At 36.7% G+C, this 65446-nt stretch overlaps 1 protein-coding gene across 2 annotated transcripts; it reads left to right on the top strand.

Annotated features, from left to right (window-relative positions):
* The first annotated feature begins 5609 nt into the window (after window positions 1–5609).
* Window positions 5610–36041, top strand: LOC145681256 (uncharacterized). Of its 2 annotated transcripts, none has more exons than XM_081752825.1 (2): window positions 5610–6241; window positions 32978–36041. In XM_081752825.1, exons 1-2 carry the CDS (start codon window positions 5880–5882, stop codon window positions 33069–33071), a joined length of 456 nt encoding a protein of 151 aa, XP_081608951.1. In that variant the 5' UTR covers window positions 5610–5879; the 3' UTR covers window positions 33072–36041. The 2 variants fall into 2 exon arrangements, with proteins under 2 accessions (XP_081608951.1, XP_081608950.1); XM_081752824.1 differs by having other exon boundaries at window positions 5613–6241; window positions 33057–36041.
* Window positions 36042–65446: the final 29405 nt, after the last annotated feature.

The following is a 65446-nucleotide window of genomic DNA, read 5'->3' as shown; positions in this document are numbered from 1 at the left end:
TATCAGGTTCAAATTAGGTCCCTCCGATGGTGTTATACAAGAGAAAGTATTAAAAAAATAGTTTAGTGATGATCTTCCTCCAGATAACACTTATGCAATGACACCTAAAGGCTGTGTTACAAAGGGAGAATCCGTACATTTCTGGAACATTTCAACAGACATCGGATCCCTGGCCGAGCGCTGCTTATTGTAGACTGCCATCGCAATCGTCTTGATATTACCATTTTAAATGCTGCTGAGACCATGTATATTAAACTGATGTGCTTGCCTGCACATTGCACCCGTGAACTTGAACCACTCGACAAAAGCTTCTTCAAATTCGTTAAAACTGTAACTGCTATGAAACAGTTGACAGTTATCGACGAACGCATCCCGGAATAACACTTGGGAAGCTACAGTTTCAAAAACTGTTTCACAGCCATGATTCCGTTCAGCAACACCTCAGACCACAATTTTGGGATTCAGCGCTACAGGGCATCCTTTTAACAAAAATGCTATACCTGATGTCGCTTTTTCTCCAAATGATGTGTCAGAGCAACAGCAACCTCCACCAACACCTCCAAACACATGACCAGCCTCCATCTCTCCTTCAACACCACCGAGTGCCTTCTCCATCCACGAGCTTCTGCCTACTGCTAAAATAACTAGGAGCAAATCTCATCTCAGGGGGATTTCTCTTACTGCCAGAGGAGTATTGGTAACACTAGACCTATTCGCAAGAGCTGGCCCTTTCGCTTCTTCTGGCACGAAGAAACAAGCATCCTCTAGAAAGATGAAGGCTGGAGATATACTCCGGGGGGAATTTGGAGGATATTACTACGATCTCAGGGGTCTTGAAACGTGGATTCAATGTATTGAATGCAAGATTATGGTTTCACGACTTATGTGATTCTGACAGCATTGTTAAATATGGCTTCTGAACATTTTGTGACGCTGGTTGTGCATTGTTGTCTGCCTCCGACGAGTAGTGCTCCATATGACTGCAGCTGTTATGTTAAGAAATTCGCAATCATCACAAGAGTTACCGGTTAACATGTACGATGACTATGAGTTTTGTGTACCAGCAAAGCAGGTAGCACATTGCCAAGAACATTGTTTAGTTGTGTTCAAAATGTATTTCATTACGATTCAAACATCTTTCCGTTGTTGTAAAACAAGTGGCGTTATTTGCCGACACGTCTGGTAATAACGCTATCTCATATTCACTCCGATTTTCAATGCATTGTGGTCGACATTGTATGTGTAGGATCTTTGTTTTATCATTTCATTATAGCGGAGGGTTCACTCCATCTTCCATGTAATGTGCACAGTTCTAGATATAAGAGCACTTGAACACCAGAACAATATGTTGAATTGGTGGCGTTATTTGCCGGTTACCCTGCACACACATTTAAGGAGATTTTCAACTTTCTTAAAGTATAAAAATTCATTTTTTACTAATAACTTTTACTGCATATGTTATACAAAGTGCAGAGTTTAAATTTTATGCTTGTGTAGCTCACATAGGAAATCTTTTATAAATAATTACACAGGTAAAAGAAAATACCAGAAATCCTAAAATAACCAGTAGTCGGCCTATGAAAACCAAAGGTCAGCCATTACTTTAACCAGTACTCAGCCACATTATTGCGTTGACTTTTTAATGGAATTTAAGAGACCAATTCCCCAGTTATCAAATTAAGGGACAATTATATTGCACTCAGAGTTCCTACAGAGAAAAACTACGTGGAAAATCTACTGCAATTTAGGAAAATAGACTTCTTGTACTTACCATAAACTAAGAAAAATGTGCCTCGGCCTAGACTGGACTATTTAAAACTAATATACAGGCCTATTTTTACTTACATTGATATTTATACATAGCTATGACATTAATCTTTTAATATGAAATTCTTTAAGGCACATTCAGGAGACACAAACACTTATTTAGTAGGTTCTCCGTACGAAAATTCACTGAGGCACGTGCATTTCAAGTGGCACCAGTGATCACAAAAATCACACCCAATATACTTAAGTGTGTCGCCCTCAATGTCACTTATGAATTCTTCTTAGACCTTACACTTTACACGGCTTTCAACAACTTCTTCCATCTCGTTTTCCGAACTACTAGCGCTTTTTGGCTTGACAGTCTTTTTATTTCTCCTTGACTTTTGCAGATTTTCCTTTCTTTTTTATTCTCTTCCCTTTTCGTTTTAAGCGTTTCTCTTCTAGTTTTCTTGTCTTTTCGTTCTTTAACATATGATAATTTCTCCACTCTTGGGAGGATATCGCACTTGGAACTTTTTCTCTGGGCACATTTTTGATAGTTTTGTTTTTGATTGGAGCTGGCCAGAAAGTATACTAATCAAAGGCAGATGATATGGAAATGTCTGACGAAGGTTCTCTTTGAATTTCTTCTGAGATCATATGAAGTTATTTATGGCACTACTGATTGTAGAAACCGAAGCATACCATTCACATTGCGTCGTTTCAGCATAAGATGCCACAACGAATGTGTTGGTTTCCTGGTTTGAGTCAGCCGTCTATTTCTGATATCGCAGATGTATTTGTAGGCTCTAGAAGTCCAATTGCGGAAATCTGGTATGTTTTAGGACTAAGATTATCGAATATCTCACTAGCAAGTAAAGATGTAGCAGATCAATCCTCTTCGTACAGAAAAAAAAGTCCTATCTGTGTTCATTGGTGTAGAACAAGAAGACTCTTTGGATACGCGCCTGGTTGCAAATTATATATATATATATCTGACACTGAGTCTACTCCAGTGGAAGATGTCTTCGGACTGGTTGGAAGAAATGCTGAATAACGCGTTCTTAAACTGTTAGACATATTTTCCTTATTGTCAGCAGTCCTCTTAATTTCTTGAAGAAGACTTTCAACATTATTTGTTTTTTCATGAAGATTTGATTTCAAGTATTCAATAACTTTCACAGGTGGCAGGTAGTCCTCTTTGATTAGAATGCGTGAAGTGACTCTCTTTGATTCTTTGGTTTCCGTTGTCTCTCTTCAAGATAGGCTAACACGCATCTGTGCGTGAATTTACTTATAAAAAGATAAACCGCGTTTTAATTAGGTTTTGATAGAAAGCAAGTGGGTTACTATGAGAAAGTGTAGCTAGGTCGTGGTACTGAATGAGAAGCATGACTTAGAATGTAAATATTTATGATTATTCTGTATTGTTTTGGCAATCAGGCAACTGTAAGAATGGAACAGATAATAATAATAATAATAATAATAATAATAATAATAATAATAATAATAATAATAATAATAATAATAATAATATAGTTAAAGAGCAATTGCAACCTTGGAATTAAAAAAACATATAGAAAAGCGACATTGTGCGGAGTAAAAAAATGAAATGAATCTTTAAGTTTTACGTCCCACGGTTATGCCGGTTAGGCTAAAGGAGACGGTGATGATGAGACATGAGTGAAATGGTGGAATGAAGAAAGTGGGAGGAAACGGGAGAACCCCGAGAAAACCCACGAGCACGGTGTTTTTCCAAATTGTGCGGAGTAATTTAAATTATCAAATCAATTAGATATTGATATCCCTTGTTTTCTCACAGTTACCTTAGATTAAAAGACTAACCCAGGCCTATGATCAAGGTAAAAAATTCTAATTACCTGTCCTTTAAATTTTAGAGAGAATTCATACCAGCCATAAATTCTTTACCCTTTTTCATCTCAGTTCAAGGAAAATATAGAAATTGAAATGGCTGGTATTATAACTGTTTTTCATTAAATCGTTATGAAAGTCTTCTACGTATTAGTCAAGTGTCTCAATTGTAGAAATGTACATTGATATTGGATTTGGGATTTGGGATTTTCAGGCTGAAACTCACCCAAAATCTAATGTTACTTATTCCTATGCATAGAGTCTACAATCCCCTCCCCACAGCTCCCGCCAAGTGAACTTAGTGGTGGACAAACACCGTGTGCGTGGGTTTTCTCGGGGTTCTCCCGTTTCCTCGCACTTTCTTCATTCCACCATTTAATTCATTACTCATTATCACCGTCTTCTTTAGTCTAACCGGCATAACCGTGGGACGTAAAACTCAAAATTTCATTTCATTCCCCCCTAAAAAGGTTTAGTGATTTCTAAGAAAGAAAAAATCAAAGTCTTTGTGTGTGAAGCCTCTATGAAACTACTTTTCTGAATCTACCACTGTTCATAATTGTTTCTCCAACAAGAAATTCGTTCCAGCTTATTCCTAAATAGGAAATTATGAATGCAGGAGGTTATTACTGTATGTGGTTCGTGTACTACAGTTCCCTAGGAGGGTTTTGGCATTTATAACAGTTCGGGACTCGATCCTCTCTGTTTCGTGCGTCTCCTTTAGACTTTAATAACAGTTTGGATCTTTTGCCAAAGCCGACCATATAGCCACTGGACAACACGGTTCAGAGTTCGGGTGAGAACATTCTGGGAAATCAACATAAAAGCTGATTCTAATTGTATTCTCAATGTCGATGCAATTTAACAATGTGAAAATTATTATGTTGCATAGGCATTAGTTATTTATGCAGGAAAGGAAAGAAAATTAGGTTATTTCTTAAACTAGAAAATATAAATTTATACCATTTGATAATATTTTGGTAAAGGATATGCAAGATTTCACTTTTCACTTTAATAAACAACACTAAAACTGCACAAACACATATTGTATTACATTTTGGCACTTTAATTTGAATAACTGAATATGAGAATAAAATTTAACACTTGGCCCAATTATTATTATTACAATCGCGGAAGGCGCAGTACTCGCGGGTTACCGGTGGTATTTCACTACATCGTTAGTTTCCGCAATTTTGCACTGTCACTTTTCACTCACTTTGATGCTGGTTCCCATACCTCTACAAAAATGAACACTTTCAGTAATTAGAACTGATGTTAACCCTCGACATTATAGCCAAAATAAAGTTAGATGTTCTATCTTACGTTGCAGTTGATACTTCCACATTTCTGTTCATGGTTTTGCCGACAGAGGACTGTGGAACTCTTTTCATATTTTGTTCAAAGTAATCCATGATGTGCAAAGTAACCACGTCTTACGGTACATTAGAGTAATTTGCACATATTGTTGGCTGGATATACTTGCATTCTTGTAAAAAAAAAAAAAAAAAAAGTAAAAGAGTATAAGCAAGAAATAAATGAAACGACTTTAGTCGATATTTCCATTAGTATAGCTAAAATTAATCATATCACATGATTTCGGTCATAGTAATTAGGCACTCAACAACTAGGAAAAATTTTGTCAGGAAAGGGAAATTTTCTAAGGGAAACTTACCAACACTGATAGAAGCTTTGGGAAACAAACAACGAAGTTCTTCAAACGTAGAGTAACAAATAAAACACAGTTCTGACCAGAGCAGAATGAAATATATTAAAAACTATACTTACAATGTGTTACAGTTTCAAGGACCCAACATCCTCTTCATCAGATACAAACACTGAGAAAAGACAGGTGACAGCAGATCTTATATACACGAATTTAGTCCTATTATTAATATGTGAAATATTTTGCACTTTTGTTAACAGCGTTCTTTTTTTTTTTTTTTTTTTTTTTTTTTTTTTTTTTTTTTTTTTTTTTACCATTTATGTTTAATTTTATAATGCAGTGAAAAATAGCGGAATTTCAGTAAGGGTAGCGGAACGGGGCGGAATTTTGGCGGCCCAGTAGTGACTTCTCGAGTTAGGGACCTGGCAAATCTGGAGTAATTAGTCTGTAATTTTTAAAGATGTGATTGCATGTTTGATTGCAAGTATAAAATTGCTTCTATGAACGTTCTTGTAAGCCATTTCATTAACACATGCACCATAAAATAAAATGGAAGTATCAAGCATAGTTGCAAGTTCGTATTAAATTTGTAGCAATAATGGCTGGTGAAGAATCTGTTAAGTTGGAATTTTTGTACAAAGAAGAAAATGATTATGGTTTTCCTCAGGAAGATCCACTCGAAGGGAAAGGATGGACATACGAAATGATAACTGACAGCAAAGAATTAATATTATCTTCAACCGAAGGGGAGCAAACAAGAGAGAAAGATGTCGCTATGTATTCTTCGGATGTCAAATTAAACATTGGTATGATGAAATCTGAATTTGCAGTAAAAGATCCTGCCTGTCAAAATAATATAGAAACACTAAGAAAAGTAGAGGTTGAAGAGACTTGCGCTTCTTACTGTGATGACTACAAACAATTAACTGCAAGTAGTTCAAATTCAGTTGGGACAGAAAGGTAATGTTAAATTTTATATACAATAACTGGTTCAGTTTGATAATACAGTTACATGAGTACAAAATTTTATAGTTGTAAGGAATACTTTTCGAGAAATAGTTACGGGAGGTAGGCCTACGTCTAACATCAATTAATAATCAACAGTTTGGAAGTGGCGCGGCACACATAGACTAGTTGTACCCAGAAACACAATTGAGTGCACCCATCTTAATGAAGGAATCATTACCTAAAAATGAATACACATTTCAAACCAATTCTTGTAGATATTTTTGATATGGGTACTTTGCGATGGTGTTCCATATATAGAGGCTTGTTTAAGAAAAAACCTCCGTGGCTGAATGGGATCAGAAAATTTCCGAAATACTACCGTGATTTTTTTACACCGGACCAAACGTATAGATGTTTGTAACTTTATCCCCAAGTTATCTCGAATACGCCACTTATCCGAAGGTCTTCCAAAGCCATTAATAAAACATAAGTCTAACTAAAAAAAGGTGGATATTTATTGAAAAACCTATACATAAATTCAATGCATATATTACTTCATTTGCTGAAAGTCGGCTGTTTTTATTTTCAAAATCATTTTTGGGGGACGGAGTTGCACTCATCCATATAGTTTCACATCAGCACTTTAGTGTACGTATACAATAAGAATTATTATGTAAAAGACACGAATCAAATTGTGCTGGCTTGCCACTACAAAGAAGTATGGCTATGTAATTCAGGGCAGGACCGCAGCATGTTGGCCGGAGAAGGAGCGAAGTGTTGCGTAGGGAACAGGCGCGTTACAAAAGGTCAATATACATGTAAACAAGCATAGGACGAAACACACTATATGGCATAAAGTGTATTATTTTTCATGCTGATTTTGTACGTTAGTAAAGATGTTATATGAAACATTCCAATATGTTGCCATTGCTTCCATATTTGTGTTCCAATATAATACATTACTAACGTAAATTTTGCAAATATCTTGATCCCTTAAGTCTCGGATATTTCTCTAGTACCGCGACAATTACATTTATACTTCATTTCATTTACAATGGTTAATAGCTTCTTTGTGTGTGAATCCGCGTATAACAGATTCGATCATGATTAATTTATTTTTATGAAGGTAGGTATCTTAGAAGTAAGAATACAAGATATTTACGATATCTATGTACTAGTCTGTTAAAATATTATTTCGAATTGGGTCAAGATTTTACTTTGGCTCGGGCAATGACTTCAATCGGTTCTTATGGGTTCAGTCACTTCCTGGAACTGTTTCCGCCTCAGTCAGTTCTTGGAACTGTTTGTGCCTTTGGAGCTTTCACGTGGTATATATTTTTCACACGCAAATTCACTAACCGTTTGGGTTCATTGGTACCTCGCGTTTGCAGAATTAACGTCTTAGTTTTACTTTCACAACACTTTCTCTAATTATTTAATTAATTAATTACATTAATGAATTTCATACAGCCCACGTTTCTATGACTTCATTACGCAAAGTCACGCATATATATATATATATATATATATATATATATATATATATATATATACGAAATACGATTTGTTTATCTTCCCTACACGTTACATATATTAATACTTAGAAGTAAAATAAGACATTGTTTATACACGGGGCAAATTCAAATATGTCTAGCATTTCTTCTCTTGTTACATTTGTGGTAGATATGAGGGTAAATATATATTGGAGGGCTCGACGTTTTTACGTATGAGTACACTTGAATACCTACAAGCTTTTATTTTAGATATATTTTTACTATTCTTACAATTCACTTACTCTTAGTATATGTACCTGTATTTATTAGTATTTTTATAAACTATATAACTATATAACAATATTTATAAACTATATAACAATTTTTAGGAAATTGAAAAACTTATAATAGCAAAAAAAGTGTTTCAAATTCGATACTGGTCATGAATTTTGCTGAGCATAAACTAACAGTCTTTTTTCACGTCTTTGAAAAGATGCTTACAACCCATGGTACTTTGTAGAACACTTCTAGTGTAATCTCTCTTGACACAGAAAACACATTTTTCTTGTATAAGATTTGCACACTACTCATCGTTCTTGTAATGCATCTACAATGTAATGCGTGTCAGAGTTTCGAGCTTCGATAGGGATATACGATCTTGGACCTGGCCTAATTGATGTCATGTTTCCAATGCGAAGAAGACACATGGTAACTTCCCTCAAAAACTAGATGTGTGAGTTCATTGTGTTAAATTCGCAATGCAATTTCCAAGAAGAATCAACTGCTAAATTGAGCGCATTATTGAAAAGATTCCACCTCCGTTTCTTAGATCTGAGTTTGGGTCTGTATGATGCAAGAAGACGATTCATAACGTCAAGTCCTCCCATTCCTTCATTGTACTTTTGAATAACGAATAGTCGACTAATTGGAACCTTTATTTTATGTACACGAGAGTATCTCCTCACTGATTCTACTGGCAAGTTTGTAAAACAGTTTGAACCAACAGTTACAACCGCACTCTAATTCCACCTTACAAAGCACACATTACCATCACTTTTGACGTCAAACTTTCCTTTTTCGTCCTTAGCAAGTTTTTCTGTGGAGTCACAGGACATTGTTGAACACGATTATCTCTTACTGTTTTGTTGCTCGATTGCCTTTTCTTTCTAATTCTAAAAGAACATCATAAATTGTGAAGAAATTATAGAAAAAGACTTCGTGCTGGGCATTATTTTCTATGATTGATGTGAGACTACGAATAACTCGTTCTAATGGGATATCCTCAGTAACGTTATCAGTACTATTTTCGTTTACACCATAGAGGTCCATTGCATATGGATAACCGTCAGAAGAACCTAAAAACCATATTTTGTAACCAAAACGGAGTGGTTTACTACTAATAAACAGTTTGCAGATGTGATGCCCATAGTACGAAACTATGCTTTTATCAATGCTCAAAGATTGGTGAAAGATATCAAACTACTGCAAGTTCTTCTGTAGCTCATCGTATATAGGTCTTATTTTCCCAAATTTGTCACCTCTTGCTAAGTTAGAATTGTCAACAATATGGTAATATTTTTTGTTCGAAACGGGCTCCTGGCCTTACGGATGACACATTCGGTATGCACAGGTCGTCTGCTGTACTCCAATAGGACTTCGCAGAAGGAGAATATGATACCCACTGAGAAGTAATAAATCAAAAAATTGTAACTGTTCATATGATACTTTTATGTGTGGAGCTCACTTCTGCTGTGCGTACAAATTACACATTTGAACAAGGTGCTCAGTGTATGATGGAGGCAAGATCTTGAAGAAAATATCTATCGGAGAACTACCGTCAAGATTAGGATGAGAAACCACAAGTTTTTCTGGTGAACAAGAAATGGGATTGAGGCTAATTTTCGCAACATGTTTGCACTTAGGCACACACTGTTTCCCTTCCTTTTTTAGATGATCATGTTTATGGTATATTTTCGAGCTCATTTTCGTCATAGATGTCATTATTCACTGCCTCTGTCAACTCACCACATACGTCCTTACGCATGACAGGAACTAATTCGTCTTCATTTATATGCTCCTCGTTTGAAATGTCATCTGTTCAATCTGGAGGGAGAATGTAAATATTCGTTTGCTCATGATCAGAAACACACAAAGTGTTCAAAGTGCCTACTATTTCATCCAGCGTAAAAAATTACCTTGCCATTTCGCGATTTTAGACAACAAATATTCAAACTAACTCGCTACGTACCAATGTTCCCAAATCTGAACATTAAAATATATCATTTCCGCAATAAGAAACGATCGTCTCAGACGCACGTTCTCACCCTAATAAAAAGCACAAACACTGAACTCTCAACTGTCCACAGAAAGTCTTACCAACTTCTATATTACGTCGTAAGCACTCAGTAATACAACCTCTTGTAAAAAGCACGAAAACATCAATTGTAAAAAAATCGAAATAAATTATTTAATATACATTTTTGTGAAATTAAAGCAAATAAAACAATTAACCATTCATTCGTTTATAATACCACTCAATGTTAGACCAGAAATATAGAAAATATACAACGCTAGAACACTGAAAATTTCCTGCTTCGAAAAGGGAACAATGGTACCTAAACGATTAACGAAAAAAGTTACCTATTTCCGTACGAATCAGCTGAGCGTTAGAAGGGAGTTAGAAGCCACGTAGGTGTAATTTCATTGCACTTTTGCCACCATGATAATACCACACGGCGTTACGTCACGATCGGTCGGAGCGACTGGAATGTAATTCCTAAACTGCTTCGGGAACCGGGTAAGAGAAATCGGTTGCACTGTCCGGGTCAAAGTAAAAGCTTGCCCGAATTTTTTACATGTTGTTTATAATTCTGTGGATTTTACAGTAAATCTGTAAAAAATGAATGCTTGCGTGTTGATTCCTCTGGTGTAGAAATTCACAGAGTAGAGTTTTAGTAGAGTTCGATAGTTTAAAGTAGTTGTATCAAGAACATCATAGTTTGGAAGAAATCGCAGCCTTTTTATAAACGTTTGGTTGTAAACTTGAACTGGAGAGAAGGAAACATCAACGAAATACGGTTGGTTCAAAATTTACACACACTCCCACTTATATATATAAATATATATAAACTAATCAATCATGTGTCAAACATGGAACTCGGTTCGTAGTCTGATTTCAATCAATGAGTTGAAATACACATGTAACTTACAAACCAGGTGAAAAGTACTATCTAGGTGAGAGACCCCCTAGGGTTTGGAATGGGGGAAGATATGAGAACAATCGAAAAGGGCTGCTGTCAGTATCTAATCCATTGTCTTGGCGGTCACAAAACTAATTGGTGATAGATTCAGTAACTAAACCGGAAGTAAGTCAAGAACAATCCCAATTTGCACATTGATATCAATTTTGCTCATTCATAATAATAATAAATATAATAATATTCATTATTGTTATTATTAATAGTGAATTGTAATTTTACCGGATGAGGCACGGATAACGCAAAAATAATACTCTTCTGTGTTTATTTTTGTCAGTATCTTTAAAATTATTTTCATGCAGCTGCTGGTGTTTCAACTGGAAATGATGAAATAGAAGTTAATGCCGTTCACAAAGCAATTTTTAGCTAACCAAATGCAATAAGAATTATTTATTTTAAATTATTTTTTGACAAAGCACACAAGAAATATAATTGCAAAATGTATATTGATAATCATACTCGTTGAGTATTTGAGGAAATCACAGCATGCAATTTTTTTTTTACTGATATGAAGAACAAACCTAAGAAATAATCTTCTTCTTTAAAATTGACAATGACGCCAATGATCCGTAATGTTTCGAAACCCGTTTCAAGGGGGAAAAGCTAGGAAATAGTTCGTGACATATCTAGGTCGATATTTACACTTTTATAGATTCTAGAAAAGATATTAACCCATTACATTGGTCTAACAAAATTGACGTGATTTCAAATTGTACCCTATATTAAAAGAGAATATCCGCCATTAATCGTTCAAAATTGAAGGCGTGTATCTAATAGAACTATTGGTAATTTTTTCATGCCTCGTACCTATGCCTCCGTACACTTTTCCAAATTTTAAAAAGAAAAACAACTCAATTTTTTTCATTGTTGAAATTTCAATATGATTATTTAAAATGAAACACTTCTATGATAGTTTTTTCATATTGACATAAATAACAGGTCAAAATTTAGAATAAATGGAAAATAGAAGAAGAAAAGATTTTCGTTGCTGGTATCTGATGACATTTCTACATTAGATTGCATAAAATTATTATTATTATTATTATTATTTTTTACTGAGGCAGTAGATACAAGAAAATTTCAAATTATATCCTTTGCATTGAGAAACAAAATCTACCATTACAAATTCGAAGTTCGATAACATTTCAAATAGAATGATTGGTAACGGTTTCTGGAGTTGTAGTTTTTAAACGGAACGATTCAACTTCAAAGTGCGAAATGTATGATTTTTTATCTTGTAATTTTTATGAGATATGTGTAGTAAATTTCGAGCTTTATCTTTCCGGATGTGAGAAAAATGTTAATATGTGCCTAGCTACAAGTTACAAAGAGAGTTTAGTTCGTAGTAGTATTGGCCCCACTTTAGGACACTTTTTGGCCCCTGGGTCCCTGCCTCAGGACCCATGGTCCCTGGCCGGGGTCAGTGTCCTAGGGGTACCATGGCCCACCCCTTAATTTTGGCATGGGGTACATAGGACCACCCCAGGACCTATGGTCCCTGGCCCAGGTCAATGACCTAGGGGTACTTAGGACCACCCCCTCTAGAATTTGGCAGGGGTACATAGGATCCCCCCCTTAAATTTTGGAAATTGCCAAATCTAAAAATTTGGTGTGATAGCCTAGGACCATAGTATGTACCTCTATTAGTATTGGGGTCTATGTCGTTTCCTTTCATGGGTAAAAAATTGCCAAAAAATTTAAATTTCGGAGGTTTTTGACCTAATTTATCCCCTTTGATGGGGTATTATTATCCTATATGGTTATATGTGCATATACAGGGGTTCATTACCTTTCATAAGACATGGGTATATTGGTGCACCCCTTTAAAATTTTGGGAGGTGTACCTTGGCCCACCCCTTCAATTTTGGAAATTGCCCAATTTAAACATTTTGGTACAATAGTTTAGAACCCTAGTATGTATTACTATAAATTTGGGTGGTCCACTTCGTTCCCTTTCAGGTGTACAAAATTGCCAAATTTTAGTACAACCACATGTTTGGTTTTTGGCTCATTTTATTCCCTTGGATGAGGTCCTATTACCTTATATAGTTATATGGGTGTATACAGGTGTTTATTTCCTATTGTAAGACATAGGTACATTTGTGCACCCCTTTAAAAATTTGGCAGGGGTGCCTTGGCCCATCCCTTAAATTTTGGAAATTGCCCAATTTAAACATTTTGGTATAATAGTATAGAACCCTAATATAGATCACTATAAATTTCGGTTGTCTATTTCGTTCCCCTTTTAGGTGTATAAAATTGCCAAAATATAAACGTAAGCAATACGTTGTACCACGTGTTTGGTTTTGACCTAATTTATTTCCTTGGTTGAGATCCTGTTACCTTATATGGTTATATGGCCATGTATAGGAGTCCATTCCCTATTATGAAACATAAGTACATTTGTGCACTCCCCTTGAAAATTTTTGGGAATGGTACCTTGGCCCGCCCCTTAAGTTTTAGAAATTGCCAAATTTAAACATTTGGTATCATAGTACTGGACCCTAATATATATTACTACAAATTTGGGTGGTCCACCTCGTTCTTTTTAGAGGCCATTTTGTTCCGCTTTAGGGGTGAACATGGATACCTTGGAATCGTCCCGAGTTCGATTCTTGGTGCTATTTTCAGGAAATGTTGAGTTTAACGTCCCCTTGAAACGATTATGAAAAATGATAGGAGGAAACATGAACTTACTTCGTTGTGGATTGAAGCAGGAACCTCACTCGCTAGAGACAAGCGCTGAGCCGCCGTACTCCATTCAGTGCGAACAGTTTCGCGTATGAAAAGAAGACGAGCAGATTTAAACAGATTATGTTACATTACACATTTCAGTGCGAGCAGTTTACACTAGGTTTATGTTTCATATAGAAAGATAGAAGATCTGTGTTGTCATTTTTTTTACTTCGTGTACAACTTTGACCTTGAAGAAAACCTTGCTGACTCAGTGCTAAGCACTGGCATTAAAACGTATACACATAATCTTATTGTTTAGTTGGCTGTATTTAGAGATGAATCAGACGTTTAAGGTTGTTGGTTCGAATCTAGTTGTGTTCGCTGTAACTCAGTGCCTGAGCGATACTTAGCGAGATTTTCCAGTGTTGCCAACACTATCAGAATGAATCGATTCATTTAGTCGGAGCAGTTTCGTGACGAAAACTGATTTTTGTTTTGCACACAAATTTTTTTTCTGAAACAGAATTTTGTTTGTACATAAATTTTTTTTCCTAAACAGAATTTTGTTTGTACATAATTTTTTTTCTGAAACAGTTTTGTTTTGTACACAAAAAATTTCTGAAACAAAATTTTGTTTTCGTACACAAAATATTTTCTGAAAACATTTTTTTTCGTACACAAAAATTTTCTGAATCAGTTGTTTTTTTCGTACACAAAAAATTTTCTGAAACAGAATTTTATTTTGTACACAAAATTTTTTATTTCGTACACGAAAAAAAAGTTCTGAAACCAAAAATTTAGTTTCATTTTTTTCATAAAACATTTTTTATTTTATCGGTAAACTGATTCAGAAAAAAGAAATTGAAATCGCAGTACATGAAAAGAATTTGATTTTAGGATGTGAAATAAAACACAGAATCATGTTTTTGTACATTTATTTTTAGCATGTGAAATTGAATACAGAATTTCTTTTTCTTCAAAGGAAGACGTGTCCGTGACGGGTACAAATTCTGTAAAGAGAAAATAAAACATATAAATATGCATGATAATATTTATTTTGTTTCCTGTGAAAGAAGAAAAACAGATTATTAACATCGAACTAACTGATCAAGAGAGAATGAGGTGAGAAAAGAAACGCAAATGTGACGTACCTGAATTCCTTTTTTTTTCTCCACTGATTTCTGCAAGGTGATGTCATCTGAGTTTGTCTCCGTTCGTGCATCGTTGAAGCATGTCCCGTGTTGATTCTTTGCCGTCTTTGAAAGGTGATGTTGGTGGGATTAGGGAAAAATATGGCTGTTATTCTGTTCTGGCTTTTTTATACCCATAGGGCAATGTTTCGTATGTGTCTGGTATTAATCGGCGTTTTTTATAGTTGAAACTGTACTTCTTTTCTTCAGGTTTTGTGACAAGATGATGATCGTGGGTTCTGTAAATTTTGTGCGGCGTGCTAATGGAGATTTTTTCACTCGATTGATTTATGATCATTTGCTCCAGACTATTGAAATTTAACTTTTGACTTGCAGTATAATTGAGTGTAAACCCACGAATTTTGCATACATAACTGGTTGATTTCGTTTCGGGGTTGTAGATTTCCAAGGCGTATTGTTTTGGGCCACCAGACACGAATTTTTTAATGTATGCTTTTGGTCCAATTGATTCCAGTTCATTTGACATTGAACCAAGAAATACTTCTGGTTCTATTGTGGGCTGTGATGGTCGCTGCGTGAATATCACGGAATCTGTATCGAAATATAGTACTCTTTCTTGCAGCAATTCTAAATATTTGTAGAGTTCCAGACGAGCTTGACACGTTGTAAATGCTCCAAGGACAACATTAGCATTGTGATTTTGTACTGGAACATCATCTTCATACTGCCAATAAAGATATAACAACGAATCATTAACTGGTAAAATTTGATTGACTTTTATATCTGGAGCAGTTAATTTCTGATACAGTTCTTTGGGGTCGTTAATGATGGTCGTTTGGCTGAAATTGTCTCTTATAGCGAGTCGTCCCCAGAAGGCATTCAAACAGAGTTTTGCAAGACTACGACGTGCTGAATTTGTAATTATATTTGCTGCATCCAAAGTTATGCCTTCACGTTGTTGTACCATTTGAACATACTGCTGCTTTTCTTCTTCGGTGACGCAATTGGCAGGCCAACCAGAAGCTTCCAGCTTAGATTTCAAAAATGTGTTAATGTATTCGCTGAATAATCCGCCAGTCTTGGTTTCTGGATCATATACGGTGATGTCGTAATCCCAAATTTCGTAAATTTCAATGACTTGATACCCAAGTTCAATGGCTTTTTGAATTTCATAGGACACCCACGTTCCTGTTAGACTTCGTTCACTGTCCGAATGTGTACATTCAGAATCTTGATTTAATGCTGTGGCACAGGCAGCACAAAGTGGAAACAACAACTTCTTATTTGAGCGAAATGGCAGCACTGGATGAAACACATTTCTGCTAGGCAAAATCTTCAACTTGACTAATCCGTTGACATCTTGAATGGCCGGCATTTCTGGATCTCCCTGTAGATATATTCGTGGATGCCCTATTGGATACCGTCCACATTTATTCACATAAGGATACAGGGAAACGATATCCAAGGATTTTATTTCTTCGCCTTCATTTTCATTTGCGACGTGATACAATTTAATGGCATTTACACGGCCACCATAGAAGCTGTCTCTTGGATTTAATGGTGTCTTATTAGTATAAGGATGTGTGCTTAAAGAAGAGGCCAATGCTGGATTGGATTTTAACACTTGGCGAAATTCACATTCCCACATTTCATGTACTTTATATCCCATGGATCGTAATAATTTGATTTTACGCTGTGTTCTCTCGTAGCGATAGTTCATCGTTTCTTCGGAGTTCTCATAAATGGGTTGATTACGGCCTGTAGGGACACATAGAGGACAGCCATGGAATCTACAGCCTTCAAATTCATACACGTGTTCCTCTTTAGTGTCGGGATCTTTGTAGTAGCCGTCCAGATGAAAACCAGCAACATAAACTTCTTTACCTTTGGCCGCATGCAAAATTGAATGAATCTCTTTTTCTTCCATGTAGGCAAGCCACTGCAAAGCAATCCGTGACTGATTGTTTCTGTGACGATATCCTCGTGCAGGGAGAATGCTAATAGTATTGGGTTTTAAGAAATTTCGTCGAAATACTAAATTGCACGCACTCGCCAAAGTGATAGCCTCTAGGAAAGGATTGACGTGAGTTTCTTGTTCAAAAGTGGCCATGAAAGATATACAAGCCATTCGAAGTACGTTGACGTCCTGGACAAAATAGTTTACCAATTCTTCTTGGAAAATAAACGTATCGTTCTGGTGTTCGTTGTACCATGTCATGAATTTCTCTCGTTCATCCACTTTCATTTCATCTGCACCATAATAATGGATGTCCGGTAATTTTCCCACATACGTTTGATTTGCATCAGTATTCAAAAAGTGTGGAAAATATCCTTTGGTCGCTGGTAAATGAAATTCCTTGGATAATTTACTTAAAGCCATTGGCATGAAATTTAAGGAGTCAATAAACGATAAGTGATTCACTTTCATGCTTAAAATTTTTGCTCCGTTCAAGATCAAAGTAGGTTTCAATTCATGTTCTTCCACTAAAGTTTTAAGAATAAAATGACCATCATATCCCTTACAATTATGTGCCAAAGATACAATAAGTTTGATGTTGGATCGTGGTTGACGTAAATACGCAAGAAAGGCATTGATCGGATCATCTTGAAAAATATGTTCCCGCTGTCCACAAACTTCACACGGATGATGTATATCCTCATCTTGAACACAGTTGTAACATACTTGTTGGACCACCAGTAAATTGGGCTTATGAATGAACGTGTCTTCATCGAAGAAAGTATCCTGTGTGGCTTCGATATCATAGAAGACAATCATAGCTTTCTTGGCATGTAACACTGATGGAACTCCAGGTTTTAATTGAGTCGTATCCGGCTTCATGTAGCATTGGTGAGTAGACGTAACGTGTTTACGACACACATTACAAAAATAATCTGTACAATGATGTTGTCTTTCCCCTGTATGGACAAACGAATAAATGCGTAGACATTTGGAACACTGTTTCACCATCTTGCATATTGGTTGACCTTTATGGTATGGTACAGTCAGATGATTTATATAACATGTTTCACCATAAAATTCACGATTGCATTCTGGACACTGCTTCTTCGTATTGATCTTACTGCATGGTGGTTTCTGCAAACATTTCTCACACATGGCCGAACAGTTCTTGACGTGTCTATTAAGATGATCATATTTTTTGTGGCATGCAACACAATAGTACTTAGTAGAAAAAACGGCTGTTAATGACGTGATGATGTCATAATTAGAATTGATGCACATTAAATTGATTGGAATTTTGTCTTCGCCACCCGGTCCTTCATACAGAATATCTTCTCCGGAAAAGCTAGTGTATACGGTAAGTTTATAATTTGTCAAGTAACGTTGCAATTGTCGCAATTCTTCCACGGATCCCCCATGGTCTAAATTCACTGATGATCGAGACAAAAGCTCATGTACGTCAGGGAGAACAACACACTTGCGCTGTTTGCGATATTGATCGTAAACTTTTTTATTTGTATCCTTATATTTCTTCAGTCCAATAGCAATCACAATTGCATAAGCCAAACATTTCTTGTCGGTGTTTTTCACTCGTAAAATGCCTTTCTTGCACTTTAATAATTCGTCGTTTAATAAAAGACCTCGACGCATTCTCCCAAATCCACGGGGCACATCCACATGATGAAAATGTACAATAAAAGGTTCGTTCATGAGAAAACTATCGTTACTTTGAAGGATGCGATCAAAGGAAGCCCATAAAGTCTCCAGTGTCAAATTACTTGCACGCCGAAAAGATAGATAAAACGGTTTGTTTTTCTCATCATGAGATAAAATCGATAATCCAACCATCGTATAATTCGTCGACATTTTCCAATAAGTAATCCAGCATCTGTTGAAAGGAGGCCTGAACCCATTCAACAATATCGGTGCCACTGGTCGGAGCATTAATTTGAAATTCCAGCATTCGGCCTTCAAGATTAAAACGCCGATAATGTCTATTGATTTCTCGCAAGACAGTAAAGCCAGAAGTAGCCATATTCAAATAGGAAAAAGATAAGGTAAGCAGAAAAGGAATAGGCAAAGAAAACAAATATCTAAAACGAGAAGAGAAAAAAAAAGCACGAATTAAAATTGAATTCAGAGATCACTACGTTATCAAAATGACTACACGATCAATTCTAAAAGAATTATCATATCTCAAATAGTTTTACTGTTAAAATTTTTATTGTCATACTGGAAATCAAACCCGGGACCAACATGTAACTGACTTAACTTTCTGTAGTGATAAAAAGAATGAATGAAATTGTTTTTCTAAGCGTGCTAAGAGAATCATTGTAGTGAGCATTTTTCCTCTGACACTGAACTTTAAAACGTATGACGAACATGAAACGAAAACAAAATCTCATGCGCTTGCTTTTCTCGAGCTAAGGCAAGAAAGACTCGAATTCGTTTCTCGGCGGGAGATCAGATCCCACATTAAACTGCAAGTCCACGTCTCACGTTGAAGGGAACAAAATCGTGCGTATTTTCTTTGTTTAAGTTAATGGTAACTTTCAGAAACTGAGCTAAGTGGTTAGCGTTACGCACCTCTGGCCCGGGTTCAACACCCAGTATGCGATCAGATTCAACACTAAGCTGTATTCCTAGCCTCACTACTGAAAGGACGCTAAACCAAAATCCACAAATTTCTTGTGCTTACTTCTAATGTGTGGTATTCCTAATTCGATCCCCGGTCAAGTAAGTGAGGGTTATTCTTCCATTTGCTAAATATTGCATGATAAAATAAAAAACAGTGATAACAATGTTATCCTCATTTCAAAAGCACTCCATTGATATTAAGAAACGCGGTTGATACTTACCTCAAATTCAAGGAACGGAGTAAAGTTACGCTGACACAAAACGTACATCTTCGTTCATTCAAGATCTTCGTGGAAGTAGAACTTCAAAATGAAATTAAGAATTTTATTTAGATCTGAAACGGGTTCAACTATAAAGTGACAACACTATCAGCCAATCAGAAACGAGGAAAATGAATCAATGACATCACGGAAAACCAATGAAAACACAGCTTTCATCATGTATCATGAGCCGAAACGTGATGTAAGAAGCAATCTGATTGGTTGTGACATTATTCACGTTTTTCTCCTTACACATCAATCGTTACGACATCTAGTATCGCAATTTTGATCATGACATCATACCGTTGACTCGTTAGTTTTTTACGACATTCAAATTAACACATCTAAAATGTGATTAATTTTCCTTAAACTTGATTAAAAAATGTAACACTCATCGATATGTTATGAAACTGTCTTTGACATGAATCTAAAGTTGCGCTTTAAAAGTCCGTCAGCTGAGAAAAAAATGCTGATGTAGTATAAGCAGATTCTGCAATTTCACAATAACAAACTTCTATGCGTAACAACGAGCAGAAATGTGTAGTAATGTAACATAATCTGTCCATGTTCTTTTCATACGTGAAATAGCTCGCACTGAATGGAGTACGGTGACTCAGCGCTTGTTTCTGATGTGTGAGTTCTCTGCTTCAATCCACAACGAAGTAAGTTTATGATGTTTTCTCATTTTTTATCATCGTTTCAAGGGGACGTTAACATTTCCTGAAACTAACACCAAGAATCAAACTCGGGACCATTGCATAGTTATCAACACACGTGTACGGTCGCTTAGCGTTTGTCTCTACTGTATGAGGTCCCTGCTTCAATCCTCAGTCAAGGAAGTTCATGTTTTCACCATTTTTCATCATCGTTTTCGCGGGGACATTAAATTCAACATTTCCAAGAATCGAACTCGGGACGATTCCAAGGTATCCATGTTCACCCCTAAAGCGGAACAAAATGGCCCCTAAAAAGAACGAGGTGGACCACCCAAATTTGTAGTAATATATATTAGGGTCCAGTACTATGATACCAAATGTTTAAATTTGGCAATTTCCAAAATTTAAGGGATGGGCCAAGGCACCCCTGCCAAATTTTTAAAGGGGTGCACAAATGTACCTATGTCTTACAATAGGAAATAAACACCTGTATACACCCATATAACTATATAAGGTAATAGGACCTCATCCAAGGGAATAAAATGAGCCAAAAACCAAACATGTGGTTGTACTAAAATTTGGCAATTTTGTACACCTGAAAGGGAACGAAATGGACCACCCAAATTTATAGTAATACATACTAGGGTTCTATACTATTGTACCAAAATGTTTAAATTGGGCAATTTCCAAAATTGAAGGGGTGGGCCAATATACCCATGTCTTATGAAAGGTAATGAACCCCTGTATATGCACATATAACCATATAGGATAATAATACCCCATCAAAGGGGATAAATTAGGTCAAAAACCTCCGAAATTTAAATTTTTTGGCAATTTTTTACCCATGAAAGGAAACGACATAGACCCCAATACTAATAGAGGTACATACTATGGTCCTAGGCTATCACACCAAATTTTTAGATTTGGCAATTTCCAAAATTTAAGGGGGGGATCCTATGTACCCCTGCCAAATTCTAGAGGGGGTGGGCCTAAGTACCCCTAGGTCATTGACCTGGGCCAGGTACTATAGGTCCTGGGGGTGGTCCTATGTACCCCATGCCAAAATTAAGGGGTGGGCCATGGTACCCCTAGGTCATTGACCCCGGCCAGGGACCATGGGTCCTGAGGCAGGGACCCAGGGGCCAAAAAGTGTCCTAAAGTGGGGCCAATACTACTTTCGTTCTATTTCAAACACATTCGGGCTTAGAAAATCTTGTTTGCACCTTATTGGAAACTATCGTCAAAGTATATATTTGGCATGACGCTAACTCTACTGGCAAGCTTTAAAAGCTTTTGGATCGTTGTATATAATCTTGTAAGGTTGGGTATCTAAAGTGCTGCTTTCCGGCTTGTAACTGCGAATGGTTAAAATAGAGATCCTGTCATTTTTTCGGTGAGTGACATAAATTGATATCATTTTTGGGAATTTAGGAAACATAAAAGATCTCTAGTACAAGCCACGAAAAATTTCACAACCGCTCTATTTCAAGTATATTTTAAGATTCAGCCATCTTCTGTATTGCATTTTTTTCTTCTAACTTCAGAAAATGGAACCTGAGGTCAGTCTTTCTTACTAGATGAATAAAATAAATTATGTGTTGTTTTTCTAGATTTTGGACGTGAGAATGGCCCTAGATACAAAACAACCATATTTTTTATCTGTTTCGTTTGAAAAGTCTTTTGACATTATGCGGATTATTCTCGCCACTGTAGCTTGTAACTATATGTACTTTCGGCCTTATTTTACTTTTATTATACGAGTGAAATAAATATTTTTGTAATCTCTCAGCAGTGAATGAATCACATTCTGCGTTTTGTAGGAATGTTTCTTGTATGCTTTAGTAGAAAATATATTGTAAAATCAAGGATATTTTTTCATTTCTTAAAATGGTTTCGAATCTGAAATTCGAAAATAGATCCTTCTGGTTTGGAATCTGACATAATACCACCTCTAGTTTTATGAACTGTATACAGAAGTCTTTTTGGTAAGTAATATGTCCATAAAACCAAAGCAGCTTTTGAGACTTTTAAGGGTTTACATGCATAAGTTTAATAGAAAATTTTATCATATCGAGAAGCGAATGTTTGAGCATGATTCATCGTCTTAGCTCAACATTCAAGGCTATTCAATTTATTTATTTATTTATTTAACAATCACCAAATACAGCTCAGAGGCCATTTTATAGTGGATACCTAACAACAGCAATAAAAATCAAAAGAAATAGGCAGATGTGGGCCAGGGCCTATTTAGTTGGTACTATCCTGGTATTTGCCTAGTGGGACTGAATGAGACTGGAAAACCCGAGTCAGGATGGTCGGCAACGGGAATGGAACCCAAGACCTCCCGAATGCGAAGGAAACGCTCTACTACTTGCGCTAATTCGCTCAGTTCTCCCGAAACGGAAAGTAGTTCAAATTTACTATGACGTCCGGTTCATGACTGACTTCCGTACAAGATAAACGGTCAATGCTTTCAAGATGATTTTATTATAAGTATTTCAGTGTCTTATGAATAGGTCCTATTTCGTCCGTTAACCCTGTTTTCAAACCGAACTTTATTCAGTTTAGTCATTTTGATTTTAGCCTTTATTGCCACAGAAGGTAGCTGTAACACACAACGAGAAGCGATTGTTTGTAAACGATTCAGTATCTATATATAACATACGTATCATGACTGTCTATTACTCTGGCAAAACTGGATGTTGTTCAAATTCACTATTACTTCAGCTTCTTACATTTTCTGCTAACTCCTATTGAAACCGGAGCGATTAAAACCGAGTATGATGCGTTTCGGTTTAAATATTTGTCACCATAGAACGGGAACGATAACAGATATTGACAAACTTTTTTTTTTTTTTTTTTTACATTCAATGGACAGTCTAAAGATGACATACTACACGCGCAACAATCTAGCAAGTTCGGAAGTGTTTGAAATTTAAAAATATAATTCGTTTCTATACTGACTTCTATCTACAAAAGACGGTAAGGGATATCGAGATATGCTTTGTTACAATCGGTTCAGTTCCCAAATGTCGGTACCATCTTCTCCGTTAAGTCTTTATTCCGACCGCTAGTTTTTTAAATGACCATTTCCAGTTTCAACATTATAGCTTCTGAACAAAGACAGACAAGCGTGTGTATGTGGATTTTTCTTGGTTCTTTTTTGTTCATTTCAATATTTCATTCCTTTCTCGTCATTCCTTTGTCTTTAGACTAGCCGACATAGCCGTGAGACGTGAAACTAAAGAATTCATTTAATTTCATTTTGAATGAAAACGGGTCAATGGTTGAACATTCACCTCTGATACACCTGGGTAGTGCTGCAATCCTAGTTCGCGCCAATCGGACTTTGTGGTAGACAAACACCGTGTAAGTAGGTTTCCTTGGGGTTCTATTTTCTTCGTTTCAATATTTCATTCATTTCTCATAATCCCTGTCCTGTTTAGCCTGGTCGGCATAAGCGTGTGACATAACACTTAGATTTCATTTTCGTGTCAAAACGAAAACGGTAGCAGGTAGGGTAACGCGGATCTCTGAAAACAATTCGGCGTTTAATTGCAACATATGATTACGAGAAAAACTTGTGCAGAGGATTCAGCTTCGCAACACAATGTATAATGACTATCCTCAACATTCTTAAAGTGAGGACGCACTGGCTCAGTAGTAGAGCGTTCGCTTCTGGTGCATGGGTCCTTGTTTCGAACGCAAGTGCTGCCAAGTGAACTTTGTGTTGGACAAACACCGTGTGCGTGGGTTATGTCGGGCTTATTCCCCCATCCCGCTACTATCATTCCACAATTTCTTTCATTTCTTATCATCACTGTCTCCTTTAGCCAAGCCGGTGGAAACGTTGACCATAAAACACAAAGAATTTTAAAATGGCAAGCTGATCCCATTTACAATTACATCCATTTTCAGAACTGATTTTTTTTTACAGCAAAAGCGCTAAAAGCTATTAACTTGCGGTTTCTTGCAATCGATTTGGCATTTAAAGAACATGTTCAGTTCCTGCGTTGAGATTCTATTCGAACAAGAAGTGATTAGAAATAACGATGTGTGGTTTCAACACTTATCGTCACACAACAAACACTAATAGATAGGGAGAAGTATTTTCTTCAAACTGTTCAACGTGACTATTTACAGTACTATACGAGAAACGGAAATATTCGATTTACCATTACGGTTTAAACACTGATTTGCGTAGAGCCAAAACTCTAAGAAATATGGATGTGTTCTTCGACTCGAGTTTGCTGGTCGAGAAACATTACTTTCCGTTGAAGCTCTATTCAAACCATAAGTGTTTAAAATTACCAGTTTCCAGTTTCAACTTTTATCGACGTAAAACGAAAATTGTAACAAATAGCGTGTAATTATTTTATTTAAAAAGATTTCAGCCATTTCTAGCGTCTCAGGAGAAGTTAGGATAACTATCGACAACACTGTTCCAAAACAGAAATTGTTTCAAGCTTACAATTATTACCAGTTTTATTAAATCGATAAAACATATTGATATAAGTTCTTTTTAAATTATTAATTTGACAAGAATTGGTTTTGTTTTACGTTAACTCTAAGATGAAACCGGAAGAGGTTGAAACTGTCCATTTCTGGTTTCAAAGGTTATCATAATAAAACCCAAATGATAATAGATGTCGACAAATTATATTTGGAAAGAATATAAGTTCTCTTTCTTATATAAAAGCTCACAACCCGCAGCAGCGCATCGAATCCGAAAGTGGTTGAATTTATTAGTACTTCTGTTATCAGATTTTCATACAGAAAAACTCGAAAAGATGTAGAGGGATGTTTTTGAGACCTTTTTTGCGTCCCAAGTGTAGCTTGTATCTCATCCCTCCACCCTCTATTCAAATTGGAAGTGCTTCAAATTAACGATAGTTTTCAAGATTTATTTGGACAGAGTTAATAGCGTAAGAAAAAATAACCCTTCTTTACATGGAATCAGTGTCCAAGGAACAAACACTATTTTTGACCTTGTTCTCTACTGCAACCAGTATTTACAGAGGTATTACCTCCAGTCTGAATATTGAATTCGCTTAGTTTGGAAGTCTTAGTTTCACACTTTAAATCTATATTCACTTGTTTAACTTGGGTATTGGTACTGATCATTCGTGTAATATATGTCACTAGGTTGACTCCTAGTCATAGATGAAAAAATTCGAGTAGTGTAACAGATTTGTGGCAGACGTGCGAATTATTAAGGACGATGTAGCTGCTTCACCCTTTTTTCCTCCAGTGCCACCAGTTATTGTTATTTTAACTACTATCCAAAAGTAAAGCAACGATGTTTAATTCGTCGTTAAGACAATGATATATTGCTACCCACGCCACGTTCTTACCATTTCGACATTTACTTTGTATATCTCACACATTCGCTAACATCCTATCACTTATTCAATCAATTAAAAGCATTTCACGAACTCGTTTAACTTGATCATTTGTAGTTCTCTTACTGTACCAAAATATTTCGGTGAGATTTTTAAACAGCTGTTTATTTCCTCATTTTCATATGTACGCGATACTTTGTCCGCTTCTATCATTTTGCTAAGTATCTTATAATTAAAAGCTAAAGCTATTGGGCTCTATGCAGAATCGTTCTGACGTGTCATTAGACCCATGCTGAAGGGTTCGACGGCCCCTAGTATGACGGTAATCATACTTTAGAACTACTCTGCATTAGCGTCCGGTAACGCACCGGACTTACGAGTGTAAGGTCGTGAGTTCGATTCTAATTTGGGTCACATTTTTTGATATGCAATGATCATTAGCACATGTGTAACTATGTCAGTAAACTTTCGTCCCGTTCAATGAATTTTATTCATGTGTGTGTTACAAAAGTTTACTAGCTTGTATAATTCTATAGCAAAATACCAGTGGTGTGTTGTAGAAGAAATTTCCTTTGGATGTATAATAATTTTTGTAAGTGATAGTTGTTCATGTAATCATGGAGATAAATGTAGATATTTGTATAGACCTATCACACAGCTACAGTTGTATTTTTAACATATGACCTGTAAACATTACTTGTAATCGAGTAGAAAGAAAATACTGTCTGTTGAACAGATTCACAAGATATCTCAACCGTAAATAATGCACATGCAATACTACGTTGAAAAATGGATAATTTACCCAACTATCTCGCCTTTAATTAAGCTGAATAACATTACATTTTGTAATATATTGTATTATATAGATGGTTAATAACATGCAGGAAATAAGACCTGCGAATTTTCAAAACAAAATTTGATTAATTTACTTAACGTTATGTGAAGTAAATGAAGGTTCACGTCACTAAATGTAGAGTCGATGTTCATAAAAGAAATATATCAGATATATTTACAAAAGTAATGCAAACAAAATATCTAAGCTAATAGTTTCACCTTGTTTGCGACAGAAATATGCATGGGAATTGTAATATTCTTCTTAAAGTATAAAACTATGTAGGCGGGTTTGTAGGTCAGAAGCGACAAGAGAGATTATACAACAGGAGCCTATTAAAGTGCGTGATAGAAAACCAGTGTAGTTTGGTTTAATCGTGGATTATATCCAGTAGAGGTGTTCTTTATCTGACGCCATGAACCTACGGGACCACTTAACCACAGGGTGTTTGTGTTTTGTATATTACCGTATGTATACTTAAGTTTAACGATGAAGAGTATATTGCATTTTCTTCAGTTCTCACATATGCAGGTAAAATTACACAGCAAAAATTACTATCAAAACTTCTATTGGAACCATGGTCTGTTGGAAATATTTAACTCTTTAGGCTCTCATTCATAATTTCGTGAACGTATGCACAATAAATTCTTTGCTTTTAGCCAGTGAAACAAGCACCCGACACCTCTAAAACAGTATATCAAAAATACCAATGCTTAACTTCAACTTTTGAATTCCACAGATCGTTCCGTATACAGAGCCAGGGTAAACTTATTGTACACTGGCTCAGGATCGTTGCACTTTCACAGTCATACTTTTGGCTGGATTGAAATATTGACCAGTTTCAAGACGTATTTCTACAAAGAAAAAGAAACTTTAACTAAGAAAGTATAAGTGTAATGTGTATTTTCTTCGGAATCCGTTGGTGAAGCCTCGAAATACGATATTTTTTAAAATTTTTATTTTAAATGTGTTCTTCTTTTCTAGTTTCGGCCTTTTAAATATTTATATAGGTTAAGTGTTAATCACAACATTAAGAATATTGTATCATAATTTTCAATCCCTCTGTCGCGTAAAAAAGGTTATACCATGTATAAACCTTTAATACTAAGTAGATGTACTGAAGAAAAATTTCCAACAAGGTGCTCTCCCTTGAATATTTTTGTGTATTAACTCGCGAACAAAACCGGCAATTTAAACTAGATTTACTTAGGCAAAAATTGTGATTCTGTGGCCCATTTTGCCAGTTCACATAAGTTAACATGAAATTCCGTTATTTATATGAAAAATGATGAAAATATTTTGTTTGCCTGATTTTTTTTTTAATTTTGTGCCACGAGACCTTCTGCAGTTTTAGACGTTTTACATGTTAGAATACCGAAACTAGTCTATATGTAGTGTTTCAGATGTATGGGTTCACAGCTGAATAATTTTTCATGACATTCCAACAGAAATGTAGGTATCCTAGTTTATTTTTTTTTTTATATGCTGGCAAAGCTGTGATCACTAAACTGCATCAGATGGTGTCTAATGGATAACTGTGCAATACATCTTATTAGGAGGTCAGATCGAAAAGCAACGCGCAATATTTTTTCCCAAAAAAATTTAATATACCAAAACCAAACAAAGCACAAAAAGTTACGTATTTGATCCACTTTTCTACAGTCACCAACTTTCTCCATACGTTTCTATAAGCGTGGTACCGGTTTCAGGATGCTCTGTTCATGAAAGTCTGTTATGGTGGAGTATAGGAATGTGCGGACTGTTGTTTTCACTTCCGCATCTGTCGCAAAATTTTGACCGGTGAGGAATTTCTTCATGAGAACATAGAGATGTGAAAGTGAGAGACGAAAGAGACTTGTGGACTGGCAGTAATGATGAAGTTTGACGTTGTCACCATTATTGTAGCGGCGTTTGTCACGCAGGGCACGACGCAACATTAACCAAAGTTTTAATTTACGCTGCAGCATTTACAGTGATCCAGTGTTTAACAAATCTCCCAATAAAACAACAAACAACCCAGAACTCTGTCACAAGCACTTTTCTCGCAAATTGAATTACGTTTAGTTTTTGTCGTGTTGAAAACCAGTATGTTTCCAGTCCATAAAGACGTGCTTGGTCTCGGGCGTCTAATAGTATGCCCAAGACATCCACGTTTGCATACAGATGGCATAACGCGTTAGGTGATCCAAGCATGTCATCATTCGCTGAGCTTCGTGGTTATCTGTCAAGTTCTTAAGCACCTACTTTATGGAATTGCAATGTGTCCTGAGCAAGGTCGTACACTACAGCGTAGTAAATGTTGAATTTCTGCAAAAGGTTCGCACGTGCACACGACGGTCACTTAGAATTGCTGGCTGGATGGCGCTGATAATCTGCGGTGTTGAAGCTGTTACCGGGTGCCTGGAGCTTGGCGAAATGCACAATAACTGGAAACATTGCAACAGTCCATATAATCGTCCCCATATACGGTACGCATGTTACAGTAATTTTCTCTTGGTGTATGCCCTTTGATTCATTGAAATCTAATCATAACTGGCTTCTCTTCACATGTGAGGGAAAGTAACAGGACGCAATATTTCTTTCGTAGTTCAAGTTTGTGTCGCTAGAGCTACATAAGAAAACATAGATATCTCTGTAGCACAAATTCCAAACTCTCTCGTCATGCAATTTCTCCATTCCAGCTGGAATACTTGGGGAGAAAAAAATGTGGTTTACAATCTGCCCTTGAATTTAAATCATATGGTAATTTTATGTATTTAGGAAACAACGGTAATTTCCCGTTTTCGTTCCTTAAAGCCAATAACACTTGCCCACTGGTTTTCAGTAAAGATTTTAATTACGATACCCGAAAATAACGTAAGAAGAATGTCTTTAAGCTGATGCTGGCAACCCTGCAAACTTAAACCGCCACTACAAACGGGGTAAGGGAGCTTGTACGAGGCAGTTAATATCAGACGCACATTTTCTCGATTTATGTTCAGTTTATCCTCAATCATTTTCACGGTTAATCGTCTATTCTCTCAGAGAAGTTCCCTCTCTCTCTGTATGCTCTCTTCCATCCATATTGTTGTGAGTCGCCCACTACGATGTTCATCTTCGATTTCTGTTCTGCCTTCGCTAATATTTTGTACCAACAATATACCTCTGCCATTGATAACAGTATATTTCCAAAGGCTATAACACGAATGGATCGTGTTCTTGTTCGGGAAGGTCATTCTTATAACATGGTGGGGTTCGATTCCCGCTTGTCCCCTTTCGGAAAGACATTCTCATGAACTTCTGAGTTCGAATCTTGTCCGGTACGCCTTACTAAGGGTGGTTTTAGTGGTTAGAATTCCTATGAGGTACTGCACCAGATCGCAACTTGAGACGAGCCCAAACCAAACTGGCATATGCGCGTACCCACCTTCAGTGACACGCCTACTTCACACTCACTCAAGTTGAATAATATTAAGTACTGAATTCTTACCGTTCTGGTAGTGATCGATGCGACAAACATGGATTAGAACTGAAAACCAGAAATATACACGAAAATGGTTTTACTCAAACACGAAATATTACACATATCATATACATACTTACTTCAATATCTTGTTAATATGATTATTGTTGATACCCTTTGAAACTTGTATTTTAGATCTTTCTTTTATCATTTTAACATAGTGAATTTAAGCCCTTGTATTTGTTAATAGAAAAATAAAAAAATAAGAAAAGGAATTTTAAAAGATCAACTCAAAAATATATGATATGACGACGAAGCCGGCTCATTCCATGATAAGAGAGATGATTATTTTACACACGTTAATCACTGAGCACTACTTCACACAACAGTTTGGTTCTGGAGATTTCACAAGAAAAAAAGAGGGGGGTTAGTGGACTCTTTAGGAGGGCAATCCTTTAGTAGATTCTTCTTCCCACTTTTGAATAGATTTCAGACTTCCTTGAATAACTCCAATTCCTATTGTCCGGCTGGATAGTCGACCGTTAAGTTACTTGTGGTACACTGATTAACAATTAAAGAAGTAAATTTATCCCTTGTCTTACTTACGTTACTTCATCGCTAATATGAGTAAAATTCAGTAATGGATTTGGTATTTGTTGTAGAACAGCAATATTTACAAGGAACTGATAGAACGTGGCATCTCCAATCTTAGACAAATTTAGTTGTTTTGTAGCATTTTCATTGAAATTTACTTTAACATACGTAGGTGACGAAATTATATAAGTTTCACACTTCACTCATACATATTTTAACACAATATCATAAATGATGACCTGATTAGCAATGGATATCTTTGCTGAGTCGTTTACATCTTTTCTTTTTGGTGGCGTCCCATAGCACACACACACTAGTTCCCGCGCCTTCCCTATCTAGCGTCGGTAAGCTTGCGCTAGTCACACCAGAAGATTATTTTAAAAATATCCGTAAGAAGTATTCTTCACAAGAAATATATAGATCATAAGGCGTTAAATCAGTTCACTATTAACATATAATGATTAAAATATTGAAATTAGTAAAAACATTCTACGATTACATTTAAGTCGATGGTACTATATTTTATAACATCACGACTACATCACATCCCTTTTGTTCGGTGAACAGGAAGTACAAGTCACCACTCAAAGGACTGCCAACTCATAGAAAAAGATAAAACCATAACACAGTTTGCGTCAACGTACAGTGCATGGAGCCTTATTCCAATTCAGCCAAGAAGAACTGGGAAAATTATAATGGAATGGGTGTGAGGGGGGCCACACGCTCACAAGGTCTGCTAAATCTTCCGGTACGTTATCGAGGCAGTCTCACCAAGTTTCATACAGAAGGCGATTGCGTAGCACTGATCAATATTACGTGCTTCCGTTGTTGTGACAGGGGTCGAACATACGATCGTACTCTTTAATTTCTAACTTCACAATAAAAAATATTTCGTGCGTGCCACGTGCTGTGCTATTGGAGCAGGCCCAAGGCCACTCTCTGTCGACGGTTTCCCACTGCAGCGTTGTCAGCAGAAGCTGAAACAATTTTCCTATTATTTTTTGTTGAACTTCGTATATTGTAAATTTCACCTTCGTAACGTAATCCACTTGTCAGATACTCTGCTTTGGCGTACAATTTAAAGTTTTTCTCTTACTCATAGAACACTGATTCTAATGATAGTAACGTAAAAAGGCAATAAAAAGTAACAAAAGGGGGAGACAGAGTGCTCATCTGTGTAAAGTATACTTTCAAGGTATTCACATGTTTGCTGAAATTACAGCAGAAAATTTGTATCTCAACTGTAAGTACTGATAAATATTATGCTGAATGTTACTCTTCTCCCTCTTAAATATAGCATTTTCCAATACACCTGTGCATTCAACCGTTTATTTTAAACGATAAGCTTATGCTAATTTTCCTTCTTTGACAAGAGAGATACATGAGATGATAATTTTTGACGTGTATTTCTTGATCCTCCTTGTCTCCTTATAATACCAATTTGAATGAAAGTAACATGATAAAATGTCAGGTAAAGGTAGGTACTGAACAAAATAGCTAACTTATTTTAAATAGTAGAGCTGCCTTTCTTTTACAATTAAATATATACCATGTTTCTTTCATTTTCTTAATATTCAGGGCGTAGCATTCTCAATATAAGAAGTGTGCTTTTTTCACTTAGATGTATTTCAATAGACTTAAAGATTGTATAACGGTTTTAAACCTAATATCTCAGAGTATTCAAATGATATTAGAAGCACTCGTACAGATTAGCATACTGCTTGAAATGACGTATTTTCTACAAAATTTTAAAAATGGTTTTAGTGTTGTTTTCTTTCTTTGTCATAATACGAACAGTTTTGGTAGTTGTAATTCCAAAAATCTCTCGGAATTGTCAAATTATATATCACAAAAATTATTGATATAATACAAAAGTACTGTCAGTGAGAACGTACCACCATTTTCACCTGTAATAATCAGATGTTCATTCCATAGTGTAACGTGGTAGTATGCATTTGAGTTAAATCCGATAACTGATAGATAAATGTAGATGCGATTTGAGATATCAATTTAAAGGACATGCTTTTCTTTGGAGAACAGAAATGATGCTAAAACACCTCAATAGTTCTCTTCTCCTAAAATCTAAAAGATTTTATGTAATATTACAATAGTATTATAAATCAGTTTATAGGGGGGAAAGTGCAAAACATCGTATCTCCACTTTTTTTATGGAATTTTAGATTTTGGGTGCATTCAATATCCCACATCTGATTCTCCGTGCGTGTGAAAGATCGTAAACGAAAACCCGGTAAAGAAAAACGTGAAAAAACTAACTTTTAGAACCTGGTATCGCATATAAGATAGTGTAAAAGCAGAACAGATTTATTGCTATCCTGAAAGTTTGGTTATGGTGAGTTATGAGGTATAGCACTTTCGCTATTCTAATACTTACGATTACCTTGAAAAGCCTCACGATAAAAATTCAATATTTTTGTTGTTCTATTTTAGCTGGAAACTTCTGCATTTCTTTGTTGTTCCATATAGTGTACCTAGATTTCCACTCCCTATTTTACTGAATTTATTACAGGATCCATACAAATGAAATACCTCACACATGCAAAGAGTGTGAACACAAATTTGGTCAGCGTTCAAGTTCAGCTAAACACATTTTGACACATACAAATGGAAAACCTCACACGTGCCAAGAGTGTGGAAAGAAATTTAATTACCCTTCTGATTTAGCTAGACACTTATTAATCCATACAGGTGAAAAACCTCACAAATGCCAAGAGTGTGGTAGGAAGTTTAGTCAACGTTCATATTTAGCTCAACACATGTTAATACATACAGGTGAAAAACCTCACACATGCCAAGACTGTGGTACGAAATTTAATCGACGTTCAGATTTAGCTAAACACATATTAATACATACAGGTGAAAAATCTCACACATGCAAAGACTGTGGTAGGCAGTTTAGTCTACGTTCATATTTAGCTAGACATATGTTAATCCATACAGGTGGAAAACCTCACGCATGCAAAGAGTGTGGTCACAAATTTCGTCAGCGTTCTAGTTTAGCTAGACACATGGTAATACATACAAATGAAAAACCTCACACGTGCCAAGAGTGTGGAAAGAAATTTAATTACCGTTGTGATTTAGCTAGACACATATTAATCCATACAGGTGAAAATCCTCACATATGCCAAGAGTGTGGTAGGAAATTTAATCTACGTTCAAATTTAGCTCAACACATGTTAATACATACAGGTGAAAAACATCACACATGCCAAGACTGTGGTACGAAATTTAGTCGACGTTCATATTTAGCTAAACACATATTAATACATACAGGTGAAAAACCTCACACATGCAAAGCCTGTGGTTGGAAGTTTAGTCAACGTTCATATTTAGCTAGACACATGTTAATCCATACGGGTGAAAAACCTCACACATGCCAAGACTGTGGTGCGAAATTTCTTCAGCGTTCTAATTTAACTAGACACAAGGTAATACATACAAATGAAAAACCTCACACGTGCCAAGAGTGTGGAAAGAAATTTATTTACCGTTGTGATTTAACTAGACACATTTTAATCCATACAGGTAAAAAACCTCACACATGTCAAGAATGTGGTTAAAAATTTAATGAACGTGCACATTTAACTAGGCCCAAGCTAATACATAAAATTTAAAAATTTCACATATGCTAGACACAAGTTAAACCATACATGCACATAACCTCACAAATGGGAAGAGCATGGAAACATTTTGACAGCGTTCAAATTTAGTTGCACACATGTTAGTATCTACAGGTGAAAAACCTCACACATGCTAAGGGCGTAGGAAAAAATTTACTTGACGTTCAGATTGAGCTGCGCACATGGTAATACATACAGGTGTGAAAATTTCACATGTGCGAGAAGACGAAAGAAATTTAGTGAGCGATCAAAGTTCGTTAAACATACGTTGATACATGCGTTTGAAGAACGTTACTTACCCCAACGGTGTGGAGATTTTTTCGACGTTCAAATTTGACTCAACGTATTTTGATACACGGTTAAGAAACGTCATACGCGGCAAGACTGTCAGTAAAGGATTTGTCTAACTGCATTTGTTTATACATACGTTAATACACATAGGTAAAATTTCTCTTCAATACCAAGAGTTTGAAGTTGATTTTGAGTTTTACGTCCCGTTCTGCAGCGAGACTATGTGGACATTCTTATAAGCGTGGTATCCAAACTACGAGCTACCGCCGGGAATCAAACCCGGGATTCCCACACCAAAGGTGCATACTGTAACCGCTTAGCCATGAAGTTTCTCCCATGGCAATAGTGTGGGATATGATTTGCGCAAAATTAATATTCGGCAGAAGACGTAATTAACACATGAAAAACAGCTCAGTGTTTGAAAAGAGATTTAGTTTAAGTTCAATTTTGGCAAAGTATATGTTAGCAGCACATACTAATGAGAGAGTTGGTATATCGAAAAAAGAAAGTGGAGAAGAAATATTTTGGAAAAGATCAAACACTGCAAAAGATACTAAAACATGAAGGTTATAAAGTTCACAGGTGATACGAGTTTATAAAATTTTCTCGCAAATTCTTTTTTTGTAAAACAACCACACAGCACAGGCACGTGCAAATATGATCCAGGAGTTTAGGCGATTCAATTCGTCTGAATGTAAGATGGACCAACATCTTACGTGCGAACTGCGTCTATGAGAAATAAACATCCTTTGATACTTATCCTTCCTTAGTTCCAGGCAAGAAAACTCTTGATTTTACCGAAATGTTTTCCCTTAAGAGACGCCTCTAATTTTGGCTCTATGCTTCGTCTGTAGCGGTAAAACACAGCTAGTCATACCAACGTCCCTGTGGAAACAACATTGACAATATCAAAGCATTGAAGTAAAAAAAAAAAAAAAACACTATATAAAAAGTGGATACCAATCGAGCAGTACTTCTAGAAACATTGTAAAATGTACTTCAGCAATCAGTTCTTTGACTTTTACGCAGATATTATGTTTGTATCACATTAACTCTGGAATACATTAAGTAACTAAACCACTGTTAAGAATTAATCAACTACACTTTAAAAATCTTCCACAAACAAAGAGAAAAGTTTATACGCCCTAGGTTTGGCTTTACACTTCAAGATAATATCTACTACAAAACAAAGAAACACTAATTACACGCGCCTATTATACGTGTAATTCTTCCCCACGTACAGGCAAAGCTTGATAGTATAAGTGTGAATCCATGCATTCCATGTAATTAAATTATAATGGATAGGAGTCACTGTATTTACGTGATTGACTACAAAATTAACTTCAATTTTGATTATTATATCCACTTGCTTCACAATTTTTGACATACAAATGAACCTTTCTTTTTTTGTCTAAAAAATCTTTCAAGTCAAATGTATAGTAAACATATTTAAACACCAAAAATGTCCTCGATAGGATTTTTTTTTTTTTGTAATTTTCAACTGCCTGTCTTCCCCAACAAAACTGAAATTAAAAAATCGCATATTAAAACATACATAATGTCATTAATCCCTTCACATTCACTAACACATACACATTCATCAATATAGTTATAACTGAAATTAAACAGGTAATTGGCATGAATAAGAAGACACAACACATGCAGCATACATATGCCTAAATATGTCCAGTGGAGATTCACTGTACGTATACAGTGCCTTAATCAAGGGTTTTGGGACACCCAAGAACGTGCACCCTTACAACGGCTTAGTTTCTATCTAGAGAGTACATCATCTTTTCGAGAGATTCATAAGTTTGCCAAACAATCATATATAAAATTTAAGAGCATTTAGTTGTTCTGGTAGTTATTAATAAAATACTTTCCTTTCTTCTGTACTTTTCAGCTTTAAAAATTGAATCTTCTATTTTGAGTGAGCTGTGTATTGTGCGAATTCTTCCTATATTTCCATGCCCAAACCTACTGCTGGGCTCCATATTTGCGGAAAAAGAAGTAAATTATTACGTAAAGAATTTGTCGGGTACATTACGAAGATAAGCATATCATACCTTCCTTTTCTATGACAGAGGACACAGTAAATAATCTGAGACATTTTTCAACGAACAGTTACATTGAAATCAATGTACAATATTTTCTGTCTCCTCATCAGAGACAAACATCGGCTGAACATTATGTTGTAAAAACAGTCACAACATCCGGTTTAAGATGTAAATTAGAAATAAAGTTTTTCATTAAAGCTCGGATTTCTATGAGGTCATATCTTCATCCTGTTATCCTTTTATATGTATAATTAAATATAAACATGTTTCTGATTGTTGTCATAAAAAAATGTTTCTGTTCGTTATATATATGTATATTTGAACCATATTTTGGCGTGAGGTCATGTGGGCTTGAAGTGATACAAAGGCTTATTTTTCATCATATTTTAGACGGGTTTCATTTTTGTTTAAATAGATGTCATCATTAGGAATGAGGAGACGGTCATTCTGCTTTAGTCTTATAATGTCAGTAATATGCTGTGATCTATTCTTCAGAGCTTACAGATATTCATTCAGGCCAAAATAACTACGAAAATGTCTTAACAAATGATTATTCTTAGAAATATATTTGTTAAAAATTGAAGTTTAAATAAATTTTCAGTAAAAAATGATTTACTTCGTGTGTATTTGAGCACATTTTAAGTCATAGTTTGTATTTTTTGGTCATAAAACATGCATATTTCCAACTTTTTGGGTCATAAAGATTCGAAACCTAGTTGTTACATTTCTCCGATTATGATTGGTAACCTATATCAGTTGATTGCTGAGGACAGGATTCCATCTTTGTTCTTTATGTAGGTGATGATTCAACAAGATATAAGAAGCTGGTCTAAGAGAAACAAACACCTTTTCAGATATCCTGGATGCGTACCTACGTACTCCAGAAGTAGCTATTTCAAACATCGTATATTTCTTCCTAGCATTTGCAATTATTAAAAAGAAAAGCTTAATTTAAGGGTAGTTTACACTCTCTTATGATCTAGATATAAGGAGATAAGTTAATGTTTGCATGAATTCTATACGTTTGCCTGTAGCCCTACTGTCTGACTACGGGATTTTAACAGATAACTTTTATTCTCTATTGACATCTCAGAGCATATTTTATACTTCGTGAGTAGCATTCTGGTTGTAAGATTTGAAGATCCCTTGTGTGCCTAGGTATAGATTAAGAATGCAATTAATATCATAATCTTCAAAAAAAAAAAAAAAAAAAAAAAAAAAAAAAAATCGAAAACTTTAATCGCTTTGGGAAAATCATCGATTTTCCATTATTTTACCTAGTAAATGATCAGAAATGATTTTTTATCTATAAAAAAAACAGAAACAAGAATTTTCTATGTAAAAATAGTAGCACAATTTTTATATCTGGACATGATAAGTACTATTAATATACTTTTGATTGTTGCATGTTGTACATGTGTTTTTCATCATCAGAACTAATTAGAGATACAAATAACTCAACAGGCTATCTATTCCAGTGACCCTGTAAGAATAGTTCCATGGGAGTATATTTTTGTGTGAATTCTGACTCAACCTGAAATCAAATTTAGAACATTGTTGCTGTTAAAATAACCATATTTCCCTTCTTATCAAGTCTTGAGGTCTGAAACTCGTTTTTTTTTTTTCTTAGTAGCACTTAAACTCTCTCGACACCTAAATTCTTGATTTCCTGAGAAAAGTCAAGCCAGGAGACATTTGTACCAAGTGCGAAAACATGTTCAAAAATCGTCAAGAAGGTTTGCATTAAGCTTTCTCTCTCTCTCACCCGACACCCCATATGAATATATATATGTACCAAAGAGAGAGTCAAAAAACTTACCTATGCCCTGCTTTTAACCAAATCCAAGCTATGCGCTTGTACGTTTATGTACCTCTTAGTTGGTCCGTTCTATTATGGATTTACAAATGGGTCCGTTGCGACGTTAATTGTCATCCAAATAAGTCTCTGTAGGTCCGTGGATGTAACCTGGACACTGCGGTAGGGTGTGGATATTAACACATTCGAGACGGAGCCCGCCACGTAGGTGGGCTATGTTTTCTTGTTCAGTGGACGGAGCCCGCCTGCCCGGCGGGCCCAAGGTTTCGTTACTTTGAATGGCAAACGCATGTCCGTAGGTATGTTTCGGCTTCTCATTTATTATTTGTGATGCCTCAAGTACTTGTAAAAAAATTCGACAATGCGACCAGTCCAGAATGAGAGACTGTTTCCGCGCGAATTTGTCAATTGTGCTTCAACCGAAGCAGCTGTGAATGAGTCATCAACATACATAACTTCTATATCTTGGTTTTATCGGTTTGATTGATTTGCAGCACAAATCAGCCTTGCACTAAATTCTTAGTGTAAACTAGTATTTTGCAATTTCATGATATCCAATCACTCTGTAAGGTTCTTGTATTTTATTATCAACGATGTAACTGCTTGTAAAAGTTATTATATGTACCTCAGTATTCAATTGTATTGTTCGTCGGACTTTTTTTAAAACTGCAAAACGGCTCATTTATAACAAATAAATAAAATATATAGAAATGAACAAATGATTTGAGATTTGTGTATTAAATAGTCCTGAGTATATATGCTGAGAAATGAAAGATTTTTTAATTGTATTCTTTGTAGTAGATTGTTTACAAAATCCCAAAAAACATGGTAAAACCGCCGTCCTGAGGGAGAAACCACGCAAAGAGGGCCTCCGACTCGAATGTGTTAAGACTATTTTGTGGGAAAAATAAATGTTAAGCGAATATGGATCATGAATTAAGCATACGACGTCAGTTATTTCCAACGGAATGTTCCCTGACATCACACATTGCTTCTGAGATTTTTAATGAATACCTCTCCCAGAGCAAAGAAAAGGCAACATAGATGGCGAAGATTGTGGTAGTTTCACTGATAAGCTGCTCGTGCGACTAACGAAACAAGTAACCTTGTTTTGTTCAGTTCCATTTACTTCGTTTCCATCATCTTTCTCATCATGTTCTCTTCAGTATCATAATAAAAGCAAGACACAGGCTACTAAAATTACTATACTAGAATATTCGCTAGATATCTTCTTCAACGGATCATTTAAGCTCCTGCAGATGAGTCCTTGTTTCTGCTATAACCTGAAGATGTTAGCAGAATACCAACACGAATACCAAAGGAAACATCCATTGAACACGACAGAATTCCTATTCCTGGTTAGTTACGACTGTCGATTTATTGTAAAAATAAACAAATAAATGAACACTAGTAAATACCGTAAAGAGGATCATGGAATATTTTTCAACATGGAAACCGGATCTTTTCTTCCGCTTTGAGTATAGAGATTAGTGTTGATATGCGATATAATCTTGGGGCACTTCATCAATTACACAAAAGCCCTTCTAGCTGCATTATACAGACATTAAAGTTAAAACGAAATCTGTTTCATTTTCCCCACCTTCGGTTTTAGTAGAAAGTTAGAGTCGAAATAGAACATTCTTGAAATACTTGATTAAAGAAAGCTGCTTTTCGCTGTCTTTTACCGTTTTTGATCTAGCCATACCGATAGTTATCTACACTAAAAATCAGAAGTGTTTTCCTTTTCACCACTTGTGGTTTGATTAGGAGTTTAACAGAAAGGATGATAAATACTCCCACAATGCTAAATTGATCCCCAAAACAACTCCTTCCTGCATCTTTGCTTTATGATGTAGGTTAAACTGAAACCGGAAGTTTCAGAGAATTTCTAGCACTGGAGTTTCAGTGAATTTCTATTCCATAACGATACCCGCAATATGATTGCAATATGAAAAGAAAAACGTAGTAAGCATAAATTCTATGTTGATATCGTTGATTAAAACACTCATTCGGTAACGATTTGCGTTGACGTTGAGAAAATTTGTGGTAAACTTCAACTGAAATTCTGTATATCTCGGGATCATGAGAGCTTAGCGACTTGGTATTTACCCTGAAATTCGCGCTATATACCTGTTATCGCAAAGTAAAACGTAAATTTTGCTATGTATTGATACAAAGCCACACGAATGTGGGTAGAATAAAACCCAGGGAAATCCACACTCATGATGACTGATCTGAGAAACATTATACATTTTTCGACCGAGTTGCACTCCAACGTGCGAACACACTTGAGGAAACGTTAAACCACAGAAGTTCATAGACAATATTGGCAAATATAAGAGTGAATGAATTCAAGCTTAAACATAGGCAAACCCGGAGGGAAACTAAGAAATTTTTCCCCTCCCTTCTAGCGGAAAACGTACAATCATGGGAAAGTTCGTGTCTCTTTACTAAAGTAACATCTCTAAATAGCAATGTTACAACTTTTTAACCGCATTGCACAATGGAGTATTTCTGTGAAAGTCCTCACCAATATTATTTTTTGAAGTATATAAAGTGGAAATCATTGCTGTTGAATTTCGACTTATTTCATATTGATAAATACATTGAATATGCACAAAGATATGTATTTATTAGAAATAAGTACATACTACAAGTTTACATATATGTACAATATTGTCATATGAGGCGCGTAAGCCTGATGGCCTGCTTTCGATCCCTAGATTGTGAACTTCGTGCCCCTCTGGAGGGATGTGCAAACATTAGTAAAGAAGGAGGAAGTTGGAAATGAGCGTTTCGAGAAAAGAATTTATTGGTCATGTTAACCTGGTTAAAGTAGGCGTCCGGCCAGCTGAAGCAGAGAACTGGCTTCAGCGCTGAGGAAAACATGTACAAATAAGTAAATAAAACAACCATGTTCTTGTCTAACAAAATGGTTACAAACAAGAAATTTAACAGAAAGAAAAATATACAAAACATATAATTTGAAAAATGTATAAAATGTGTAATATGAAAAACATCCTTGGCGACGCATTTCTATAGCTAATAAGCTGGCTGGATTTTCTTAATTTGCCGCCAGATGGAACCGTGGCGCTGGTGTAGCTTGTTTCGATCGCTCCCTCCACTCCCTCATACCATCAACTTTTTTGGCTCCCCTCCAGATCCACCTCCTCTGTTTTGCTTTGGAGTCCCCTTGTTCTCTCTCTTCCACTATTCTTACCCAAGGTTAATCCAGGAGGTAGACTATATAAGGAATCTAAAGATGACATAGATAAGTTCCGGTTAGCAGAAAACCATGAACTATTGAACTGATCGGATGTGTTTTAAGCAGTCTCCCATAAATCAAGATATGGCGGGACTTACTTTTTGCTGAGACTCACTGTAGCATGTAGAGTTCGACTTCAAGTAAGTAAAATGCATCACCCTTCACACAGCAGTGGTTAATCCAACACACTACTCTTTCCTTTCGAGTTTTATTCCAATCGACTATGTCTCTTTTTGCTATTTTTCTCTTTTAGTACTTTCCCCTCATTCCCAAATTTAAACAATAAGTTGAAGGAATAGCAGAAAGCGTGGACACATTCTAAAAATCGATTCTTTGGAACATAATGTTCATTTTACTCGGACCTCACTCACTCTCGCACTCACAGTGACAGTTGGCCCTCGCCCTCGTTCACCCTCTCCGTCGCTAAAGAAATTGAAAATCATCCTCGCACACACTCATCCTCCTGGCGACAGCTCTCACCCTCGTTATTATTGTCCTCATTCTGGAAACTTGTCTTCGCGAATGGAGTTGTCCTTCACCCTCGCCTCGTAGTGGAAGTTGTCTTTCGCTCTGGCGATGGGAATTTTCCATCGCCATCGCTTGCCCTCACCCTCGTGCTTGAAATTGGCCCTCGCAGTGAAAGTTAGCTCTCGACCTCGTTCAAACTCGTCTTCGTGAGGATTGCTGTCCATCGCCCTCGCGTTCCTACTGGAAATTTCTCCTCGCCCTCGTTAACCCTCATCCTCGCGTAGGAAGCTGTCCTTCGCCTTCTTCCACATATCATTGAGGGCGAGGTTATTTTAGGGTAAGAAAGCCCTCGCGAGGATCAGATCCTCAATTTTCCAGCATGTTTCCTAAATTATTTCTTTAAAATACCTCCTAAACAGAAAATTAAACATTCCATCCTATAACTTGCTTCGAATTACCTAAAATGGAACAAATCATTGACCACTCGACGCTTAATATTAACATGAATATGTTCAGGTAAAATTTGAATAGAGTTTCCTTTAAACCTTTCGGTTCAAAACTTGTGTTGCCCATGAGACGAGTCGACACTAGAAATAAGAAAAATGAAGTGAAGTGTTTGAGTTTTACGTCCAATGGTTATGGGAGTAGGTTAAATTAGGCGGTGATGATGACAAATGAATAAAATGATGGAATGAAGAAAGTGCGAGGAAACGGGAGAACCCCAAGAAAACCCCTGAGCACTGTATTTGTCCACCACAAAGTCCACACGTCGCGTGCTGGGATCGAACCAGAAATTCCAAGCACCGGAGTTGAAAGCTCTACCACCGAACCACCGCGCCCCGTACGAGAAATAAGGTTTATTATTTCGTCTTGTAAATTTTATAGAAGTCTCGTCCCGTCTCAATTCTTGGAACCTTCTTTATTGTCCCGATTCTCGACAATTTACTTCTCCTCTCGTTCTGTAAATTTACGTAAAATATGTATTCCCTTATCTAGACGTTGTAAGAATCTGTCTGCGTCAGTAGAAATGTAAGAAGTGTGTATCTAATAACATTTAAACCATATTTATTTTTGGGATATACTGTGTAATGATTAGTGTATCTTTAAACGTTCATAAAGCTCTTCAGTGTGATCGCAAATCACTTTTATCAATTTATAGGTTTTACATAAGGATCATTTAGGAAAAAGACTCGGGTGAACGAGTGTTGCTCACGAGATTCGAAAAAATAATTCGTCTTGTCTCATAGTGCAAATTAAAAGAGTGATAATGGTGATGAGATTTAAAAAGTGTCATTTTATCATGTTTCTTTGACGAACTATTAGCGTATAAGGTAAAGATTTTCGTAAAAGTTTGAGTTAGTTATTTGCACGAAATTAGTTTGGTGAATTTGGTTTACAATTCCAGCAATAACACCCTTTGTAATATGTGGTATATATTTCTTATTTGCAAAAATAATTGGCCCATTTTTTAATGTTAGTTTTGTGTGATGAGGAAGACACCTCTACTATTAAATAAATTCAAAGAAATCTTTGCGCCATCACAGGACGAAGTGTCGTTTGCCACTCTCCTTAGTGTCCCTATTGCGGCAGCTTCAGATCATCGGAGAAACCTTTCTCTGCCCCCAAAGAGTCCGTCGTGAATCCAGCCCAGGATTCCAGTCCAAGATTGCCTTATAGCTGCAGATAAAATCGTAGGCTTTATAGCTGCAGGCGTTATATCTGCAGATAAAATCTTTTCTTCGGGTACTGTAAATTGAAGGTTCGATCTGACGACTTTTCCAAGGAATGCGTATTGGTTGGTCAGTAGGTAATATTGTTTATTGTCTAATAATAATAATAATAATAATAACTTGTGTCCGAATGAACTTTATACTACTGCATAAGAACTATTTAAGAAATTATCATATTTAATGTAGTTTTAGCAGGACAATATGTATTCAAACAATTAAAAGTAGAGGCTGTTCCTGAGGGAAATCATATAGTTACAAATTTAAAGCTTTCTTGCTTCAAAGTAACGGGTGAAAAGGTAGTATAATGGGATTAGAAGATGCAGGGCCCGACTGGGAACACTGTTCCGGGACCACAGCTTCCCAACTAATTTGCAAATACAGTATATTGCATATACTAGAGTGCCCCAGGTTGTGTGTGTGTGTGTGTACTTTGAACATATAAAACTTTGTTTTGTGTGGAACAACAACATATTGCTTGTTTCCAGAAACTTAACATAAACTATTCATCTAATAATTAAGCGCGAGACGAACTGAGGGAACTGAACCCGAGCGCGAGCGCAGTTGAAAGAACTGAGTCCGAGCCCGAGCAAGCCGACTGCAAAATGGCAATCTATGATCAAAACTCATTCAATCAAGTCTTTTTCCATCTAATCTACTGCATTATGTTGGTTCTCTCATTGCTTGTGTTCGTTCAGATATAAGCGCTCTTAAGATTATGTCATTTACTGCTGAATAACATGAGTCACTGTCTGTCCATCAGTACTCTTTAAACGTGAGAGTGTAGACACTTTTTAACTAAAAAGTCTTTAGATAGGCAGGGCAACAATGAGGCACACTCACTACTAAACGTAGCGCTATTTCTATCAGGAAACTTTCATGGCAAACATGTAAATATTATATTCATTTGCATTATTATTTTTAATAATTATGTAGAAGCACACAAGAGAAATTCTCCACTGCAATTAAGTGAAAGAAAGAACACGACCATTCTATAATCTTACTATGACGTCAATTATCATATAGGGGACATGGCAGATGCTATTTTAAATATTATATTCTTCTAAAAAGTGGTCAAACTGCAAATTCAAAATAGTTGTTGTTAAGAAGGCTTGTCCGTCTCCCTCGCTTGCCTTCGTTCTCGCGAAGGAAATTTTTCCTCTCCCTCGGGCAACCCACGCCCTCGTTCACTCGCCTTCGCGCACCCTCACCCTTCCAGTAACAATTGATCCTTGCCCTTGCGAAAGGATTTGTCCATTGCCCTCGCGCTGAAGACGCGTCCTCGCCCTGGCGAAGGAAGTTGTGCATCGCCCTCACTCGCCCTCGTATTGGAAATTTCCCCTAGCCCTTGTGCATCCTCTCCATCGCTGCCGAAACTTCTCACCCTCGTGCACCCTCGTCTTCGCGAATGAAGTTGTCCATCGCCCTCGCCCTCGCCCTCATGTTGGGAATATCTCCTCACTCTTGAGTACATTCAACCTCGCTTCATTGTGGGCGAGGGAGCTTGAGGGTGAGGATGCCCTTGAGAGGGCCACCCTCGCGATGGTGAAAATCTCTTGAATAGTGTATCGCGCAAAATTATAGACGTTAATCCTAGCGATTTATGTAATCACTACACATATAAGAAATTAAAGTCTCACATATTTATGTTTCCTCGCTTGTACTTATCTTGTATATCTATTCTAATATTGTAATAAACTCTATTATGTCTCATTGAACTTCTCCTAGGGGGATATTATGATAATACGATTAGAGACAACAAACAACTGAGCTAGGACTTCGATATGTATTCTCTATGAGCTTCACTTCATACCAGCGAATCAAAGAAGATAGGAGTAGTTGGATTAAATGCGGGGTGTTAACTAATTGCAGCCACGTTTGGAAGGAAGGAGAGAGAGAGAGAGAGAGAGAGAGAGAGAGAGAGAGAGTTGAGTTGAGTTGATTTTAGTTTAGCGTCCCTTTCAGCAGCGAGGTATATGAGACGTGGACCTACTGATTAACGTGGAATTCGAACCACATAAGCTCCCGCCGGGAATCGAACCCGGGTCTCCCACTCCAAAGGCGCGTACGCGAGAGAGAGAGAGAGAACGAATTCCAAATCCATACAAAGCAAAGCTCTATAATGAAAATTGTCCTAAATGGAATAGTGTGTGCTTCTTGCCACGAACACACACTATGTGGTTCGTATCACGCCTCTCAAACACGTTGGAGCCCTCAAACCGTTAGTGATCGGCTGGCGGATTACAACCGGTGCACCGCATCATCTTCAGTCACCAAGTCACCACAATACCGTAAAGGTTGATGGAGTTTCGCCAGGTATGAATGGTGAACTCTACGCAGTAACTATACACCCCAAGAACCCCAACTGTAATAGTTGGTGTCAACCGCCGGTGGTACTGACGTTTTACCTTTACTTGTTATGTCGTTTGCCCAGACTTGTGCATTGGTGAAGCCAGTGCTACAATGTACCAGAGGTACAGTTTCATTTTTATTTTTATATGTAAAAATACACACTTGGTTTCAGCATTTAAGTATTACTACCGTTTTGTGTTTTTCTTACAAGTGAATCATGAAAATAATTACTTTCATTGGTGTCGTAGTATACCTGCTAAATAGTATGTAGTCAGTGAACAGTGACGTATAATATCGGGATAGTGCTCAACCTACAAATACAGATATGAAAACGATTATAATACGTAAGTAGTTTTGAATGTAATTTCTCAATCGTTTCCTTATCTGGAGCATAGTATTAACGAACCATTATCCTCTTCGGGCTCTATTATGTGACGTTCGCTAATAATCCTCGATTAGATCAGAGCCTATGTTAATTTCGTGTTGGGTCAAAGTGAAACATCCTCTTTTTTAGTATAAGACAGAAAAAAAATATTGTATAACGGAAGTGAACATATTACACGAAGTAAATTGAATTTTCTTTTATCTATATTATCCAAATGATAATACAACAATAAACTTAACACTCGTTCTAGAAAAATAGACAGGAGAAGGAAACGTAACTATCCTCTTAAAGCAGGACAAGAATTCTTTATTTTTAATCTTCCTGTATGCCACTTCCTGATGAAGTAATTCTTCGCAAATTAAATTGTTTCTGCTGTATGCATGTTTTTATAATAGGAACTAGGTTAAATCATAGCGTTGCTACGGATATATGTTGAGCCACTAATGAAATAAAAAGAGAAAAATTGAACACTAGAACCATGAGTTTTCCGCAGTAAATAAAAACGCTGGCGCGAAGTAGGGAAATCACATTGCCCAGCTGGCGATGGAAAACCTTATTATATATGGGATTCATATGGCAATGTTTATTGTTTATATAGTGATAAAGTTAAAGGAAAAGTATACGCTATTCCTCAATTTAGTCGATGGCAACATAGTAATGCGCCGAAGTATATTGATACGTAGGATAGAACCTTGTATTTAGATCCTCCCACTCCGACTTCTGACGTGCAAGAACCACCTGAGATCGGTTGTGAAAAAACCTGCTTAGCAGTTTGTAGTCCTGCAGGACCTGCGCTTAATCCTGCACAACGAAACGAGAAACCGATTCCATTACTTCGAACTTTGGTTCTTGAATCGGAAATAGAGAAATGCCGTCTGGAATGAATGCTGGGGACTTGAGAAACAAAAATAAGAGGAATTAGAAGTAGCTGAACGGTGGCTGGTCAGGTAGATACGAGGACCACTTTAGAGTTATAATCTACCCAGGCGTTTTTCCTATTATAGAGTTGAACCCAGTTCGTCAGAAAAGAATAGACAACAAAATTTTAGAAAATAAATCTCCTAAAACCGAAAATGGCAGTAGAAAAGAAGCCTTCCTCTATTTGCGTGAACCTGACAGTCTGGACACAATTTACTTCCCAGTAAAATACGAACCATCTGAGATTCCATCTCAACCTGCGTTAGAACAGTTTGACTAGGAAATTCATAATGCTATTATTAGTAACGAACTTAGCGGCGTCGATATAACCGTTAAACCTGACTTGGCTGATACAGGTATCGAACCCTGAGCCTCCAAATAGCAACTACTAAGTGAATTCAAAGAAAATGATCCGTACTACTCAAATATTAGTCAGGACGACGAAATAGTAAAACGACTTAGGACAATTACAAACTGATTTATCACCAGTGATAGGAGGCTTAGCACAACCACTGATTAGAGGAAAGAAAAATAAGGTACAAACCACCGTGGTTCGTTGCATGGACTAGGGTGTAGAAATATTATGGGTACTTTTTCAGGCAGATCCGATCATTCCTAACGAGAACTTATCACTATAGATCATGTAATAGGGAATATCGACATCGAGGTTAAAACTGAATATCCCATGCGGGGAACGGACCGTAGTGTTCAAACCGACATTAGATTCCCATAAATGATTAGCATCGAGACTAATCCGGATATCAAAGCGTTATGCAGGGTTTCTACTCAAAATAAGCCCGCAAGCTTTCCGCTGGAAGAAATACTGTCGCACCAAGAAGGCATAGATAATTTGCTTAGTGTAGCTAGGCGAGTTAAATGTTCAGATGGAATCGTTAGTAATTCCGAATCCGAGGATGATGATACTGTAAAGGAAGCGTGGCTGGAATATAAACTGAACCGATTACAAGCTGAAGACGAGTCTCTCTCCGAGTTGGAATTAAAGCATTCCCACAGAAGTAACCTAGAGTTAAATCCCACCTTATTGAGTAACGAAGTAGCGCTGTTTACTCCGTTGAGCCCAGATGACCTTACCTATTCTAATTGGGACACCTTAGTAGCATCCATGCCCCAGTGAACAGCTCGAGACCTCATTCCTAGTAAAGGTAACGAAGAAGATGATGACGTCAACCTTGATATTGATGCAAGACCTTTAGTTAAAGAGGATAAAGAAAATGAAGATATTTTCCCCATCCACCCTTCTAACCAGATAGAGGGAGAAATAGGAGTTGATAACAACGAATCGTGGTCGGAATCTAGAGTTTTAGAAAATATCGAAAAGATACCGGTATTTGAGTATGCGGAATACGGATCTTCGATAGTGTGTTTAGAAGAGATAAAAGACCAAAATCTTCACCTCATTTACAACCAAGTATAGTTCAGGAAAAGATAGTGTCAGACCTAGTAGTAGTTTATTATGTACAGCTTATACGAGCTCGAAACATAGTAACAGTTAATCACCGAGCATTAAAGAAATGAAAAGGTATAGGAAAGTGGACAGCATATCACGCTAAAATAGTTTGATTCTCCACCTATAGTGCGGGCTCTCCCACTACAAGTGGGCCCAACATGTTAGAAAATGCAGAAATTGGACCGGATCAAAGTACAGAGTTACAGAGTAAGGATTTAAGTAGGTTAGATTCGACGAAAACCTCGATGGAGGTCGACCCCCACAGAAAAGTCACAGGACATAAATAACTGAATTTTCTTCGTATCAAAGCGATTGAAAGGAAATGACCAGCAGTCAAAGTTCAGATTCAATTCAGGACACTAGTTCAAAACAAAAAGATAACATTACTACTAAATGTAAAACATAATTTAAGACTAGTCCGGTTTCAGAACCTTCGTCTCAACCCAGCTTAGAGAAACCTCATATTCCAAATTTACATTTAGAAGAAAATTGGCCATCTCCACCACCCGCAGGTGGTCCGCACATTGTATTATTGTTACTCAGTCTCGAGCATATCGTATTTACCCGGACGTAAAAATCCCGTTATTTTCAGTCGGTAAATATGAGGCTGTAAAGAATTTTCTTTCTTCCTACGAAATGACGATACGCATATACGATTGGACACCCCAGAAAATGGCGGATTACTTCCCTATTTGCTTAAATGGCAAGGCAACCGCTTGGTAGTTTGTGGGAATAGCAAATCAGCCTACGTTAAACTATGCAGAGCTGAGAGGTAAGGTACAATTTGTTTTCCCGTCTATCCCTTATCGCGCTAATCTTGAATATGACTTAGAACATAGACGAAAAAAGTAGGCGAAGATACCATACCTTTGTTTACAGGTTAGGGAAAGTTTTTAAATACTTGTGTAGAAGTACAGATCAGTCGGAAGTGTTGCATAGGCTCAGAGTGAATTTACTACCACAGATTTTACACCAACGAATGCTTAATGTCGAAGAAATAGATAAGTTAGAGCAAAGCATAGATTACCTGCGAAAATATGAAATCGCGAATGGAACTGGTGGACATATTTGCAAACTAGTCCTGGCGTCATCCGAAAAAATGATCGTGTAGACTGGTCCTTGCTTGAAACTACTGTGCAATCTGAATCTGTTTCAGTTTGCTATTACTCTTCGAGTTATGCATTGCCTAAAAGTGATCGGAAGTCCTACCAGAATAATTACTCTAATGACTATGAGCTGGGCGCTGGCCGAGGTCAACTCAGTACAGTTAAAATAAAAATAGGAGACCGCTGGACGTCACATCTAATTGACAAGGGGACAACCATTTCATTCCTATCTAGTAAATGCCTATCACTTAGGTTCCCAGTGTTGATTCGATTGAAAGGTTACGTACGTATACAAGTAGTAGGCTCCCAGCTTTCAGAATACCTACCGGAGGTCATAACGGCATGCTACATAAAAGATCACTTAAAAACTACTAGTCGAAAGTACATTGATGTAGTATGCCACCGCTATTCACCCTAAATATTTACCTCTCGCGGATAGTGATGGGAACTAAGGTGAATATCGCTGGTTCGAAATTCCTCAGGATTTTCGAAATTTCCGTAAGAACACGGTCTATAATCTAGATTTATCACACGTTGAAAGATATACAAGAACAAAACAAGTGAGAGCTTCCCAGACACAGAGATTTTGTGAACAATTGCGGGAAGGAAAAAGCTAACCACATATATCATACAAAGATCCCAGTAATCCTCCTGCTCAAATTCGGAACTTTAGAAACCAGATTTTTACTAAAAAGAATCAGAACTTCTCCAAGTTGGGGGACGCCATTTAAAGCTTTCACAAGGAAAAGGGAGCAAAATCTCCGCCCTACGACTATTATGTCACGAGTATTTGTACGCTTAAGGGAACTTCCTAAAATTTCTTTTCCGAAGCCCATAAATACCTTAAAGAGACCGTTTCAAGTGAAAGAAAGGGTAAATGGTTTCAGACTCAACGAAGGAAATATTAACTGCAGTACTCATGAACTGGATATTGGCAGCTCAATTACCGTGGTAGAAAATGTTTCTTACTCCGTTAACGGTGGAAGAAAAACCAACAAGCCTGTCTCTTCGAAACTAGGGAGGAAGAAACATTCTCCTAGAATCGCCATTGCCAACAGTTCGATAGAATCATCTACCGAGAGCTATCAGACTTGCTCAATAGGTACAAATGATCAAATGTGTGAAACATATTCTAATGAGAAGGCACCTCTAAACGGCAACTTAGAGGAAGCTAAATTTCTAGAAATCTCTTCGTCAGAGGTCTCTTCGCATAGTCCCTTTGAAAAGAGCTCTCAAGAAACGATCGTTGGTCTAAGTGATGAGGTGGTAAAACTTTACACTAACAGCGTATTCAAGATACAATTACCAACCAACCTGCGTGTCCCAGCCAACGCATGCTAAGGAAGAATTACGTAAAGCCCTGAATTTTGGACCGAACTTAGAACCCCATGAGAAAGACCAATTACTGGACATGCTTATGGAATTCCGAAATGTCGCCTGCGACAAACCATGTCTCTCGGCGACAACAGAGAAATTCATGTGCCCGCCCCTAGAGAAAAATTGAGATATTCCTGTTTTTCAGCCTCTTTATATTGGGAGACTCCCGAAAAGAGAGAAATAATCGGCGCAGAGGTGCAGAAAATACTGGATAGCAACATTATACGAAGGGCCGGAGCACACACTCCAGCTCCGTCGTTGTAGTTCCTAAAAATAACAATACGTATCGCTTCAGTATCGGTTATAGACGAGGTTCTAACGTTCCTCAGTGGTACACAATGTATTACTACATTGGACTGTTAATCGAAATACCACCAAATGCCCATAAAACCTACCGACAGAGAAAACTGCCTTTGTCTGTAGCAGTATATAAGCTTGAATTTTTCTCCCGGTTGGCCTGGCCCCAGCTCTTTTACAAAATATGATGGATGTGATCCTTTAGGATGTAAAATGGAAATATTTAATGGTCTACTTGAATGGTGTCATTTGTCCTAATCCGTCCTTTCCAGGTCTGTCAGATAGAACAGGAGCTATCCTAACCCGGCTCAATGAAGTTAATCTCAAGCTCAGTCCTAAGAAGTGTTTCCTCGCTTATGAAGAGGTTTATGTTCTCGGTCACATTGCTGGAAAAGCGAGGCGTTCGTGTAGGCCCTGCTAAAGGTGAGGCTATTTTGGGGGTGCCCCATCCGACAACCTAAAGGAGGTTAGAAGTTTTATAGGAATTTGTTCGGGCGATTTTTAAAGTGCCGTCTATATCAAAATTTCAAATCGGGGGACAAAATATTATACAGGGTGGTAGGTAACTCCACCGACAAACTTTGGGAGGCGATTCCTTATGCGAAACGAAAGAAAAAAGTTCTAATAAACGTGGGTCAAAAAACGTCTCCTTTCAGAGTTATGAACTACCGAAAATTCGAAATATCACAATTCAAAACATCCTGGCTTAGAAACTATAGAGCCTATCCCAAGCGGTTTAAGGAATTACACAGGAATATAGACAATGAATTTATCTATGTAGTAGTATTTATCGATATAGTACAATATTACATAATTACAAAATAAATAATAAAACTTGTGAAACCACTTGGTAAGCATTTTTCTATTTTCAGTTTTTTAAATCGACGAATTTTACACGAAAAAAGAGTTTCTTTCTCATTTTTGCTTCTGCAAATTCCTTTATCACATCAGAGATATCCAATTCATGAGCTCATTTTCGCTCAATACCTGTAGTCAGCATGGCCACACCCCAAAGGCGTTCTTTGGTCATACTGTTTCTGAGATATTTATTGGTTAATTTTAACTGAGAGAATACTTGCTCAGCAGTTGCAACTGTAACAGAAAGAGTTACATATAAACAAAGCACAATCATGAGATTTGGAAATGCTGAACTGAGGTCAGATTTGGTAATAAAATGAAGAATCTGTTCGTGGGTTGACAGATTTGTGTCTGTCTTGGAAAGTATCTGAAAGTCAACATTTCTCGTGGAAAGTCAATGGATAAATTGTATGCATACTGAAGCACAAAGTCATAAGTCCGCTTGGTGATCTCTTCTTGAAGAGTGGTTCGTAACATTGAGGGGCAGAAGTACGAAAATCTTTCACAAAGTTCTCTCATTCTTTGAAGCGCACCCTTATGTTTACTATTACGGAGTCGAGAATAGACAATAGCACTTGGATCATGAATTCTTTGACAGGGTCAGTAAATCATGTACCTTGTGCTAATTCATCAAAGAATATTTTCGGCTCTGGCTTCCTTCTTTAAAACCTAACTGAAAAATCAAATTTGTGCGCACGAGCACTGACTTCCTCTAATATTTTAGGCACATCCTTTCTAAGATCTTACACCACTGTACAACATTTTTTTGTTTTCGTTGACACTGACAAGCCCTACTGGGGATCTGCAGCTTTTTTTTTTTTTTTGACACAACATTAATGCTTCTTAGAACGTTTTCCTACAACACAAGCATTACCACGAAATCGAACTTTTCCATTTTTTGTTTAACAAATGGCTTCTGTCCGTTATTTTTCTGTTGCAGTAACGCACATGACGTTAAGACATTTCATGACGTCATACCTTTTTCTATGTGTGAACACGGCATTATGACTCCAATCCCAGCGTGTTTGAGAGAGTTTCTTCAGTGTCGTTTCATTTTCCGGAGATGTATCCTTGGGAATAGAGCCTTGTAAAGCCTTCCAGCGTTTTCCGTTGCTACAAAAGAAATTACATATATCTTGTGCAGTAGCAAAGAAATGAACAGCTTCTGTGTTAACTTTTGAAGCATCTGATAACACGAGGTTCAGATCATGTGCTGTTCAGTGAACATATATGGCATTCTTGACATATTTTTGAATCCGTGTTTGCAAGCCAGAAAACAATTTCTCATTGGTGCTGCTCCATCTTAGCCTTGCGCTCTGCACTTCTTAATGTCAATCTCATTTTCTAACGAGACTTTTATTATTAAATCTGCATAATTTTCTGCACAGTGTTTGTCCATATCATAACATTCAAAGAAAGCTTTCTACAATTTCGAACTGTGAGAAATAAAGAAAAGATGTCTTTCTGGCGCCTTCCCAAGCCACCTATTGCTGGCTTATATTTTATATGTTATTACAGTGATATTAGAAAATACGCTCGAAAATTTATTTTGGGGTATTGTCTGGTCGTACCCTGACGTTGGCACCCCGGAGAGTTGCCCGGTTTTCCCGACCCTTGGTGTTTGTGCTTGGTTCTGTATAGCCGCATTATCTGGCACTTGTGCTGTGACTCTTAATCATGGCAACACTTTTTAACTCATTTTAATAGAATTTGTCATTATAGTGGAAAGCCTGTTCAGCAACGGAATTTTATTTAAAGTTAGTAATATCAGTACACGTAATAAAGGACTGACATCGTGTTAATACAGGAGGATAAATTTCTTAATCACACAGTGCTATAACCTCGGCGAGTTTACAGTAATGCCAATAATTTGATTACGAGCGAGGTGAGCAGGAATTTTTATTCTTGCCATGTTCGGAAATGAAGACAGCGGAAAACTTCTGACTCCATTTATATAATTTACTTCCTTTTTTATTAAAAAGCTGGTCGCCGCCTAATACACCAAAACGGCCTGCGCCGAAAGGCAATGCCTACCCTGCATATTCTATTGCTACGCCACTACTATTGGTGTGGAATGAACTATTTTATGTGAAATTATTATGAAAGTAAAGAACTTTTTTATTTTTTCTAAAAAGATGAAACCAAAGAATAGAAAACTGACATTAAATGTGAAGAAAGAGAGAAAAGAAATCACATTTAAAAGTAATTTAGTTGTTTTGTAACGAGTATTAAGTACTTTCACGTCAGTAGTCAACTTTTGCACCCTTGTACTCTTCCTTGGGCTGGTGCCTTGGTTTACTCGCGCCAGAAGCTTGGAAGAGTTGAATGTTGCCTGTGTGGTGCTGTTTGATAGCACTGAAGCCATCCCAACCATGCTATCTGTCTGTTACGCCAACGAGTTACTATATGCAAGTACGAGCGGGTGTGTGTTAAATCTAACAGGGATTATTTCTAATTGAATTCATTTTCATTTTATGGATCTTGGCAATTCTAGCGTTAGGATCTGTGCTGAACGTCTTTTGATTTTCTAAAACTTTTGGATTATTCATCGAGTGGATTTGTTTCTGTTTGAAAATGTTAAGGCAGCTAGCTAAATTTCTGATCGTTGAAAAGAGAGTTAGACAGGGCCCAGCAGTTAAAGTGTTTGCGGTAAGTGGAGAAATATTATATTTTGCATTTTTTGGGGGGGGGGGGCATTGTTGTGTTTTCCGATATTAAGGTCAAAATTTTTTTCTCGCTGCTTTTGAGTTAACCAATTAGAGGATAAATTGCTTTTGCTTAATTAATCCATTAGTTTCAGTTTATAGATCCTCTTTTGTTTTTAAAGTAAGTACTATTTCAGGTTTGTCAAAGGGTTCTTTTGTACTAATTTAGCGTCTCACTTACGTTACTTCAATTTCGAGTATTTTTGCTTAATTTCGTTTGAAGACTTTCACTTTAGTTTTACGCCCCACTTAACTTTCTTCAGTTACGAGTATTTTACGTGTTTGGTTTGAAGGTTGGTTGCTTTAATTTAGCGCCCCACTTATGTTGTTTCCGTTTCTAGTCTTTCTGCGTGATTGGTTTGAAGGTTGGTTGCTTTAGTTTAGCGTCCCAATTAAGTTGTTTTAGTTTCTAGTATTTTTGTATGATTGGTTTGAAGGCGCGGTGGCTCAGTGGTAGAGCGTTCATCTCCGATGCTTGGGGTCCTTGCTCGCGCCGTGGGGGCTTTGTGGTGGACAGTCACCGTGCTCGTGGGTTTTCTCGGAGTTCTCCGGTTTCATCCCACTTTCTTCATTCCACCATTTCATTCATTTCTCATCATCACAGTCTCCTTTAGCCTAACCGGCATAATCGTGGGACGTAAAGCTCAGATTTCATTTTAGGTTTGAAAATTTGTTGCTTTAGTTTACCGTTCCAATTAAGGTGTTTTATTTGCTAGTATTTTGTTTAATTTTGTTTGAAGAATTTTTGTCGTCCTACTTGCGACAGTCCTATTAGCGACAGGAACTGTTAACTGTCCTACGAGCGACCGATTCGGTCTGTTAACTGCTCTATGAGTCACCGATTCGTTCATACTAAGATAGTGAAAGAAAATAAGGTTCTCTCTTCTTTAACTTGTTTCATGCTAATGTGATTTAGAACCTAACAAAATGTACTATGAAAAATATCACTCCGCCTGAATTTAATACTTGACAATGCTCTCATTAAATTAACAATCTTTTATATGTTCTTCCTAATAGCTATTATATTATATTTTTGAATTAACTTCTATGAATACACTGACTATACCAAAGGGGAAAACTAACCAAACATTTAGAGTAGCTCCGCCTTTGTCTGATTGTAATACAATTAAGGATTTCATGTTAAAATGATACGGAGCATAATTTTAGCTTGAATATGTTATGGCATAAGAAAGAACACTTCACTTCCATTAGGATGCGTAAAAAATACTGTTTGGTCTATAAGTTATCAGGAACTGCGTAGTACGAGTTTCCATTACGTTTTCTTTCTGTTTAACATCATTTAAACTGACAGATGAAATTGTTTCAATTTCTTCATTTGTATTTTAACACAATGATGTATTAAGAGTCGTCTTGCTTTTCGTTTGATAACTTCGACATTAGTATTATGTTCAACTTAACAACAAACATTTGAGAGTGTGAATTCAACTCCCGGACAACTCCCGGACCCCCACAGAACTGAGGGTATTCCAGACCCCCGGAAAGTTCTCTCCCCTCCATACCAGACAATCCCTAATTACGCTCATGCTCACATTTTCAGTTTTTATTTCAGCCACTTATGTTCTTTAAATTTGGACACACATTGTGCTTTAGTAAGATAATAAGGAATTTCAGCAAAATTTGTGTTATGCGGATTAACTTTCTGATAAATGAATTTATTGGGGATGGATGTAAGGAACTAAAATCTTCTCCACATTGAAAACATTTAACCTCCATTAACTAACAATATCAGATCGAATTAAAAGCAAACACAACAAAGATCTAAATGTTATTGATACACTACACTCATGCACACGTATTCACAGTGATATTCAACTATTTAAAAGACGCAAAGACACTTTTTGAAAATGAAAACAACAGATTTTTTGATTAAATAAACTACATATTTTTTCTCGCAAATACCGGACTCAGTTACATATTTCTTTATCATAGTAGGCACAAAAAGAAATCCCTACCAGGACTAGCTATACCATGTGTACAACACGTGCATTTGTACTGGGCAGCAAAATCTATCATAACTATAGACCTCTATTAGTTAAATTAAATATTTATTGTTGGAAACAGTAAATTTAACTATCATCATCATTAAGACTAAGCTGGCCTTCTATTTGAATACTACATTAATAAATCATGTTTAGGTCGATTGAAGCTCGATATTGAATTTTATAAAAAAAAGTTAATCATCTTTTCTCTGCAGGTGAGTTTGCGAATCTTTCACTAACATAATAGATTATTACGAGATTTTATTTGTAGTGTTTAGACCTTTCAGAGTGCGAGTGCACTTTCCCTTCTTTTCGTTGTTCATGATGGTGGTAGCACACTTAAAATTGTAGACTTTTAGATTTGTTTTTGTGGAGAAAGGGGGCGGCAAATGATGCTATTGCACGGGGAGACAAACTCCCTAGTAGTGATCTGAAGGGCCGGTCGTGTCGGGTTAAAGACCGACCCGACCCGACCCGTGACCCGAATTGACTGACCCGAACTGTGGTCCGATCTGATTGACCTGACCCGATAACCCGACCCGAGCTGACCCGGTTGACCCGACCCGAATAACCCGACCCGACAACCCTACCCGAGCTGACCCGATTGACCCGACTCGACAACCCGACCTGAGCTGACCCGACGCGACAACTCGACCCGAGTAGCCTGACCCGACCCGACCCGAACTGACCCGATCCGAGTCGGGTCCGGTCACGGGTCGGGTCGGGTCAACAAAAGGATATCGTTTAACTACAATGATAAGGGTTGAGGACACGGGAGAACAACTGTGATTTTTTCCAAACCTTCAACTTTCATTCCAAAGTAGGTTCTTATGATTCCGGGACCCGTGCCACTTTGATTTTTCTTTCTCGGTAATTAAAACGTATTTTACAGTATATATCAGCGTTTCCCAACCTTTTTCAACTTGCGGCACACTATAGGTGTAACTTGAATTCTCGCGGCATACCCATATATATATATATATATATATATATATATATATATATATATGAACGGATCCAGGATATGATCAAGGGAGAGGCTAAACCATAATTTGCCGTTTTATCCAGTGTAAAGCTGAATTGAAGCTTATTTTATCCAGTGTAAACCTGAGCGTCAAGGGGTGGCTATAGCCTCTTAACCCCCCCTTGGATCCGTCCTTGTATATATATATATATATATATATATATATATATATATATATATATATATATATATATATCTTACTACTATTATTTGAAATATAAAATACCGTGCTATTTTTATGTGAGTACTGATCTCCTTACAGAGAAGAAAGCTCGATCACTGATTTTCCCCTGTGGTAAATAGTTATGCTTATTTTTCATTCTAATTTTAAAATAGAAAACAATTGCAATGAAATATTGGACTCAAGTTTTTAAAAATCCACTTTCTCTTTCGAAAACTGTATCTAACCTTTCACTACAAAGGAAGATCTCTAAATAACGAACAAATAAACAAATCTACTATACCTTTAAAACACAAATGTAGGTAATTTGTATGCATATTTGCTTTGTTGAATTTATTGAATGATATGTTAAAATTTCAAGTTACGAAATAGTCTGCAACAATAAAGAAGCAATAATGGTCATGACAATGATAAATACGTTTCCAACATTAAAAATGTACAGAAAAGTAACACAGTATGAAGCTTAAAATTGTAGATTTATAGTAGAGGTTCATAGTAATGTGAAATACAAATATACATTTTCCTCTATGTCTTGCAATTTGATTCCTATAGAATTAATAATTTGTTTCGATTTCCTCGCGGCGCACCAGCGGCCCATTCGCAGCACACCAGTGTGCCGCGGCACACCGGTTGGGAAACGCTGGTATATATAGTTGCACGTAAGAAGATACATAATATGAATTTTGTGATTTCAAATTTAAAAATACAGTATGATTATTAATTATAAAGTACTAATTTTATTTCATCACTTTCAGCCCAACAAATGAAATTCAAACAATTCGCTCCCTGGGTCTTGGTCATCAATACTGCGTCTTATCCTTTGTCTTGTAGTCAAGTCTTGGTCCTGCATTTCGTAGTCCTGTTTATCTTTTATGCTATACAAGAGCCAAGAATGCTCGCCTCATCGGTACAAATGAAGACCAAGTGTGATTTTGATTATGCTCTTTCATACTATACGGAAAGCAAAAAAATACGCTCATTGCTATTTGAAAATGAAATGAAATTTTTGAGTTTTACGTCCCACGATTATGCCGGTTAGGCTAAAGGAGACGGTGATTATGAGAGATGAGTGAAAATGGTGGAATGAAGAAAGTGGGAGGAAACGGGAGAACCCCGAGAAAACCCACGAGCACGGTGTTTGTCCACCACAAAGTTCACTTGGCGGGGGCTGGGATCGAACCCGGGACCCCAAGCACCAGAGGTGAACACTCTACCACTGAGCCACCGCGCCCCCTCATCGCTATTTGGTGATCACCAAAACAAGGCCAAGAGCAAGATTACTATGCACTTCGTCTTGCATATCCAATCTTTATCTTGTTCTTGTATCGGTGTCCTTGGGCTTGGTGAAATAAAATGAAATATTCAGTTTAGGGTCCCTCGATTCTGCACCGAGGCAAAGGGATAAGGTGACCATGAGAAATGAATGAAATGGTGGAATGAAAAAAGTGGGAGGAAACAGGAGAACCCCGAGAAAACCAACTACACCGCGTTTTTCCACCACAAAGCCCACTTAGCATAAGCTGGGATCGAACCATGAACACAATCAGGGGCGGGGCCAAGGGAGGGACTTTGGGGGCCAGGCCCCCTTGCTCAAATTCTGGGCTCCCTAGTGGCCCCCCACACTTATGATGCTATTATAGGTTGACAAACGGTGAGTTGCCAGTGGCTACAAGTGAAACTACTCCCATAACATCTCTCGACAACAAAGTTACGAACCGCAGAATACCGTTGCGTTCCAAATAAAATAGCTCCACTCGTTTTAGTTTGTAGTACGGGAAGATCTAATTCACGGAAATCTGTGGGATGCTTGCATTGACCTCGCCACCTTGACATTCATTTTAACCTCTGTCCATTATCTAGTTATCTCTTTTGTTTTTGACAAACAACCAGAAAAATAGAAAATCAATCGGCATTCTCATTCGCTGCAATGTTAAAGTCATACTAAAATATGATATGCATACTTACAAATAACATGCACTGCAGTAAAACATTACACTTGTGTTGGACGAAAAAAGTCTTCGTACACTAAGTAATTGATTTCCATTGATTATGGCGACATAGAACAAATCCATTAAATGATTTGGTATTATTATTATTATTATTATTATTATTATTATTATTATTGTTATTATTATTATTATTATTATTATTATTATTATTATTAGTTTATCTACCAAACAACTATTTATTGATTAATAAAAATGATTAATCAATTATATTTAGTTACGTATGGTAGATGACTTCAGATTATATTATTTACTGTGCATAAGAGGTAAGTTCTAATCTTTTCATTGTAGAAGTTAAGTAAAAGAACCTGTTTTACCTCGAAATGCTCAATTACAATTTTATTTACACAAAGACAATTCTAACATACAAGATGATATTAACGATGCTATTTGCATATACGAGTTACTTGTCACAAAAACTAATTACGCTAGGAAACTAAAATTATGCTTTCTTAGCTAACTTTTACAATTGAAACTCTTGAAACTCACATGAGTATATGGTAACCTCTCACCCGAAGTCCAAGGTTAATCTCTTTGCACATGGCTTAAAAAAAAAAAAAAAAAAAAAAAAGAACGTCTCTGTTGGCTCCGTTTTCACTCTCCCCCTCTGCCAGCCTGAATCCCCATTATATTACCAAATGTTATCAATCTTTAATTTCAAATTAAGTGCTTTATTATTATTATTATTATTATTATTATTATTATTATTATTATTATTATTATTATTATTATTTTTGCAATTATAAAGTCTCATTAGTTTCTATCACCGTTGTCCCTTAGGACAAGTTATTATAACAAAGGAAAAACATATTAATGGTTCATCTTGATTACTTTTCAAGGCTTTTTCTTATAATTCACTTAAGCACTATCACTTTTTTTTTACAAATTATCATATCCATTTATTCCTTTTTTTCATAAAATCTGTTTTCAACACATTATATTATCGTGCGGTATTAAAACAAATCTGGAACTTCTGATATTTATTTACCTCCATCATTCCATCCGGAATATTAGTGTGATCTGTACACGAGGGAATGCTATCGGGCTTTTAAAATTAAGATTACTGGTGTCATGCTATAACTTTGAGTTTTGCCTTATCTCAAATAGATGCAGACATGTCAGAAGGTTTGATCCTTGTAAATACACTAGCTCAAACGCTGTCCAAGATGAGATCTGGTAAATATGACTCTCAACGAACAATATTCGAACAAATTTATCAAGAATGTTTGGAGATGTGCAAAGAAAATGGTCTCGAATTCCAGAGCCGGAAACAAATATAATAAAGGGGTTCCTCGTGGAAACGAACTAGACATCCGCCATCGAAATATCACAAATTCATTTTGGGTGAATCTTTTCCTTCATTGGATGCAGAAAACGAATTTTCTAAAGATAATATATCTCTCAAGAGATATTTTTCTCCCTACTATTGATAGACAATCACTGATATGGAAAACCGCTTTGTATCATGTTGCAAAATCATCAGATCAATCACCACTCTACATCCTAAAAGTAAAAACTTTTTTAAATTACAACATTGTCGAGCCTATAACCCAGCATTATGGAGTGATCTGCAAACATTAAAGTGAGAACTCAAAATTCTCCCAAACACAATTAATAGAGCAACCCAAAAGCATATAAAGCATAACAGCAATTTACACATATGGTTGGTACCTTGAACATGATTGTGATTGTCTAAGGTCCAGAAGAAACTAGTTTTAAAAGCATAATTTTAGAAAATAAGGCGTAAAGCATAATTTAAAATATATAGCACAATTCTTGGAAAATTCTCTTTCACTGAAAGTTTAACATACTGTGTTAATATTTTTTAAAACCAATATTTACAATGCAAAATCATTGAGAACATAACAATACAACAATGAAAAGCTTATTTTCATTTTTGTAAACTTTTCGGTGTAATCCTTTGAGTGGAGAAAAGAAAAAAAGTAAAAGAAGAAATTTTTCTGCCAACAATGAATAGTACGCAAGAACTCCATACTATATTGTTATGTTTACTTTTTGAACTTAAGCACTTTCTGTACTTTTGGTGGCATCTTTTACTTTCCCTTTCTGTATATATGTACCTCAACCTAAACTCAGTTGACCAAAGTGAATTGACCCGACTGACTCGACCCGACCACCCGACCCGAGCTGACCCGATTGACCCGACAACCCGACCCGACAACCCAACCCGAGTAGCCTGACCCGACAACCCGACCCGACAGCCCGACCCGAGTTGACCTGACCCGACCCGACCCGAGCTGACCCGACCCGACTAGTTTGAGAGCACTACATTTAACCCTTTCCCCTCGACTTTGTTTTGACACAGCAAGCTGTACAGCTCGGAATTATTTTGAGATGTACCCAGTACTTGAGTGGGCCAATACAAATACTCGTAACAACCATTTGGTTGGCTTCTGTAGGTTGTAGCACTTAAAAACTATTCTCCCTTTGAACCCCACTGTACTTTCATCAATGCTTATATTTTGTCCTGGCACAAAAAAATTCCCTAAACTTTTGTCAAGATGTTCCACAATGTTTTTTATCTTTGAACCCCTTGCACGAACACCTTGTTGCATCTGAGGTGCTGGGGAGCACAAGTGAAGCATCCAAAAAAATTGAAAAATCTATCGCGGTTGAAAATGTCTTTATAAAATGAACATTTATCAAACCATTCCTCTGAAAAATAATCTTGTATGTTTGGTTCAGGTTTTAGTGTCATATTTAGTATTACACCCAAAAATGCCTTCAGTTCAGGAACTGTCATGTCATGCGAAGTGGACCAAATGGACCTTTTTTGTAGTGGCATTTGTATCTTAGACTTTGCTTGAGAAAATTACGAATGAAACAAGCAGATATGCTAAGTGTCACTAAAAAATAATTGAAAAAATTCAGTTTCTGTAGTTGGCCTTCCAACAACTGGTGGTTTATACCCGGAATTTGATGTGAAGGGTAGTTTTAGAAAATCTGCATCATTATTACCATAGAGAGTCCAATTGTTCCTTGTCAACACATCACCTGGCACTTGGTCATCATTTTCATTGGAATCGGAAGATTTATCACCACTACTTTCTTCACTCAAACTATCATTATCTAAATATCCGCTACCACTATCACTGAAATCGGTATCTGTAGCTTCCAAAATACCTTGTATATCTTCGTCTCTCACAAACCCAGCCATCTTTGGTGTTTGTTTACATTTGTATATCGCTTTTCATTTGTTGAAAACTGTGGCAGGAACAGCCGAGTAAGGAGGTGAATAGACGGCCAAACGATGGCAGAAGTTGACTAAATCATACAAGCGGGGCTCTGTCGGCATGCGAGTCATTAAAGCGTCAAAATTAGTGCGGGGTAGCCCCGACATACGAGCGGAAAAAAATCTCGATTGTCGGGGCTCTCGCCGCATTCAAGGGGAAGGGGTTAAAGTAATGACGGGATTTTCCCGATGGCTAGGGCGGAGTTTCTCAACTTCAGAAATTTACTAACCGGACTTCTTTAAGCTTATGGGACCTCTTCCAACATACCCCGTTGTTGCATAATAACATTAAGGCGAAACAAACTTATTTCTGTGAACATGCAATATAAATACATAAAGCAAAATATCTAAATCAAAAAAACTTGGTTTAAACAAAAAAAGCCTAGTTTAAACTTCCCCCCCAAAACGGGTTTTTGGCATTTTCAAAAACAACACTGCTTACTTTGCCAACCCTGCTTACTTTTGTATATAGGAGGTTAAAAAATTCTTATTATATACATTGGTTAATCCTTTGGAATTCATAATGTAAATATGTTGAAGTAAAATTGTTTGAAATATCTTTTCGAAATTCATTGTTTATTTTCGAGGTTTTATATTATTATCAGTATCAACCACTAAATAAATGATTTTTTTGTGTTATAGAGAAGCGAAACAAAGGATGCTTTATCAATTTAAAGCAGAAATTTGAAAAAAAGCCAAAAAATTCCCAAAAGAAAAAGCGAATCAGTAAAAACCTAGTTTTTTCCAAAAAAAGCCGTTTTTTTCCCCAGCCCTTTCATCTCTAGTTATAAGGGATTGCTATACGACAAGCTTTTATGTATAAGTCAAAGCAAGGGAGGAAGGCAAAATAAGCAATTAGTTTACGTTGTAGCATCTTACAATAGGGGGAAGGTAGTTTAAAGAGTTTGGATTGTTTAGAGTGAAATACATTGTAATTGGTGGGTTTGGTTGAGAATAGCCAATCAGATGTAAGGGATATTAGTCACAGAGTCTTAGGAAGTCTAAAAAGTAGATAGTTGGTGAAACTGTTACACGTTTGTTTTCCAAAATAAAATATATTGTTGTTCTTAGTGAGTAATTAGATTTGAATCAAGTATAGAAAGCAGAGCTTTTGAAGAAAGGGGATTTTCAATAATTACATAGGAATATATTTTCATAGAAATATCCCTGTTGTCTCGTTAAGTTATTTGATATGTTTTATGTCAAATCTAACACAAAATTAAGATAAGTTTTATTTGCACTCACAGTAGACGGAAAATATATTTGACGAACAGTATCACTGGCACGTAGAGTGTCCGGGGGCAAAAGTCCGCAGTTGAAAAATTTCATTTTTGGGGTACTTTTTGTTGGAGTTGTGCAACTTTGCTTATGCTACAGAAAGATTAAATGGCGGCGGTGTACTTTTCATGTTCGTAAAGGTGTGCGGTGAAATTTGTTAATACAATGTGGTAAGTTATATTTTGGCTTAATTTGAAGTAATATTTTGTTTTATGGGAAATAGTACTACAGTCTGTGGGAGAAGTTACGACTTATTTTATGAAAACACTTCTTCAGTAACAATATACACTACCTCTCCTCTTCCCGGTATCAGTTATGAAGTCAGCATTTCATTGTAATTAAAACATGTTCGAATGGGGCAGAAGTCCGATTTTTTTCTGGAGCAAAAATCCGAATGCGGACTTTTGCCCCAGCTCTCGAATTTGTAAATAATTTTATTCTTAA

The sequence above is a fragment of the Thermobia domestica genome, chromosome 3 (genome assembly GCF_964235325.1).
Source record: "Thermobia domestica chromosome 3, izTheDome1.hap1.1, whole genome shotgun sequence".
NCBI classification, from domain to species: Eukaryota; Metazoa; Arthropoda; class Insecta; order Zygentoma; family Lepismatidae; genus Thermobia; species Thermobia domestica.
The sequence above is the reverse complement of the archived record's forward strand: the minus strand, read 5'-3'. Positions and strand labels throughout refer to the sequence as shown.

Coding starts and splice junctions, on each gene's coding strand:
- LOC145681256 (XM_081752824.1), top strand. CDS start 5,880: ATGGCTGGTGAAGAATCTGTTAAGTTGGAATTTTTGTACAAAGAAGAA. Junction 6,242..33,056: donor AATTCAGTTGGGACAGAAAG/GTAATGTTAAAT, acceptor AATTTATTACAG/GATCCATACAAATGAAATAC.